Consider the following 70,288-nt stretch of genomic DNA (forward strand, 5'->3'; position numbering starts at 1 on the left):
ATTTCCTGGTACACATCATTCAAGCAAGGTGGAACAATCAATGGGAGATATTATCTGTGCCTCGCCTCTGCAGCCAAAAACGTCTCTTCTGTGAACACAAAGTCATTAGGAGTGTGATGAATGGGGTCTGAAGGCAGGAGCTGAGATAGGGAGGCTGTCTGTGAGCTCTGCCCACTGTGAGGGGTGCCACCTCTCCCAAATCCCAGCATGGAGCTCGCTCGAGGGGCCAGTGGAGGGTAATGAATCTGCACCCCATCAGCTGCCTCAAAGTGATGGAATGCCTTGGCTTTCCAGCAGCTTTTCCTTTGCTTCAGAGAGGGAAGGAATTTCCAGCCACTGAAGCTGAGGGAAATATCCAGACCCCCTCCATCAGCAGGATAAGTGACTCCAGACTTAAAGACAGAAACAATGATCAGAATCAGTCTAGAAGAGCAGGACCACTTGTGGGAGGACACAAAGAGAGGAGAGCTGACCACAGCGACCAAGTGGCAGATGCAGGGCTCTGCCCAAGGTCAGGGCAGGAGCCAGAGGTTTCCCTGTACAGGGAGGTCCATCCTCCACCTGCTGCCCTGGGGCTTGGTGGGACACAGCAAGAGCTGAGCAAGGTCAGGCAGGATTAGGGAAGCAAAAAGCCGTGAAGATTTTAGGAAGATGGTTCAAAGAGTGAGGGAATTAATTCTGGAGGTGCCATGAAAATGATGGCCCATAAAGTTAATGAGATATTGCCAAAGAAAGGGTAAACAATTAGGACTATTAGCTCCAAAGATAAACCAAGACCTATTGCCCTCAGAAACACTGAAACTAATTAAATTGAAAATTACAACATGGGAGTACGAAAACAAAAGCAAATAAATTGAGAGAAAGAATTAACTGGCTTAATATCATGATGATAATATTATTAGCAATAGGAAGTGGGGATTGTATGATTAAAGCTGTTTATTCTCAGGCTCTTTGTCTGGAAGCAGGCAGCCAGGGACACGGGGCAGGCAGGAAGGTCATGATGCTCTGGGGGTGCCTGGGGGTCCTGACCCATCATTCTGGACCCTTGTGGAGGGGATTTGTTCATTGTGGTGCCCTCCTCAGTGCTGTGCCCGTGCTGTCCCTGCTGTGCCAGGCAGGAGGTCAGGCTCATCTGCCCGCAGACCTTCCCATGCCCTGGTAAGGAGAGCCCTCCAGGAGTGTCATTATCACTCCAATTACTGGTTCTGTTTAAAGGGATTAGAGCCAAATTAACTTTGCAGCTTGCCACCCAGAAATAATCCTGTTTTAAGTGGACAGATTCTCTTGTAATGTCCAAGGAGATGATGAATGGGCAGAGTGCTGCTCCAGTGGATTCCCAGCAGCAAAGGGGCTGCCGGCCCTTCCTCGAGGAACACCTCCAGAGTGAACAAAACTCATTTGGCACCTCCAGAGTGAACAAAACTCATTTCCTCGGAGCTGGTGAGGTGGGAGCTGATGCATTGGCCATGGTTACAGCAGCATCCCAGCAGGAGTGACAGGCTGAGGAAGAAAATGCAGGCTGGGAAGAATAGAGGGATGCTTTGGGAAGGATTTTGTGCACCTTGGAGAAAAATGTCTCAGGGGTCTCAGGTTGAGGGAAGAGACGAGGATCTGACTCCATGTTTCAGAAGGCTTGATTGATTATTTTATCATATATATTATATTAAAACTATACTAAAAGAAAAGAAGAAAAAGATTTCATCAGAAGGCTGGCTAAGAATAGAAAAAGAAAGAATGATAAGAAAGGTAATAGCCAAGCTGACTGTGATTGGCTACTAATTAGAAACAACCACATGAGACCAATCACAGATCCACCTGTTGCATTCCACAGCAGCAGATAACCATTGTTTACATTTTGTTCCTGAGGCCTTTCAGCTTCTCAAGAGGAAAAATCCTAAGGAAAAGACTTTTCATAAAAGATGTCTGTGACACTGAGGCACGGAGGTGACAGAGAAGTGATGGCCACTGTGGGGATGGCATTGGGCAGGGATCATCCTGGCATTGTCCGCTGAGGGATGAAGGGAATTAAGTGTGGCTGGGACAGTGATGGCTCCACTGGGCACCACTCAGGCCATGGGCTGGGCTCACAAACAGGCAGTGGGATGGCCTCAAAGCTGGCATGTCACAGCAGCTCTCCAGGGAGTTGTGACATTGGCAGAGCCCAGCATCACCGTGGAGAAGATCTCTGAGGACATGAGGTGTGATAGATGCTGCCCATCAAGCGGCAGCCAGGGCTGAGTCCTGCTTGCCATCCAGTTGTCTGCTTTTAATGGATATAAATGGTTACCTTTAGCACTGAAAAAGCTGAATAGATACAAATATTACTGATAGCATGTGGGTGCACTGGGCCTCATTATCCTTGGGTAATCGAGGTTATGTGCAGCTCTTCTCCTGTATCTGTCACTGTCTCTCTCGGCAATGTGCTGAAGCAGGGAAACCTTGAGGACAAATTGCCCAGGGAGCTGGGGAAGGGCTGGGACCCAGATCCTCACTGGCCTCCCACTGTCATGTCACATAGCAGGCAGCCTCTGCTGGTACACAGCTTCAATTAAACCCCTGCAAGCAGTCACGTATTTGGTGAGTTTTGTTTCTCTTGGTCTTCATGAGTCGCTGGTGAGAAGGCAGAGATGTTATCAGATGGACCCACAGTGATTCCCAAATTTCTGCAGGAAGTATTGTGAACCTCTGTGACAGTGTTCACAGGGGTCTCAGGTTGAGGGAAGAGATGAGGATTTGACTCCATGTTTCAGAAGGCTTGATTTATTATTTTATGGTATATATTACATTAAAACTATACTAAAAGAATAGAAGAGAAGGTTTCATCAGAAGGCTAGCTAAGAATAGAATAGCAAAGAATGATAACAAAGGCTTTGTGTCTCGGACTCTCATCCGAGCCAGCCGACTGTGATTGGCCATTAATTACAAACAACCACATGAGACCAATCACAGATCCACCTGTTGCATTCAACAGTAGCAGATAATCAATGTTTACATTTTGTTCCTGAGTCCTCTCAGCTTCTCAGGAGGAAAAATCCTAAGGAGAGGATTTTCCATAAAAGATGTCTGTGACAAAACCACACTGCGTGCTCAGGGTTGGTGGCACACAGATGAGTTCCTTTTCCTCCCCCAGAACCCATGAGCTGCCCCTTGCTCCATGCAGAGCTACAGCAAGATCCCTTCTGCAAACAAACCCAGCTCTGAGGCTGCCCTTGGCAGGACATTTTGAGGGGTTTCTCAGCCTGGTGAAGCTGGGGAATCCCAGAAGCCACACGCAGCTCTTCCCACTCTTGATGGGAGTTATCTCCCTGCACACGTTGTGTGTTTTACAGCAGAATCTGTAATTCAACATTTGCGAGCGCTGAGCACGGAGCGCTCACGCTGAGAGGTGCCTTCCTGCAGGTAATGCTACTAATGAAGCTGAGGCTGTAAAATATTCCTGGAAAGTGCTTACAAAAGGCTTTCAGATATGTCAAACGATGTTTTTAATGTTATCTCAAATTTGCCTTCTGTTTCTAAGGAATACTCAGACTCTCAGCTCCTCCCTGCTTTTCCCCCTGGTTTGGAGGAGGAGGAGGGAGGTGTGCTGTGTGCATAATCACAGAGCTCCTTACCCAAACTTCTCAGAACATATTCACAGAATCACTGGGTTGGAAGAGACCTTTAAGATCATCGAGTTCAATCCAGCCCAAACCCCTCAACTAAACCCTGGCACCCAGTGCCACATCCAGGCTTTGTTAAACACACCCCGGGATGGTGACTCCACCACCTCTCTGGACAGCCATTCCAGAACTTGGTCACTCTTTCTATAAAAAACTTTTTCTTAATATCCAACCTATATGTCCCTTGGTGGAACTTGAGGCTGTGTCCTCTGATTCTGTCAGTGCTGCCTGGAGAAAGAGCCCAGCCCCAGATGAGCACAGGCACCTTTCAGGAGTTGTAGAGAGTGACAAGGTCACCCCTGAGTCTCCTTTTCTCCAGGCTGAACCCCTCCAGCTCCCTCAGTGGTTCCTCACAGGGTTTGTGTTCCCAGCCCCTCATCAGCCTTGTTGCCCCTTCTGGACATGCTCAAACATCTCAACATCCATCCCAAACTGAGGGGCCAGAACTGGACATACTGAGCTGCATCTTGGCACTGAAACACTTAAACGGCCTCGTAAAGCTCTGACTCTGTTTACTTTTTGATTATAAGGGAGGAAAAAAGCCAAGTGTCAAATACTTCTCCTCCCATTGGCCCCTTGGCTAAGGAGAGGAGCAGCCCACACAGGCCACACCATGTCCCCACCCAGCTGTGCCACCCCTGGCAGGACCCAGCAATGCTGTGTGTGTGCCCAGACCCATCACTGACTCTTCTCATCACTCCCATTCTGTTGCAATGATCACCAAAACCGGCTTCTCACAAAAAAGCAATGCCATTGCGGAGCTGATCCAAGCCCATCTCCTTGACTCCCTTTCTACCATAGGCAGGAAACACATTAATATGATGAAAATGACCTCAAATTGCTATTGCAGGTTTATTTAATCTGGCCGGGCTCCTCTCAGTGCTCAGCCACCATCAGCAAAGACAAATTGCCTGTCTGATGTTTAAAGGTTTTGGGATGTAGGACAGCATTGATTTTGTGCATCTGAAAAGGTGACGCTCCCTGGGCTTGCAGGGAGCGAGGGTTTGGTGACAGACATCTGCTGCTGCTGATCCTCCCACTGATCCTGGGTGTGTCACTGCCACACAGGGCCAGTGGGCACTGTGGAAAACTCAGGGGACAGAGTGGGAGGAGGAGGTGAAGTGATGGGGAGGAAGAAGAGCATCACGCCCTGGGCTCTCTGCTGTTGCCCACCTCGCTGCCTGCTGCCACATTTCTCTTCACAGAGAAAAGCAAGGCACAGTTCTTCCCAAGAATATTTCTGAGATTCACATTCTCTGGACCTCAGAGAAAGGAAAAACAATTCTTATCATTTGCTGTGCCTGTGTTGTGCCAAAGTAGAATGCAATATGGAAATTGTTTACCCACAGTGATGGTGTTTTGTTTCCTTGGCCTATCAAGGCCAAGTGTGTGTGTGTGTTGGGACTGTGGGCTGACAATCACAAGATTCTGTGCAGTTGAGTGTTTGGCAGATTCAGTTTAGATGTAATATAATATAATGTAATATAATGGAATATAATATAGAATATAATATAGAATAATAAAATAATTAATTACCCTTCTGATAAGATGGAATCAGATGCATCATTCTCTCCCCTCCTTAGGGGCAAAAATACCATTGATAGCTGCCCACCCAGATAGCTCTGCCAGGGGATGGCTGGCACCCAGTGTGGCACTGCAGGGCCTCTCTGTGCCTGCTGCTCCTCCAGGCAGCCAAAAAGTCACCAGTGACTCCTCCAGGATGCACAGAGCAGATGGAGCACTTTGCCTCTCACTGGGAAGCGTTATTGCCGGTCCTTGGCTCCCAGGGATAAGCATTCCCAGCTCCAGGCAGTCTCTGAGCCTGGCATTCCTGTTCCAGGCAGTCACTGAGCCTGGCATTCCCAGCTCCAGGCAGTCTCTGAGCCTGGCATTCCTGTTCCAGGCAATCATTGAGCCTGGAGGGCACCAGGTCCCTCTGGGCTGGCACCTCCTGCTCTCCACTCCTGACCTGGACCTTGCCCGGTGGGAAAGTGTCCATCACTTCCAGGGAGTCACTGGCACCACCAACCTCCAGGAGAGCCAGAATTGCCCTCCATGCCTGCCTGTCCCCTCTGAGAGCCCCCAAGCAGGGCCTGAGCACCCCAGCTGCCCCTCTGCAATCACATGCCTGTAAACCAGGGCAGTTCCACACCTGATATAGCCTAGATGCAAAATAAAACTGATTCCTTGCTCCTGCTTCCTCCCACAAATTCCTAGGAACAGCCCTCCAAGGGGAAGCTCCAAAGAAAGGAGCGATTAATTCTCGGTGGCACATTTAAACACCGTTTTTATTACAATTCAGCCTTTCACGCTCTTTGCCCTTTTCCGATTCATTCTTGCTCTTTTGAGGTGGAACAGAGGCTGATGTTTTGCAGCTCCTGTTTTCAAGGGGAGTTTTATTTAACTCCTGGTTTGCTGTTGTGGCTGTGCCAGGGATGGGAGCCTTTCCCAAGAGGATGCAGCTGGGGAGATGTGGGTGCATGATGTGGGTGCAATGGGATTCAATGGGGCACAATGGGGTGCAAAGGTGCTCAGTGGGGTGCAGTGGGGCACAGCCAAGCCTCCAGTCCCCTGATTCCACCCCACAGTGCTCCATGCCGTGGTGTTTTACAACACACAGCAACAAAAAGCCTGAAATGTACTGGAAATAATTCTACTATCGAATGCATTCAGCTCTGTTTGTTTGCTTTTAAATTAACATCGGGGATGAAATGATTCACTGAACTACAAAGAGATCCCTCGACTTGACAAGGATCGCAGGCAGGATTCCTTGCACTTTCAGTTATCACAGGAAAAAACATTTCAACATCTTGTCTGCTCGGTGCAAGAAAAATAGTTCTGTGCTCTGTGCATGGGAAACAAGGAGCTTATCAAAACAATCTCCAGCATCAGAGGGACGAGATGGCAGAGCCTCCAGTGAGGCACCTTTTCTCTCACTGTGGAGCCTCTGCAAGGAAGGACAGGGCTCTGAGCAGCTCAGGGCCACTTTCATGGACTGCTGGTGACAAAGGGATGGATCCCAGAGGAGCCAGAGCAGGAGGAGCAGCCACTCTAAAAGGATGCTGAAGCTTGGCCCCGAAGAAAAGGGAAAAGGGGAATGATTCTCAGTGATTTTCCCACAGAGGGAAGGAGTAAAGTGTCCCAGAGATACAGGGAGAGGACAAGCAGCAAGCTCTGTGCACCCATCACCCCAGATCCTTTGGAGGTCACTCATCCCTCTACACTGTGCCCATCCTCTCAGCCAGAGCAAAACTGGGTGGATTCCATGATCCTAAAAGGTTTTTCCAACTTAAATGTTTCTCTGGATCTAAGAAAATCTTCTCCCTGCTCCCTGTGTGGATGAGGATCCTGTCTGCAACCACAGCAGGGCATTCCAGGCTCCTCCAGGAGCCACTTGAGGTTGAGATTAGGAGCCATGGCAGAGCAAGCACGGATGGATAAGCCAGACTAGTCAAAGAGCACTTAAGCTTGGAGTCATAATTAGACAGGTCTAACAGGGACAGGGGGACAGCAGCGACGACCTTGAAGGTATCAGGGAAGAGCACTGACAACAAGGAGGGAAAAGAGCTGCTTTTCCTGTTCTGAAAAGTGATTCAAACAACTTGAACAAGTTCATTGCCAAGGAGTTTTGGAGGATGTGCTGACAAATGCCAACAGTGGGCTGGCAGCAAGGCCAGGCTCTGCTGCACTCACCCCCAGCACTCACCCCGCTCCTCAGGCTGCTCCTGCCACCAGCCAGGGACGGACCCTCGCATCCCAAACAGCTCCTGAGAATCCCCATCAGCCTGCCAAGGAGCAGGAGCATCTAACAGCTCCCTTTGCTCCTTTGTTTGTGCAGCAAACATTTCTGGGTGGTTTAGGGTTGGGAAAGATGTGTAGCTCCAGGAAGGGACTGGGAAGGTTCTGCTTCTGGGAAAAGTAGATGGAAAGATGGATGTCAAGGAAATGCTGCGGGAAAGCATCATGTAAAAAGCCATAAATTTCCAAATCATTTTAATGAGCAAATTCCTTTAATTTTGATGCCATGAGGCCAAACATAAAACAAAGAAGCCTAAGGAATTAAACGTTTCTCTCCTTGGGTTGCCCTTTATGAAGGAAATTTCACTGTCCAGGTCTCCAGTTGTGCAAGGACTTCCAAAAGTTCCCTGCTTTGCCAAGGCCTTTTTCCTACAACACCAACACTTCTGTGGGTGGGCTTTGGGGGAAAGCCAGAGTTTGGACATATGCTGAGGTATGTGGAAGTGGAAACTTAAGTTGCGTTTTATTTCTTTTTTTTAAAAGGGATTTTTTATTTCTTTTAAAGCTGGTTTACTAATTTCAGTTTGAAAGCTTCCGACTTTTCCAGAGCCAACAAGGTCATTCACCTGACAATCAAACTCCCTGGTTCCATCAAGGCCCTTCCACCCAGCTAATGAAAACAAATGCTGCTGGCACAAGGGCCATCCTTCTTTCTGTCCTCTGGGGCCCTGAGAACGGGCTGGCCTGAGGCTTCTCTTTATGGATGTTGTGTTAACAAATGAGCCCAGTGATATTCTGGCTGCTCCCAGGTCCATCCAATTCCCAAACCATCACGGAGCTTCTCCTGCTCCTGGGTCACTAATGCTGACAAGTGTCTGGTCCTGGCACACCAAATTCCTGTTCCTCTAAGGAGGCGCAGGGGCAGAAGAGGGGCTCAGAAGCCAATTAATGGTGGCTAATTGCCTCTTGCCTCCTTGCCCCTCAGAAAGAGCGAGCTGACACTGCCTGGTGGTGGCTGAGCTGCTGGAGGAGGTGGCTTAATCCCCTTTTATGAAGTTTGAGATCCCAGCTTTGTTGTAAACCCAGTGCTTCAGGTGGTGAAACGCCTTTTAAAAGCAGCATTGTCCTGGGTTGACTATATGATGCTTTTATCCCAAAGTGTCTCGTTCTGTTTATGCTGAATAGTGGGTGTTGCACCTTAAGACGTGTTCCAGAGAGTGCAGGGGCGAGAGAAGAAGCGTGCAGCTTGTTTTCAGACACTGCACTCGCTCCTCCACATTCCTGCTGCTGGACTGTGCTGTCTGCGGATGGACAGACAGCGGGACAGAGCTCTTTTTTGCTTTTAATTAGTTTAGATACCTGAGGCAAAGAAGTTCCCTGGACTGTGGATTTTTCCCTTTTCTTTGGTCTTGTTCAAACCTGCCGGTGATCACCCAGGGGGAGCACCGGCAGCTGCACCTGAGGCCCACTAGGCCAGGCCTGGGCCGCGACATTTCCAGCACTGAGGGACTGATCAGAGACTGAGTGAGCTGAGCTGCAACCCAGGGAGGGACTTTCTCAGTTTGTCATCTCTTTTGGAGCAGCAAGGGGTTTTATTGTTTAATATTGTTTAGGTTTCATTGTTTAATAAACAGGTTTTTTCCACTTTTCTCCAAGGAGGTAGTTTCTCCCAGACCGACTGCGGGAAGGGCCAATTGAATCTGCTTTCCTACCAGAGCCTCTTTGGGATTCTCTCCCAAATTTGCTCTCAACCAGGACAAGCATTAAACCTCCCCAGACAGGTCCTGACCAGGGGAAATGCCCAGAGAAACCAGGCAGCAGTGTTAGCATTCAGAAACACATAATCATGAGAATGATTATATGCAGGTGCTTTTATTGAAGAGCTCTGGGTGTCAGGGGTACAAACCCAAATCTGACTCCGACATGGGCTCGGGATGAACATGTTTTTATATTCTATCGTTAAATAACTTTCATGTTAATTATTAAGCTTATATTGTTCTATTGTATACATAGATTTCAGCCAAGCATGGGCTCTTTGTGGCCCCCCTCAAATTTCTAACATAGTTTCTCATGATTCTTCTTATGATTATACAATAATCATATTTAATTACTAAACAATCATCACATCTAACAATTATATCGTTCATCATCCTGCTTACGCGGGTGCAATTTCACATGATCTGGCAAAACACAAAGCCTGACATTTTCAGAGTCTATCTTTTAACATTTTTCCAGGGCCCCACTATCAGCAGGACAGCACAGGATGTTTGTGCCACAAGCCAGCCCTGAGGGAAGGCAAACATGACCTAATGGGGTTGGTTTGCAGCAGGACCTTGGCTGCAGCAGCTTCTATTTCCAGCTGCATCAAGCATCCCTCACTTCTAAGGGCCTCCAGCCTGTAGGATGTGGTTTTTTTTCCCCCTCAGTATTCAAGTGCTGGCACAGACTCTGGCTGCTGGCCCTGCGGGTACCGGGGGATGAATGAGGGCAGTTGGAACACAAGGGAAATAACAGCTTACTTTTATTGGGAGATAAAGAAATGGAGACAAGGCGGGAGTGGAGAAAGGCTTAAATAAAACTGTGCAGCTCAGGGCTGGAGGCTGTGGGAAGCAGCAGGAGAGAGAGGCAGGAGATGCCGTGGGCATCTCCAGGCTGGTGAGCAGATCCTGCCTGTCTGTCTGTCTGTCTGTCTGTCTGCAGCCTCAGCACCTCACAGCCTCTGGCACTGACTGCAGGAGCAAGTGGGCATCCCTTTGGAGGCAAACACAGGGAACCTGAGACCCCTGTTCTCCCCACTGCTTCCCTCTCCTCATTGCTGCTCAGCTGGAAAAAAGCTGCAGCTGTGGCACAAAAAAAAAAATAAAGCCCAAAACAAAAAAATTAAAATAAAATAAAATAAAATAAAATAATAAAATAAAATAAAATAAAATAAAATAAAATAAAATAAAATAAAATAAAATAAAATAAAATAATAAAATAAAATAAAATAAAATAAAATAAAATAAAATAAAATAAAATAAAATAAAATAAAATAAAATAAAATAAAATAAAATAAAATGCGTTAAGTGCTTTGTTTGTGGAATAGCCCTAATATTTAGGCTTTTCTCCCAGATTCATTTCTGGGAGTGTTTCCTTCCTCCCTGCATTGAAACCAGCAGCAGGACCTGGGTGCATGAGGGGCAGGAGGATGTGCAGAGCTTTCCCTGGCTGTCCTGGGGACAGCAAGCCAGGCTCCCCAGAGCTGTCACCTCTCCATCCACCCTGCCCTGTGTCTGTAGGGGCAAAGGAGCTGGGAGGGATGGTCAGGATGCTCTGGAACACCTGGTTCAATAATGTTTTACACCTCCCTCTCTGGGGAGACTGAGGAGAAGCCGTGTCCTTCAGCCAGAGGACAGTGCCATGCCAAGGGACATCCCACACTGTGAGAGCCAGGCAGGGCCACCCTCACTATGCTGGGAGCTGCAGCACCAGGGTTTTACCCTTGAGCTCTTGTTTTGCTGCTGTTCTCTGGAGCAAGACACCTTCTCTTCCCACAAACAAAGCCATAAATCCTGGAGCAAGCAGGCTTCACAGGGAGAAAAAGTGAAGCTGGGATGACAGCGCCAGGGAGTTGTGTGAGGAAGTAAATTACTTGAAATATTGCTGAAAACTTCCATGCCGTAAATATAGTTCTGATCCCAGCTAATCAATCATCACAATTATTCTATAAATAAGGGAAAGGTTGGCTCTGTGGTATGGGACTTTTTTTCCACAGGCCTCTGGTGCAAATTTGTTAGCATCTTAAAATAAACTATTTGCTCCAGGTAGTTTGTTTGTTCTCTCCAGGCTGCATCATCCTCTCATTCATTTTTCATCACCTTTGGATTGGTCAATGGGAATCTTTTAGTGCTCTTTTTTCCCTGCCTGGCTCTCACAAAGGGATTTAAAAACCAGCCAGACAAAACACGTCCAGGTAGGTCTCAGCCTAGAGTTCTCCCCCTCCAGCTCCTCCCAGTGCTCATGCTTAGGAAGCCTCTGTTTAATGTCTTTTCCACAGGGCTATAAACTCACAACAGGCCATTTTTTCCCCTTTTATAGATCAGCATTACTAATTTATTGGCAGTTTACTATTTGGAAATGTTCTCGTATAAATTAATGGGAAGGTGATATTACACCTGAGTCCCTGGGGGAGGAGGAAGCCAAACAAACACACGGTCCCGGTGCTCAGGGAATGGCAGCATGTTAAATCACCCCTTTGCTCTGCAGAACCTGCTGTTCCAAGGGCAGAGCTTGGACTCTGGCTGTCCCAGAGCCCATCCTGAGGAGCCAGACCCATTCCAGGGCGCACATGTTGGCATTCTGTGCTTTCTACATAATCTGCTTCTCCCCGGCTCCCAGCACCACCTGATCTTCTTTTCTTCTTTCTCCACAGTGCTTTCCAGGTGTGCAGGCACTGCCAGCCTCTTCACCAGGGATTTAATTACACGCCAGGGGAAGAAGCGCCAGCTCAGCCAGCTCCAGCCACTGCTGTGAAACAGCAGCATCCAGTGCAATTGTGTCAGTGAAAATGGGATAAAAGCAGCCAAAACCAGACAAATTGGGATGGGGAGTCACAGTATGTGGGAGGGGGAGGAGGAAGGGTTTTTATTAAAGGCTGATCCTCCATTTCATGCGCTTCAGGAGTAAAAATTGAACTTTTCTGCCCCAATAATACACCTCCTGCTTGATAGGGGTTTTCCCAGTCCCAGGTGCATCCCACTGCAAGCTTGGAGCTGGGGAAGAGCTGAATTCTCTGTCTCTGGGGTGTCCCACACAGAGGGCAGGACGCAAAGCCACTCAGCTGGAGGGAAACACTGTGTTCATTGACACGCTCCTTTTATTTTATCAAACCATTGCTATTTATGAGGGAAGCTTATTGAGTTAAATCACTCCTACTGCAGTAATATAAAAACACTGGGGCTCGGGAATGCTGACAGGCAGGAGAGCCAGGCTCACTTTTCTTGCTGAGCAGACGAGGAACAGGAATGATTATTTTGTATCGCTTTACAAAAGAGACCTTCTTGTAATATACCTGCTGTGCATTGATAAATAGCACCAGCAGATAATAAGGGCCTTGGGCAAGGAGCAAGGAAGAAAAAAGGCTTTCCAGCATGTGAACACAAATGCTTTAAATGTGAACTAAATTGGCCTGATCATTCCTCAGATTTGCAGAATTAAACCGTGCCCAATTGTCAACATCAGTGAGATTGATGAGACAAATACAGCCAAAGCAAAGGGAATCTGTAACAGCCCTGCCAGAGAGCCACACACTGCTCATGAAACCCAGTGCTATCATTTCATCCCCCTCCCAGCAATGGGGAGCTGGGAAAGTTCATCAAACAGGGATGCAGGAGGTGGAGATAAGCCAAGCTTAGTGTCAGACCTCTGCTCTTACAAAAACCTCTTTGCATTTTGCCTGTGAGCACTGTGCACCCCATCGAGGTGAAACCCCAAAATTCAGCGCAGATAAAGGTCCTAGGAAGCAGAATAGGTTTCTTTATTTCACCCTCTGCAGCACACCAGGATGGGATTAGCTTTCCTTCCCCTTCCCTCTCCTTCACAGGGCAAGGAGACCTTTGCTTCAGCTCCACTTCTCTGGTTGTTAATGTCTCCCAGCTGACAGCCACCGTGAAGGAGAGAAACCTCGCTCCAGCCTGCAGCAGCTCAGTGCAAAACCTGGGGAAACCATGGCAATGCTGAGGCCAGGGTCACCCTTCTAATGCTGCCAAGGATTTCTCAGCAGAGCTCACAAAGGCAGGTACCTCTCCTGCTGGTGAAAGCACCATTCCCAGGCTCCTGCAAGTGCTGTTTCTAAGGCTTCTGCTTTTGACCCCAGCCATGCTCCAGGTTTCTCCATCCCCTGTCTCATCCTCCTGGGCTCTCCAGGCTCTGCTTGGCCCCCTTGGGCTCTCAGATCCCTGCCTGACAACCCTGGCTCTGCAGCCCACGTGCCAGAGATGAATCCAGCACTGCCAGTGCCTCCATCAAACCAAAAGGCACCTGAGGACAGCACTCAGGGTGGGCAGCTGGATTCCTGCTGCCTGTGCTGAAGGTGATTAAGATGCTCACTCATCTGTCCTCAGGGTCCTGCTTTGCAGCCTGGCCAGGGAAGCCAGTGAGTGACAGATGATTGATTTGAGCTCATTCCTATCAACCCTCACTCCTATCACCTACGCTGGAAGAGTGGCAGAGCCGGAGCAGTTTCATCAACACAGTCCTGGACCTGTGTTCAAGATTCTTGTACCTGGAGATATCTCACATAAGGAGCATGTCCTGGACCTCTGTTCAGGACTCTTGTACCTGGAGATATCTCACAGGAGGAGTGTGTCCTGGACCTGTGTTCAGGCTGGAGATCTCTCACATGATGAGCATGTCCTGGACCTGTGTTCAGGATTCTTGTCCCTGGAGATACCTCACATGAGGAGCATGTCCCCATCCCACCCCACACACAGGCACGCTGAGCATCGTGGCATCCCACACTACCCTCAGCTCATAAATTTCTTAAGCCAGGGCTGGAAATAAGAGGTGTAGGAGAACCTCAGGACTGCTCCTGAATACCAAGAAGAAGAGGCAGCAATGAGCTCCCTGCTCTGCTCCAAGGACAAAGTATTCCCCAGCTCCATCCCCATCCAGTGTCCCGTGAGTGGCTCCTAAGGGACCTGCAGGCACTTTAGGGTGACAACCAGAATCTGAGCAAGCTGTGGGGCTGTCAGGGATGGGGATTTTGGGGTTTGGCTTGCTCTGGGGCTGGAGAGAGCTATGGAGGGAGCAGGCATGTTCCCTGCCTTCATTAAAATCCGAGGCTTTAGCGCAGCTCTGCTGCCGGGCTGCTAAGTCAGGGCTTCATGCTTTCTAATTTTTTCTTTTGTCTTGCATACACACACGAGACAGATTTTGCTCTCACAAGGGATATTTATAGGACATATGTTGTAGCTTGAAGAAGCTGATTAGCAATGTTTAGCTTGAAAAACGGAAGAAACTGCATGAGAGCAGCCTGGCCAGACAAATACTACAGAAGATGTGAGCTTTGGGGAGCAGCTCTGTGAGAGACTGACATTTGCAAGGTTATGGACTCAAAGAACCATTTCCAAAGCATCAGGTGCCAGGTTTGCAGCCCAAATGGAAGAAGGGAAGGTTTTGTGGGTGTGGTATCTAAACTTCTGATTTTTGACATTTTTGGGGTCCTCCGTTGTGGGGAGGAGAGATGAATTTGACTCCATGTTCTTAGAAGGTTAATTTATATTATATTATATTATATTACATTACATTATATTATATTACATTATATTATACTACATTATAATATATCATATTTCCTTTCCATTGCAACAAAATTGTTTTAAAATAAACTTCTCATATATATATATATGTGTGTGTGTGTGTGTGTGTGTGTGTGTGTGTGTGTGTGTGTGTATATATACACACACACATAAAAAACACTGGTCATTTAATGTCATTTCACTCTGATTTGTCCCAAGGGGTCTATTAACAAGAACCTCAGCTCATTTTCAGCTCCCTCCCTCCCTCACTTGGCCCCAGGGGTGTCTGAGACCACTGGTGCTCCTGGAGCTGAGGTTGTGAGGTGGGCTCTGCCTCCCCTCCTTGGGGAAGGACTCTGGGACAGAGCACACCTCCCTGGAAAAGTGAGCTGGCTGACCCCCCCAAGCAGGCAGACCCCACAGCTGGGAGGCTCTGGGGGTTTCAATGACTCCTCTGGGCTTGCACAATGGACCCACAAAATCCCATCCGGCTTTTCCCCATCTCTGCCCTCCCCTTGTGCTCTCCTGCCTCGTTATTCTCTTTCTGTGGGTCCAGCCTGCCAGGTTGGAGCTGTGCCTTGCCAGACAATGTGGTTGAGACCATTAGAGGAGTTTGGGGCTGTGGAGGATGCTTTCTGAAGGGAATGCAAGTCTCAAGAGAGCTGCTCAGTGTACACAGTCCCCGGGGTGCTTTCCAGAATCCTATTCCCTGTCAGCACTGGTCTGAAGAACGAAAGGACGGCACTACAAGGAGGCAGAAATTGCATTATGCTCCTCTGTGCTTCACAAGCTCCAAGTAACACTTCTGCTTCTCCCGTATGAAAAGGAAAATGGGTAATGACAACCTACTTCTACTGAAGAGACAATTTTCACTCCTCCTTGGCAAGTGTAGCTGGGACAGTGCCTTTCTCTCCACTCAGAGGCAAATTAACAGATTTTGCCTCAGAACACGGTGGATGAAGTGCAGCTGGCAGCGTTTCCCTGCTGTGGTTCACAGCACTCTTGGGGTGCCCACACCTGGCCCAGCTCACAGTGGGTGAACACACGGGGGCTGTAATGGATAATCTGGGAAGTGCAGACCCCATTGAAGGGGAAAACCCCTCTTTTCTCCCCAAACACAGCCTCTGTGCACCACAGCCCAGCAGCCAGCCCCAGCCAGCGCCTGCAGCTTTGCACCAGTATCAGGAACTTTTACTCTCCCGGCACGATGACTCTGAGAAGAACAAGTTAGACAAATGAATTCGCTAATGACTTCCTTCCCTCCTCCTTCAACGGGGGGATAATTCACGGTTCCTGCTCCCGCAGCGGGGCTGCTCCATCGCCTGCCCGCGGCAGGCTGAGGAGATGAGTGAGACAAAGGGGGCCGAGATTGCCGGGTGGCACCGCCCGCCTTTTCAAACACCACAAAAACACAAAAACGCTGCGCTGGCTGCTCTGGGGAGGCACGGAAGGAGTGCTGCACGTGTGGCTGGGCCGGTGACAGGCAGGGCTCTCCAGAGAGCAGCAAGGATGCACACACACTCTGCCCAGGCATCTCCTTCCCTGTCAGGTTTCTGCTCCAGGCATCCCAAACCAGCCCTGAACCCAAATAATTGCCTGCATGGAAAAGCTTTGCCTGCACAGCTGCTTTTGGTACTGTCGAAAACCTCAGCTGTCCTTTGATCTCTTGTTTCTGGAAGCTTCTGGCTGGTGGTGATGCAATGGGGAATGGAGGCCAGAAGCTTGAAAAGAGGTTCAGGGCCAGAGGAAGGCTGATGATGAGGGTATGGGGCCTTTCCATGCTTGAAGTCACTTGCCTCACCAAGATGTACAGATTATAACAGATATTTATAGCAAAAAATTCAGCCCTATTTTTATAGCAAAAATTCAGCCCTATTTTTAATAGCAAAAAAAATCAGCCCTATTTTTTATAGCAAAAAAACCCAACCCTGGCACTGCCAGGCCCCAGATCCCTAGCATGGTCCTCCCTGCAATCGTCCCTTAGCTCCACACACTTGGCACAAATGGAGAAATAATATTTTTTTAAGTGAGGCTGAGTTAAGAGGATTTGTTTGAGATACAAGATAGCTCCCATTAACGTTTGCTTGTTTGGGTTTATTTAAGCCTTAATTGAGTGTCTTTTACTTAACTGCGTTCCAGTATCTCTCTCAGCCTCTTAAGAAACAATCACATGCTCTTCCCTTCTTCTCTCTCAAGATCTTTCATGTTAGTGAGCTGGGTTTAATGGCTGATAAAGTCCATGGGCTTGCAATAAAGCTGAGCTTTCTTTCAAGTCCCTGCACACGCAGCACCAGGAAGGTGTGCCCAGGTCAGCCCTGGGTTTTGTTACCTCTCTGTGGCAAAGCTGCCTTAATCAGCAGCTGTGAGCATTGTGACCATGGGATTTTTGGTCATGAACACCCTGGGGCTCGAGGCTCCTTCCCTCCCAGAGGCAGATTTGACAGAGCCACAGCCAGTTTGTAACTGGTCTGGCTCCAGGAGGTGAGGAGTGGACAGTGGCACCGCTGAGGGTGGAATTGATGGATGGCTGTGAGGGAACTAAGCCCCAACTACTCTGATAGACAAGGATTGTGTTTAATAAAAACCAAACACAGCCTGGCCATTATTTAGGCACTTTTGTTGGTTCTGTCTGGGTTGGGATGGGAGATGTTTGTTCCCCAGGCAGCTGCCACCTCCCAGCATTAGCTGGTCCACAGTTCAGCCCCTGGCATTTCATCCTTCCCACATGAGGCTCCTTCTGACCAAGAGGAAGGAACGTGGGGGTTTGGATGCTGAACTACAGCAGCTGGAGCCGATCCAGTGGGAGCACACGTGAGCAGCACGGGCTGGCAAGGTGTCCAAGGGACAGTGCTGACCTTCCGTCCAGCTGCCCTGCTCACAGGAAGATTTTCTCTCTGAGGAATAAGTTTCTCTGGAGGCAAAAAAGAAACCCAGTGAGTCAGAAAGGCAGCAGAGACTCATCTTTACACAAGCCTTGCTTTCTGCTGTGGCTATTCAGAGCAGAGCTGTGGTCTCTGGTGTGCCCCTTCCCTGCAGGTGGTTTGTCCCTGTGAAGGGACACCCCAGCTCTGTGCATCACCGTTCTGCTCCTCTTTCATATCCAGGAGCAGCTTTGAAGAATCTATCCCCAAATGCATACCAAAACTTATTTTATTGCAGCAGCTGAACGGAAAAGCAGCTCAGCTTTTGAAAGACACACTTTTCTTACAGTACAGCAGGAATAATGTCGCTCCTTACTGGCAGCACCCCCGGAAAGAGAGAAAAAACGCATCAGGCTCTGATGAAACACCTCCCAAAATAACCAGCGCCTCTCCCCGCACGCTCCCCTTTGTGCTCGGCTGTCTTTGGGCGAGCACGGAGCACGAAAGGCACTTCCAGCCGAAAGGAATTCGGTGGTGCGGGGGCCCGAGGCGGCGGCGGCGGATCCGCGCTCCCGCTGGCCCGGCATTGTACCTGCGGGCCAGCTGTGCAGCTCGGGATGGAAACTCTCCCAGGGCTGGCTCGGGAGCGGGATGCCCGCTCCGGGAGCAGGATGCCCGCTCTGCCGGCTGGTGGAGCCCGCTGCAGAAACAGCCGGGCCCGCTCCACCGGCCAGCGGGCCGGGGCTCCCGAACTGCGGGGGACTCCTCGCCCTGCCCGCAAAGCACGGACCGAACCCGCACTCCCCTGCTGCCCGCGGGGCCGGGACGGGCTGTACGGGACACCAAGGCTCCGCGCGGCCACACCGCGCTCCCGGGGCGCGCAGCCGCCGGGCCAGTGCCCACATGGGCTGGGCCAGCGCCCACCGGCGGAGCGGGGGCTCCGCGCTCCGGGGCCGCCGGCGAGCGGCTGCTCGCGGGGTCCGGGGAAAGGAGCTCTCCAGCGGGGAAGCGGCTGCCGGAGCGTCCCGGGGAGGGACGGGCCGATCCCCGGCGGGGTCCCGGCACTGCCCGGCCATCCCCAACGGAGCCGGAGTCGCAAGCGGGTGTGAGCGCGGGTGCCGAGCCGGGTCCACCCCCGCTCGGCCGCGGCGCGGAGGGGCCGCGCTCCGCCCCCGCCTCCGCCCCGCGCAACTTCCCCGCGCCGCGGCCCCCCGCCCCCGCCCCGCGGGTGCGCGCAGAGACGCGCGCGCGCCCAGCCCCGCCGCGCCGAGCCGAGCCGAGCCGAGCCCCGGTGAACCGCACCGCGCCGAGCCGAGCGGAGCCGCACCGAGCCGCGCATGGGGCGCGCAGCCTCCGCGGCCGCGCAGCTGCCCCGCCGGCGCTGAGGAGCCGGAGCACCGGAGCACCGGAGCACAGACACCCCGTCCTCGCCGCCGCCGCTGAGCGCCGCCGGGCATGCCCGCCCCGCCGGCCGCCGCCTGCCCCGCCGCTGAGCGCCGCCGCGGGCGCGGGGCGGCGCGCCCGGATGGAGCGCTGAGGCGCTGAGCCCCGCCGGGCCGGGCCGGGCCGAGACGTGACGATGTGGATGCGACGGCTCCCGGGAAGCAGGTAGGAACGGGGAGAGATGGCCCCGCCGTGCAGCGCTTAGGGCATCCCGGCGCCGGGCGCGCTCGGGGAGCGGCGGAGTTAAACCGTGAACTTGGAGAGGGCTGGGGAGCGGAGCGTGGTGCGGGATAGATGGAGAGCGGTGCGTGGAGCGGAGCGGGGAGCGCACGGTGCAGCCCGGGGAGGCGGCCGGTCCGCGCTCCGCGCCGTGCCGGGCTCCCCCCACCCGGTTCCCCCGCCCCGCTCGCCCGCCCTGCCCAGGAGATGGAGCCGCGGTCAGCGTCCCCTCGCCGGCTGCTCGCTCCCCTCTGGCCGCCCCGGCGGGGGCTGCTCCGGGGAAGGGGCTGGGGGGGCGTCCGGGGTGCGGGCAGATGGATGGATAGACGGATGGATGGATGGATGGATGAAGGGATGGACGGATAGATGGATGGATGTGTTTGGGAGATTAATCGAGAATTGCCAAGCAGAGGAGACGGAGGCAAAGTGTTACGTAACACATTTTCATTACCGCTGCGAAGTCATCTGAGCCGAAATCTTGTTATTTCCATGGTGCTGTGGCTGGAAAGCCCTGGCCCCGGCCCCTGCCTGTGTGCGGCCCCGGAGCCCCAGCAGTACCTGGGTTTTGGTGCTTTGAGCCCATCTCAGTGGCATCGAGTGCAAGGAGCAGCGGGTTAAGCAAGTGAGACCCTAAGGGAAAGTGAAATCCACGATCTGTTTTGTTCTCCCCAACTCGATTTTTTATTTGAAAAGCCCTGGGTCTGGGCGGTTGTGTCGGGCAGGGGTCAAACCCCAAACATCCCTCCAGTGAGCGGGACGGTGGCTCCGGCACATCACCTGCTGCTGGGGACAGGGGTCCCAAGGCGAGCAGTCCCGAGCGGCCACCCCACTCCCGCAGCTCGCAGCGGGCCCTGTGGCTGCTCCCGGGGGAGCAGGGCTGCGTGGGCAGCGGAGCTGCGGGGTGAGCGGATGGTGGGTGCAGCACCATCAGCCCGCGCCGCCCCCCGCGCCCCTGCGCTCCGGCAGAGCGCGGCTGCAGCCCGGGGGCACGGAGGGAGGCAGGCAGGGCCCCCCGAACGCACCATGGACAGCGAGTGGTGATGCCAGAAGCCCTTTGTCCGCCAGCGTGGGAATCGCTGCTGGAGGCTTTGTCCCTCTGTCCGGGCTGTGCATGGAGTCCTGGAGGGTGAAACCTGAACTGAGGTTTTGTCTGTGCTGAGCAGCTGGGGGAGGCCCTTGGCCTCTCTCTCTCACACTCCCGTGCCGCGCCGCATATTCCGGAGGCACGTGGCGAGCTGGCTGCCAATGCCCCCCTCCTCTGTCCCGTGCCTCTGGCTGGTGCCCCCCGACATCCCGGGCACACGAGCACCTTCACGCTGCCGCTGGGGATGTCCGTCTGTCGGTCCGTCAGCCCAGGATGCGCTGCTGCGTGCGGGAAGGACAGAGTCTGTGGTGATGTAGTGACCTTAGGAATTCCTCCCGGCGAGAGCACCCGAGGGTTTTCTCAGGGTGCCACGCGTTTGGATTTATTTCGTGTCAGGTGAAAGCCCAGTGGAGCTGGAGGGCCGCTTCCCGAGGCTGGCGCGGCAGAAAGCTGTAATCCTGGGAACAGAGGACGCCCTCTGCTTTGTTATTTTTGAGGAGAGTTTAGCAATGGAAACAGGAGCCCTCTGCTCGCTTCCCTCCTCGATTCATTCGCCTTGCGAATTTCTGTGCAGTGCATCCTGGATCCCCAGCACCAGGCTGTCCTTTCTGCCACCTCATCAGCTTCCAGTCCCTCCGTGTTTTATTTTTAATAAGAGATAACTTTACTGCTAACCTTGCCTGCTGCTCTCCCTTCTCTCTTACTTTAATTGCTTCTGGCTTTATTTCTGACATTTCCCATGTCATTTCTCCTCATTTTCTCCAAGACTACTAGAAAAATAGCTTCGGGAGGAGCAGCGGAGCTTTGCAGCGCCCGTTTCACCCCGCGCAGCCTGTGCCTGGAGCGGCTGCCTGCGGCGGGGAGATGGTACCGTGCTGCTCCTTTCAAGTCGGATCCCTCTCGCCCGGGGCGGTGGCAGTGCCTGACCTAGCGGTGAGCTGCCGGGGAGGGGAGGGCAGGACCCGTGTGCAATTGCATTCTCAGAATTATTCGGTGAAGGGGAGCTGCCTCTCCCCGATTTGGAGCGGGGCACAGCGAGCAGCGCTGCCCTGAAAGCCCCTGCGAGGTCCCAGCGATGCTCCAGCCCCGCTCTGCTCTTGGCAGGTGTGGGTGTTGCGGGGCAAAATCTGTTCTTTTTGGGAGGTGGCAGTGGCTCTATCACTTCCCTGAGTGTGCACAGACATACGTGTGTGTGCACACGCCTGCGTCAGTGCCTGCGCCCGCCTGCGAGGGCACGGCAGCTCTCTGCAGCGTGCCAGGCTTCCAGAGCTGCCGAGGACTTCCCCTCCATAGCTATGAATATAATGTTTTAAACAATATGCCACGGTTTTTACAGCGTTGAGCTCTGGAGTGATTTGCAGTAGGAGTAAAAACCACCGTTCGCAATTTCTCGGCGATTGTATAAAGCAACTCATTAAAAGCATACATCCCTGCACGTTGGCTCCGTGGAAACTTTATGGGCCTTGTAGTTACTGCCAAAGCAAACATTTTCCATGAATTTCACTCATCGGGTTCACACTGTCAAATGTAGATTCAGCCGCTCGTCAAAGATGCAAGCCTTGCAGTCTGGGAAGTAATGAGAGCAGTAAGCAGTGGGAGTTAATGGCCTCCACTGAGGAGTCCTTACTCATCCTGCATCCACACAGGGGCTGAGCTTGCTGCTCCCGGGTGGATTGATTGCCACAGAAATTCATCTGGTGTCACTGGCTATGATACTTAACAGGCACAATAATGCTTGAATAAACTGCACTTTTATGCAGCGGTTTGTACCTCCGTGCTGGCAGCAATTTCCCAGATGAGGCGAGGGGAGCGGCACTTCCCAGGGTGTGAATAATTGTTCTAATAACAGCAGAGCCTTGTCGTGGTGGTGTCTCCAGTTGGGGTGGCAGGTGGGAGTTGTCGTGGTGCTGCTGGGGTGTTTGGGGCTTGGTGTCCTGTGTGGCAGCTGCTGTGCCAGCCTTGGGCAGGCAGGACAGGGACAGGCAAGCTGCTGGCCCAGCTGCTCCCGCGGCCGGAGCACCACGGCTTGGCTCTGCTGTGCATCGTGGTCATCTGCTGGAAAGAAGGGGTTGATAATGCCCCTTCAGAGCCCAGACTGAAACAGGGAAGGGCAGCCAGGCAGAGGATAGATCTCCAACTGTGTTTCCACCTTCCCTCACCCAGTTTGATCCTCAGGCTGTCCCAGCGTGCCGTATTTACCTCGGTGTCTGTAGGTATGGATGGATGCAGCCTCCAAGGGCAGCTCCATAGGGTGTGAATAAGCAAAAGGACTTCCAGCAGGCCTGAGGTTTATTATGAAAATGTATGCATGCCTAAGCTTTTAAATATAGCTAATGGGAGAAGGACTGGGAGGAAAGATTACCAAGATTACTGGAAGCTCAGTGTGCTGAGCAGGAGCTGCTCTGCTCTGGGTTGTGGTGCCTGTTGTTCTCCTGGAGGGCTGGTGGTAACCAAGTGGGCAACAGCAGTTCAAGCCCAAGAGAGTTTGGGTTTGATAGCAACACTCCTCCAGCAGGATAATTCCTGGAGGCCGAGTGTGTTGGGTGGGATCAGTGGATGGTGTGACATTGTTGGTGCTTTCACCCCCTCCTTTAAAAAAAAGAGGTTTTACTTCTGTTCTTCCTTCCATCTTTCCTCCCTCCCATCTTCCTTCACTCCCACATTGGGTGGTGCTGCTGGGAGAGGGCTCCTCTGCCAGCATCCCAGCAGTCACTGTGGGTTATGTGGGGCTGTTCCCAAACCTGCAGCTTGGCCCTTCTTTGTCTTGGCTCACTGTTTTCATCAGAGTGATTTTTTTCACTAAAACAAAGCATTAAACTCTGGACCTGAAGTGACTCCTTAAAAATGGAATTTGAGTAGATATGAATATTTCCTGTGGCTCTTCTTTACTGGGACTTGCACCTACAGACTTTGATAGCTTATATAATTTCCTGTGATGGAGATGTACTTCATCTAATTTCACTTGGAAATGCATTGATTAAATCAGAACTGCTGAGAGATTTAAACTGAGTCTCAGTGGCCTGAACTTAACCGTGGGAGGTTTACCTGCCTTCATCCTTCAACATTAATTTGGTTTTATGAGGATTCCTTGTGAAATGAGCTTTTGTCTGCTGCTGAATCTCTTCTGCTTTCTGGGTTTATCAGTTACTTTCTCCGGCCTCAGCAGCTCTGCAAGGCGAAGCTGCACTAAAGCCTCCGTTCAGTGCAGCACTGAGCTCCTTCACTGGGGACACAGCGGGGACTGATGAATATTTTGGCTCCATCACCCTCCAATGCTCCCAAAACTGCCCAAGCTGGAGGTAGAGCGCCCACACTGCCTGTGGTGTGGTGGCAGGGCTGGGTGCTGTGCTCACAATGGGGCCAGGGATGCTGGGTGTGATGCTGTAGGAGCAGGGTGGGGACCTGCCCCAGGTGCAGCTGTGTGGGAGTGTGCCCCCATCAGTGCTGAGAGATTTGGCATTTATGGTCCCAAGCAACACCCAGAAAAGGAGGAACAACCCAGCTTGGTTGGAGGTGGATGAGCAGCTCCATGGAGATGAGCAGGGGTGGGGTCAGCAGGCGCTGGGTGCCTGGGGCAGGGGGCCAAACACCCACTGGGACTCGCCTGAGGACTTTATGGAAATAAATAAATCCAGTCATTCACAAAGTGCTCATTTCCAACTCCGATCTGCAAAATGTCTCCTTGTGACTTGGAAATGATGTGTAGGCAGGAGATACACTTTGACATGCGATGATTTTTGTTGAAGTTTGCTCTGAAGGTCTTTCTCAGCAGCTCCGCTTTCCTGGCAGTGCTGGAGCATCCCAGGGGCACTGTGTCCCCGCTGCCAGTGGCTGCTGTTTTCCCATGAGCCAGAGCCATTGGGAGCAGAAGCTGTTCCCTGGCAGAGCATCTCTGTGGGTATGGAAAGGACTGTTCAGCTCCTGCTGCAGGAGCTGGCAGGGAGGAGAAGCAGTGCCTTGGCTGCGGCGCTGCTCCGGACCCTGGTGAAGCATCCATGGGATGAGGCTTAGCTGTGGCGAGGCAGGAGCAGTGAAGCTTTGCTGGCCTGGCTGTGATGCCAGCACTTCCAACTCCACTGACTTCCAAATAAAGGCTGAGCAAAAGCTGCTTCAAAAACATCACGTAGCCTGGGAGCAGCGAGGCGCTTCGTCCAAGAGGCAAGTCTGGATGACTGAGGTGGAAAACACTGGAGCTCACCAGAGGGCACGTGCTGTAGCACAGGAGAAGCATGGAGATGGGGACGTGCTGGCACAGGGGTGACCGTGTGCCTCAGGACAACGGCAGCACAGCACACACCACGTGTGGGACCGTGCTGTGCCACACAGGAGAGCAGATTTGTGACTTTCAGCTACAACTTAGTGAGAATTGATGGCTCCTGTCCATGAGGGTTTTGGCTGTGCTTCTTCTGCAGCATCCTGGGATGGTCAGGAGAAACTCCTGAGGCTGCTGAGGAGGAAATGTGGCCAGCTGAGGAGCTGTGTAGAGCTGCTGTGCTCAGCATGGGAAGGTTGGGGACTCGCTGCTCAGCAGCAGCGTTGGAGGCGCCGGTGAGAGCAAACGCCGCTAATTGATGTTGCCGCTTGAATGCACGCCATTCAGGTTGAAGATGTGACAAGGTCGGGGCCAGCCCAGGTTGTGCCCCCTGGGAATTGCCTGCCTAGCAAGCACAAGCACACGTGGCTCCCTCAGGGACGCGTTCTGTAATTGCCTGAGTCCCGTGCGTGACCCCAGCCCCGCTCCCGGCGCCTGCCATAGCATCTCTGCTCCCTTTGCAGGACTCGCGTAATGAAGCAGCAGTTAATTGACATGGACGAGGACATCCACTTAAGGACCCACCGGAACGTGGGTGATGAATGCCAGGAGATGAAGCCACACACCCCGCCGGGAGCGTGGTTGGCTCTGCCTCTTCCTGGCCAGAGCCAAAGCTTGGCTGAGTCCGCAGCGGCGGGGCGTTTATGTAGGGAAAGTGTGACCGCTCCGGATGCTGGCAAGTGTTATTTTAGAAAGAACTCCCAAAATGAATCAACCTTTTTTTCCTACAAGTATCTGTCATTCATGGGTTTTCTTTTGAGAAGTTTTTCATGGAAAGGATAAGGATGAGTTATTCATCTTCTTGTTTCTTGTCTTTGTAAGAGGCTCTACCTTAGCATCATCTGACGTGACACGTTCAGGATTTACTCTGGGCTCCTGTCAAAGTGACATATTCTCTGGCAAAATCAATTTTGCTAATTTTGATGGATGAGGATGGAAGTAAAGCTGCTGGCACAGGTGCCTTTGAAGGAAGCTGAGATACTGAGGAATACAGGAGGTCATCCCCTGCTGCCAGCCCATTGGAGATAATGCTGCAAAAGTTTAATCTCTCTCGCAAAGGGGATTATTGGGTTTTTTTAATGAGATGCAGAGCACAGTGATCACTGACACACTGGCAGTTGGGCTTCAAGGGGCTGTGCCCCCAATGGCAGAGTGTTCTTGAGGTGCTGGAGGTAAATCCTCATCGTCACTTTGATCCATCAGGATTTTCCATGGCTGCAGTGGGAGAGCCTGTGAGCTGCCTGGTTGCTGTATTGCACAGTGAGATGGCCATGGCAGAGAGAATGGCTCTTCTCCATGGAAAAGAAATTGCTTGGTGCTAAAAGGGATTTAGAACTTTCTGTGACAGGATCAAGAGTCTTTGCCCCGGAGTTCATTCCCGCTGCCTTTGCTTTCTATTTTAGCTTGGCTTTTTCATCATCTTTTTGGGCTGTTCTTTCTCCATGCTGCGTGTCACGCTGACCCTTCTCTGGCAGCAGGATGTCCCTGTGGTGGGGCTGGGCAGAGCCAGTGCTGTCTCAGGAGCCAGGGGGGCTGGGGGCTCCCCAGGACCACCAGCCAGAGCCTCAGCTGGGCAATGCAGTGTCCTGCACTGAGCTCCCAGCTCCTGGGCTTTGGCTTTCTCCAGGCTTCCCTACTGACGTTTCACACCTTCAAAGAGAGCTCTGCTGCTCCATTTTTTCCTATTGTATTTCTTGCTCCATAAAAGCCATCTGTTCCTCTTTCTGCTTTCAGAGTCTTCATTCCTCTCATCTTCTCCATCTCTGTTAGAGTTTATGGAGCTTTTGAAATTATTGACGTGTTCCCTGTGTTCATTTCTGAGGATGGCTGCTGAGGTTTCTGGGCAGGCTGTGCATCTCTAGGCTGCCGGGACTTCCCAGGAGAAAGACAGGTTTGGATCTCAGTCACTGCAGGGCAAATTGAGAGCAGCTCCATTCAGAGACCGTGGTGCTGGAATAAGGATCTGAGTTAGATGGACATCCCTATGTGGACATCCAGCCTCTGCCATGGGGAAGGGTTGGCTGGGCCCTGTGCTGGCCATCCAGATGCTTCCAGTGGGTCAGCACTTGTCTTTGCTCCTGGGAAAGCAGAGCACTTTGTGAGGTCATCATTAAAAATCCCATGATGAGGTCTTTTCTCCCTGGATGTGTTCCATGGTTGGAGGCATTTCCCATTGATACGGATACCACAGCAGGCTCTGATGCGCAGCTCCCGCGAAGGCACATTGTGTCACAAAGACACCACAGACCTCTTTTAATTGTTTTGCTTTAAAGCTTGTTAAGCTGCTACTTTAGATGTATTGAGCCAACTTATTTTTTTTTTTAGATCAAAGCGTTTCCTGCTTTCATTGTAATGACATGCTTGAGCACATTCATTTAGAAAATACGATCAGCGCTGGGTTATTTATCTGGAAAGCGCTGGGGTTGAAGGGCAGCATAAGCCATAGATTTGTGCCATGGTTTTCCTCACTGTAGGTCCTTCAGAGCTATGGGCTGGGTTGACTCAGTTGCTATCTCTTGGAATCACTTTGTGGATGTGTATTCAGAGGAACAAAACCCCTTATAAGGCTGCAGCTCCAGTCTGGGATCTGGCAGCACTATTGCCATCTCAGTGGGAAGATCTTTGCTTCTGCCTTGCCATGCCAGGCCATCCCATTCCATCCTGTCCCATCCAACAGCACTGAGTATTTCATCCTGCTTGGGACACACCAATGAAGACCTTTTATCCAAGGGGGATGCCTGATCATCCTGCAGTTGATTGTACAGGAGGCAGATGTGTGGCAATGGAAGAAAATTCATGAGCAAAGCAGAGAAAGCAGAATTTTTTTGGATGGTGGCTGTGGGGAAGTGCAGTGTCCTGCCTGTGCCTGTGTCCACAGCAGGGAGCCCCTCAGCTCAGCTGCTGGCCTTATTTATTGTGGGCAGCATTAACTAACACCAGGGATGATCTCTAAGCTCTGGTTTTAACGTGCTCCAGCGTATGTTGCAGTCCTGTTCCCTCAGCAGACTGATTTTGGTACATGGGGGAGTGTTTTCCACTGCTGTCATGGGGATGGGAGAAGGCAGCACCCTCTCGAGTGCCAGGTCACCAACAGCATGTAAAGTCTAGGCAGAGATTCTGTGATGTGCATGAGGAGCTGGAACACACGAGGAGGCTTAGGTGGAAGCTGAAATGAGGGGGAAAGCCGTGATTTGCTTAGGTTTATGGACTGTTTTTAATATCAGCAAGAGCAGAGCTTGAGACCGCAGCTCTTCAACAAGATTTTGGTGGATCTGGAAATCTGAAACTTCCCAGCAAGTTGTGTCTGAGCTGGAGCTCTTGCTGCTGCCTGGTCCCCAGCGCTGCTGTGGAACTCGAGGGGGGGACGAGTGGGGTAAGTTGGCGACAGGTGCCGGTTTGGGCTGGAAAGCCAGTGCTCACAAACCCCCTTTATCCCGGAGGGACAAAAGGCGAGTGTTATCGCTGCTGGGTTGATGAAACACCCCACTGTCCAGCCCTGCCACGCTAAATGCACGCAGTGTTTGCTGCCTGGGGCGGCGGTGGGGGGAGCGACGGCCGTGCTGAGGGGGATGCTCCAGCAGTGCCATCACTGTGTGTGCTGGGGGGATGCTGTGGTGGTGCTCACACTGTGTGTGCTGGGAGGGATGCCCCAGCAGTGCCATCACTGTGTGTGCTGAGGGGGATGCTGTGGTGGTGCTCACACTGTGTGTGCTGGGAGGGATGCCCCAGCAGTGCCATCACTGTGTGTGCTGAGGGGGATGCTGTGGTGGTACTCACACTATGTGTGCTGGGAGGGATGCTGTGGTGGTACTCACACTGTGTGTGCTCAGGGGGATGCCCCAGCAGTGCCATCACTGTGTGTGCTGGGAGGGATGCTGTGGTGGTACTCACACTGTGTGTGCTGAGGAGGATGCTCCAGTGGTACCCATGTTTGCTGGGAGGGATGCTCCAGTGGTACCCTCCCATGTTTGCTGGGAGGGATGTTCTGATGGTACTCATGTTGTGTCTGCTGAGGGGGATGCTCCAGTGGTACCCACACTGTGTGTGCTCTGGTAGGGAGGGGTGCTCTGGTAGTATCTGGGCTGTGCCCACTGCGGGCGATGCTCTGGTGGTACCCAAGCTGTGCCCACTGTGGGGGATGCTCTGGTGGTACCCAGGCTGTGCCCATGAGGGGGATGCTCTGGTGGTACCCAGGCTGTGCCTACTGTGGGGGATGCTCTGGTGGTACCCAAGCTGTGCCCACTGTGGGGGATGCTCTGGTGGTACCCAGGCTGTGCCCATGAGGGGGATGCTCTGGTGGTACCCAGGCTGTGCCTACTGTGGGGGATGCTCTGGTGGTACCCAGGCTGTGCCCATGAGGGGGATGCTCTGGTGGTACCCAGGCTGTGCCTACTGTGGGGGATGCTCTGGTGGTACCCAAGCTGTGCCCACTGTGGGGGATGCTCTGGTGGTACCCAGGCTGTGCCCATGAGGGGGATGCTCTGGTGGTACCCAGGCTGTGCCTACTGTGGGGGATGCTCTGGTGGTACCCAAGCTGTGCCCACTGTGGGGGATGCTCTGGTGGTACCCAGGCTGTGCCCATGAGGGGGATGCTCTGGTGGTACCCAGGCTGTGCCTACTGTGGGGGATGCTCTGGTGGTACCCAGGCTGTGCCCATGAGGGGGATGCTCTGGTGGTACCCAGGCTGTGCCTACTGTGGGGGATGCTCTGGTGGTACCCAAGCTGTGCCCACTGTGGGGGATGCTCTGGTGGTACCCAGGCTTTGCTGCTGAGGGAAGATTTTCCAGTGGTACTTGCCCCATGCCCACTGGGAGGGATGCTCCAGGAGCACCCACACTCTGCCTTGCCAGGAGGGATGCTCCAGTAGTACCCTGGGATTCAGGGCCTGAGCTTGCCACTGTGTTAACCCCCTTGGGAAGCACTTGAGACAGTTCATCCCCTGGCTTGGCTGGGACCTGTCTTGCCACACTGACAGATGAACCTGCAGCATTCTGAGTCTTCCCAGGGGAGCCAGACTAAGCTCAGAGCTGCAGCTGCCAGAGCGGTGGCAGGTAAATTACCAAGCACTGGTCTTGCACGGGAAATTTTGAGGCATGTTTTTGTCTGAAGATGCAAGCAAACTTCTGGGCTTCCCACCCTGGCACTTTCAAATCCTGTCTGAAATAATCCTTGAAGACCAGAGAAAACTCTCTCAAGCAGATATCCTGCCCTCTCTAGAGCAAGCTAATCCGGGCTGACCATAATGGACAGTGTTGGCCAGCTCACTGTGTTAGCTCTCACACTCATCCTCAGGCTGGCTGGAGGCACTGGACATTTTGTCCTGTCAGTGTCTTTTAAAATATTTGAAAGTGGGAACTGAACTTGAAACTCGGGGTTAAAGGCTGGCTCAACTTTGGCATCAACTGGGCACAGCTCTTGCCTTCGCAGCGATGCCACGTGGGCTTGCTCTCTGCCCGCTCCTTTTTGCTCTTCCCCACCTTGCTCTGCCGCATCCTGCGGGTGTGGGATGCACCAGAGGGGCCCTGCACTGGTGGGCACCAGCAGCAGGGTGCTGCAAGGCTTTGCCCTTCCCCTGCCTGTGGCAAAGGACGGGCCTGGAGGCGAGAGCAGCCGGGGCCGGCCCTGCAGAGCCAGCACTGAGCGCTGCCGGTGCTGGCAGGGGCTGCACCTCTCGCATCAGCACATTGGCTGATGGTACCGCTGGGTATTAATTATGCCTTCCGCACTCGCGGCTATTCAAATGGTAAAATTGTTTATTTGCAGCTGGGTGAGCTCAAGGCAGAGGCAGAAGAGCGAGTGGCTCCCCCCCGGCACGGCCGCCCTGCTGCCCCCCTCTCATGACTCCCAGGGTTGGATCCAGCTGCCTCCACCTTGGTATTTCCATCCTTGGGGGGCATCCGTGGCTTCCCAGCCCCACCCAACCTCTCCCTGCCCCATTTTCCCAGGGAAGTGGGTGTTTGCTGTCTGCCTGGCCAACAGGCAGCAGCGTGGCGGGGAGGATTCAACCTATTTCACCCTCTGCTGATTTCCCTCCGTGATAAACCCCATCCCCTCCGCTGCGGGAAGCGGCGTCGGTTTAATTACTTGTGGGGAGAAGGGGGCAGCGGAGGAACTTAGGACTTGTTTTAAATATCACTTTTATTAGTAGGTAATCCTGAAGCTCAGGACTGTAATATAGATAGGTAGTGATGTGGCACATTTAATTTACTTAGGTGCTACTGTGTGTCAGCCTTTGTGCCTTAAGTCCCAGTCCTGGCTTTAAAGAGCTTTGCAGCCATATTTTCACAAATTTATAATTATCTGTGAAGAGATTGGGGCTACAGATGGCAGAGTGTGTTGTATGTTCCCAGTTCCCATTGGGTCTGGGATCAGAAAAGCTCATCCTGTAGCAGAACATGGCTCAGGAGAGAGGTCTCCATGGTGCTGCTGATGCTTGGGGTGTGGGGTGGGACATGGTGGATGCCATGTGGGAGTGGTCCACAAGGTCACCTGCTGATCCTGTATTGGAATTAAATACTGGAATATTTTAATTAAATAAGTATTGGAATTAAATTAAAGACAAATGATACCTGGATGGCCCAATGTCCCCCAGGGCTGAGAGGCATCTTTTGAACTTCGCCAATCACACAACGCCCTTTCTGGAATGCCAAGATTGACAGACAGCACTTAGCAGGGGGCAAGGAAGGGGAAGGGAGAGGTTATTGGCACACCTGGGGAAGGAACTGGGATACTGAGACAGGCTATTACACCGCACCACAACAACAATCCTGTGCCATAACTTGCCACATGCCTTTGGGCACTCATCCATGGGATGGTGCATCTCCCCTCCTGCCAGCCCTGCGGAGAGTCCCGGCCCAGCCCAGAGTGCAGAATGGCAATGCTCCATTGCCATGGTGATGGTTGGTAGTGTGACAACAAAGGACAGTCTCTGCACTGCAGGGATCATCACACAGGACAGCGGGATGGAGAGGAGAGCTGCTGCAGCAGTGGCTGCAGTCCCCACCTCGGCGAGGACACACAGTCGCGGGCCAAGTATCTGCCACTGAAGTTTTCCCCCCTTCCTCCTGCTCCAGTGTGAAAGTCACCCACTGGGATGCAGCGGCCTGGTTCTATTCCGTGTGGAGCCACTGAGTTCCTGCATGTAGTCTCATAACCTGCCCTGCTCCCAGTGCCTTTGTAGGACACGCAGCCGCGCTGCCAAGGATGCTTTTCCTAGAGTGTGGTGCCTGCTTTCCTGCTTTGTCTTGCCTGGGTCAAGGAAACATCACCCCAGCTCTCTGACCACAGCTCCTGCTCCAGGCATTCACAGGAATATTTCTGTCCCTGCCTCGCTTGGTGTTTGGAGATATGAAATGCTCAGAGTTCGTAAATCACCCCAACAAGGACATAACCTTGATTCCCTGTGCAATACCGATAGATTACCTAACAGGAGGCATGAAATGGAAGAATGGCTCCATTTGTATAATTCTGCATTAAAAATCAGCCTATTCTACAGTTAATGCTCCTGTGAAGTGTCTCCACAGGCACGGGAGAAAGGGGCTGATGCTGGAGAGCAAAAAAGGACCTTATGAAAGGGACTGCACTCAAGTGAGCCTTTGAGGCTTTGGGGAAGTGGGTTAGTGCTGACGGGTGGCGTTTTGATGTTTGTCAGAGCCGTGATCCCAGCTAATTTTCAGACGCATTACCAGAGCCGGGGGGTTCTGGGAGCACGGCGGGTGCACTGCATTAATCCATGTCCTGTCTGCAGTATCAGGGCTGCCTGAGATGCTGCCACCCCTGAGGGTTCCCAAGCTTGGGGCAGGGGTTGTTCTGTCCCATTCCATGCTGGATGCTGCGCCATTCCCTCCCTGCATATGGAGGTTGGTACCAAGTGCACGGTAATGCCAAGTTCCACAGCAGCCTCTTCCCCACTGCTGAGGACCATGGTGAGCTCAGATCCTCCAGCACCTTTGAAATTATTCTCTTTCACATCAAGTGCCAACTGTCCTCCTCTTCAAAGCACACAGCTGCACCTGGAAAGATTCAGGAAGGGGTTTCACACAGGGGAGGGCTCTGAAAGGTGCGTTGGGTGGGGAGGCTGTGGTGGCTCCAGTGCAACATTCAGTTCCATCACCTTTGGAACTGGAATGGGCTTGGATTGTCTCAGGAAATAGTCCTGGAGTGCCTGATCTACGTCATTAACCCAGCAGTTTCCTTGAAATCTGCTCTATTGCTTGTTGCAGGTAAATATTTGTAGGAGTTTCATTTCCTGTGTGTGAGTGTGGCCACCTCACCATCCATGGAGCCAGGGAAGTGGATTTGTGACAAGGCCTTGGATGAGGAGATCAAGGACAGGATTTCATTTTCTCAAATATATCCACTCCACGTTCCTTTATCTAACCCAGTTTCAGAGTTTTATTGAGTTTTTCCTGGAGTTCGAGCAGTATTTTGGGACAACATTCCCATTCACCTCCAAGATGGGAAAAGAAGGAATGTGAAAATTGCCCACGCTCCTCAAATTTCTTTGCAAAATGGGTTGTGTGTGCTTGTAGGGGGGTGAGGAAAGCCCTGATTCCTGAGTGAGGAGTGTAACCACAGCCCTGCTCCATACATCCCTCGGCTCTACATGTACCTCCAGCCAGGGCTGGCTCCGTGCCCCCAAACCAAGGCGGATGGATGCTGTGTGTGGGTCTGGATGATGTGTTCCCTTCCCTATGCCACAGCCCCTCTCTGAGTGCACTTAGGGAGCTCTCCCATGCACTGGGAGCAGCTCAGGGTCCTCTGCTGTCCCTGAGGAGCAGCTGGTGCCGTTGGAGAGGTGTTTGAGCTGTTTGATGTCTCGGCAGAGCAGGAACGCCCTCCCGGCCTCCGAGCAGCGGTGACTTTGTGCGGGCGCTCCCGAGAGGCGAGCGATGCTCTCCTCCTGCCTGTTCTGCCGGCAGGGACTCCCGGGGCGCTGTGCCGGGCCGGGCCGTGCTGTGCCAGCCGCAGCGGGGCTCTCCTGGGACAGCCCAGGTTTTTCTGGGGCAAGGACAAGGTGGTGGCAGGAGGTGCGGGCGGGATGTGTCCTCGCTCCGATATGCGCGCTCCTCGCGGTGTGTTATCCTCGCTCCGTGGGTGTCCTTCGGGACGTGTCGCTCTCTCTGCCGGCCCTGGCAGGGTGCTGGCGTGGGGAGGGGGCGCGGGAGGCAGGGGAGGGCAGGGTGGTCCCGTCTCTGGCCGCGCCACGCTGCCGCATCCATCCCCGCTGCCGCCGCCGCGCCGGGCACATCACGCTGCGTTGCCAGGACAACGGCAACTCCTACACGCTGCTATTTATTCTGAAGGACACTTGCTCTTATCTGTTGTTGCAAAGCCCTCAGAAGATCGCATGCCACGCAAAATTCCTCCGAGGTAACCGGACTGGCTGCTGCTGTCGCTGAAGCCATCTCCTGGGGACGTGCCAGCTGGTGTGGTGGCAAGGAGGACACTCCAGGGGTGACGGCCCCTTGCTTGATGGGATGTTGGTGGGAGGGTGACCCAAGCTGTCCTTGGGACAGAGTGGGATCTGCCCCATCTGGGTGTCCCTTCCTGTGTCCATCCCCATGCCAGAGCCTGTGACCTGGGCAGCAGTGAGGGACGCCGGTGTCCTGGGTGTCACCAGCACTGCCTGGCCATGCTGGGACACAAATTTCCAGCATGGCCCAGGGCAAGGCAAGGGTTGGGTGTTGCCTCTGCCCACACATCCTCCTGATGCTGCTGTGAATGATGCAGCTGTGTCAGGCAGGTTCTGCAGAAGCAAGCCCCTGCAAGTTCACTCTGCCTGAAATGTCACAAGGAGACAGGAGGAGATGGAAATATCTGTTTTTCCTGTGTGCTGCCAATCCCAAGCAGCAAGGACTGGCATTTTGTCTTTCAGAAGTTTCCAGGCAATGGCTGGGATACAGTGAGCGCCAAGTTTGGGCTGGGCACATCTTCCCTGGCTCTGTTCAGCAGCTGTTCATAAAAGTTCTGAGTGTGAGCAGCACAGAGAGCTGGGAAGAGGATGAGATCTGGGGGTGGGCACAGATGGTGTGAGAGGTGGCACCTGGGGCGAGTGCCATGTCAGGAGGTGCCCAGCACCTTTCCTTCCTTGCAAGGAGACATTTCAGGTGATGCAGGGGAGCTGGGCAGAGGCTGAAATCAAGCCTGAGGTGCTACAGGAGTGCTCCTGAGCATTGCAAAGGTGAGTCTGTGCTGGATGATCCTGCTGGAGCATGAGCTTGTGGCTCCTCACCAGTGGAAGCACTGCCTGCAGCACGTGGGGGACACTCTTCGTGCTGCCACCACTCTGTCGTCCTCTAAAAAAACCCACCACCACCACCACGGTTTGGGTGGTTTGTGGTTTTTTTGAAGCTTTGAAATCCTTCCTCCCCCAGCCTGAACTATTTTGGTTCCTGTTGTCTGTTTCTGGCTCTTCCCTTTCTCCTTCTGCGCTCTTTCCTTGCGTTGCCTTCTCCCTCCCCAAAATAAATGTTGTTACGCTTTGAAAAAATACCCAATTAGGAAAAAAGCAGAGATCCTCTGAGCAGAAAAAGCCTGTGCCTGGGAGTATCCAGGTCAGCTCCTTTAGCTTCGCTTGCTCACGCACAGAGGGAGTGTACAAATGCTTCTGTCAACCAGATGCACATTCTGTCGTGCTCCCAAGGACTGTGCGGGCGCTGCTGCAGAGGATTAGCCCGTTTAGCCATGTAAAGCTCTCATTAACTCCTGCTGAGTTCAACAAAAGTCTTTCTCCTGTAAAAGCGAAGTAAAATGGAGTAAAGATTTTTGGGTTTTGGCCTGGCGATTTTTTTTTCCTTTCCAGGGGGGTAGGATGGGGAGAAGGCAACAGAAATTTGCCTAGGAGAGTTTTTCTTGCTGATTTATGTGGGGGAGCATCACTGAGGAGACATGAGGGGAGCAGAGCCTCAGTGTGCTGTCACTAGGGAAGGGAGAAGGCTGTGACATGACGTGATGTGATGGTGACATGAAAGCAAAATTCCAACTGCTCAAGCTGCCAGCAGCTCAGGGGTGTTCCAGCTGCTCTGTGGCAGAAAGGGCAGCAGAAAGGGCTGCTCCTCCTGCAGGGTCACGTTCAGCCTAGGTGCTCCATGCTGTGGGAGGGGATGTGCCGTGGGAGGATGTTCCTGCTGCAGCGTGGGTGACTGCCATAGTGGGAGGTGGGCCACACGTGCATACACCAGAGCCCACGGACTCGTCTGCTCCAGCCCTTTGAGGGATTCATCATGCTGCCTGTGGGACTGGGAAGCAAAGGATGGGTTCTCTGGTACCCCTGCATCTCAGTGTCCCTGGAGTGAAAGCTTGTGCTGCTGGAGCTGTCCTGGCCCGTCTGCTTTGGATAATTCACCCAACAGGACTGAGTTTGGGCAAAGCAGGCACTGGCCGCTCCTCTAGAGTGTTTCCTGGTAAAATCCATCCTCAGGTCATTCCCATCATCCCCAGACCAACTGAAAAGTCACAGTTGTGAGTGGGGATCCTCAGCCTGCCATGTTGGTGGTGGTAGTTTTCAGGGGGATGGGGTGCTGCATGCCTATGATGCCGTTTTGGGGACCTCTGGCTGGAGAACCAGGGAGGACAACGACACCCGTGTGTCTGGGGGATGTTTTGGGTGGCTGGGCTCAGAGATCTAGGGTGATACTGAAAGGGACAACGGGGTTACCCCACTGCCCTTCTAACACAATCCCTATCTATCCACAGGTCAGCTTGCCCGCTCGGAAGCCATGCTTGGATTCTAATAGCCATGTTCCACCTAGCCATGGACCTTGCCAGCTGCCAGCCCGCAGCAGCCGCCGGCCCCGGCGCGAAGCTCTCGGCGCGGCCGGCGCTCCGGCACAGACTGTCCCGCGGCTCGCTCTGGGGCACGGCGGGCACGGAGGAGCTGCACCGCCCCGGCCCCGCCTGGACCTGCGGCCCCGCTCCCCCCGTGCCGAGACCCCGCTCCCGCCGGCCGCCCCCCGCCGCCGCCGCGCCCGCCGCCCGCCCCGTGCGCCGCCCGCGCTCCCGGAGGGGCCGGCGGCATCTCCGCGGCCGCGGCTTCGCCCCGCGGGACGGGAGACCCACGGCGCTGCCCGAGGTCATCGTGTGGGGCCCCACGGGCGAGGAGGACTCCCTGGAGAGCAGCACGCTGCCCAGCGCCTTCGCCACCACCACCACCGCCGCCGCCGCCGCCGCCGCCGCTGCCACCACCTCCGCCAGCACTGCCGCCGCCGCTGTCACCTCCGTCACGGCCGCCACGCCGCCCCGGGTGCCCCCCAGCACCGCGGCTCCAGTGCCCGGCGGGGACGGGTCCCGCAGCGGCCCCGGGCGCAGCAGCACCGCCGAGCCGGCCGCAGGGCACAGCAGCGGGGGGAAGGATGCTCGCCCGCCGCGTGGGCTGGGAGACAGCACAGGTAGGGGGACAGCGAGGTGTTGGGGACATCAGTCGGGTTCACAAGTGTCCCCGTGGCAGCGCTGCCCGGGACAGGAGTTAGTGTGACATTAAACAGGCGCTCGGCGCTGATTATCGCTTTTATCCGAGGCGTTTTCCAGCCGCTCGCTGTGTTTTCCCATTACAGTCTCCATCCACAGCCCATCTCCCCGTAATCGCGCTGAGCATCACGCTCGGCACAGCAATGCCTTCCCCCGGCGCCGGCTGCTGCGTGGACATGGATGGGAAAGCTGCTTCCCATTTATTGCAAATTATATTTGTTATTGCTGATATTAAACCGTGGGATACCGGTGGATAGTTTACAGAGTTTACTCACTGTGCATCGACTGCTTTGAGCCCACTGCGATTTTCTAGTCGAAATGAAAAGGAATTTTACGGCCTAATCTTAATCCCAATTAATTTATCCAGCCTGCCCCGCTTGGCAAAAAGAGACGATGCAACCAGGATGTTGTTCCTGACTTAAAGGGGTTATTTATAGCCGAAAAATAACTCCCAGCCTACACACCTTTTACAAAACGCTGAAATGGGCTGGGTAGATCAGCGAGGGAGTATTGATAAGGGCTGAGGGTTTTGCTGCTCTCTGCATGATGAGAGCATCAGCCTGGTCTCCCCCTGCTGGGGTCAATGCCTCTGGCCTCAGTGGCATCATCCAGTCCAGGAGGGTGGGGTCCAGTGGACTTGTTGCCATCAGCCAGCTGCAGGAGCCCCTCTGCCTGCACCAGCTGTGGGAGGATGGCTCCTGGCATGTGCTGGGGCTCTGGGACTTGCTGGAGTGGGCTGCCTTGTTTAGGCGAAGCTGAGCTGGCAGTGATGCCACCCACCTGCCTGTGCCACCACTGCTGTCCTGCAGAACAAAGGGAGCTGCAGCCCCAGCAGCTCCCAGGGGGCCAGCTGCTTTAATCTGCAGGCTTTAGCTCTCATTAGGGGCTTTCTCCATGATCTGAGTTTTTGCTAATTAACTTCTCTTCAAGCAGTGAATGTGATAAACTTCTTCCCGGGTCTAAAGGCCCTGTTTGATCCCAGCTCATCCACCCTCACTTGAAAAGCTCCTGAGGTCCAGATCCGCTTTTCCTTCCAGTGCTGGGGCTGAGCACCCAGGAGAGCTCTCAGTATGCTCCCAGTGGGAGCTCCATGCCCCTGCTACGCCTCAGGACAGCGTTTTGGGAGCGAGCAGCCGGCTCTGTCTCAAAGCAGAGTCCGTGCCAGTTTTGCTGGTGCGGCGCCTATGCGAAGCCGTGCAGCTTCCCAGCCCTGCTCCGCTCTGTTATATAAGCTGTAGCGGCTGGAAGTGTTTGTTCTCTGCTGGGAAAAACATATGGCTACAAATGAGGATGAGGTAACTCGCCTGTTCGGTTTATGTGCCTCAGCGAGCATTGCCAGTCCCTGCCCGGTGCGGCGCCTTGACGGGAGCCCGCGGTGGGTGCGGTGCTGCCCTCGCTGCCTGTGGTCCCTCAGCTGTCCCCAGCACATGGGGAGGGGGGTCAGGGTGGAACCACCTGTGTGTGGCACCCACAGGAGCTGGCAGAGTTGTCCCAAGGCTCCTGGAGCCACGCAGATCCCCCCACATTTAATTCCATCAGAGCAAGTGGCTGCTGTCGTGCTGCTGCCCCCATATCCCTCCTGTTCTGCATCCTGGTATCCCTCTGTGCTTTTCCTCTGGGTCCCTGGTGGCTGTGCAGGACCATGGGGTCCTTGGGGTGCACACAAGGTGGTAAAAAAGACCCGCTTCACTTCAGCAGAGGCAGCGGTGCTCGCTGAGATGAGCAATGGGAGCAGCTCTGCTCTGTCAGATCATCCTCTCGCCCCCCTTCCTCCTCACTGAGGAGCGAGAGAAAAAAGCCAGAAACAATGCCTCCGTGAGTCGCTGACAGCAAAAACAAGCTTAAAAAAATTCCCCTGGAATAGGAATCACTCATCTCACAGGCAGGAGAGGCAGCAGAGGAGTGATGGCAGGTAATGCTTGGGATGAGAGCAGAGGCAGGTGCATGTGCTGGCCCTGTGGGTGCTGCTGTGGGGGTTCAGGTGACCTGTGGCTCAGGTGCTCCTGTCCCTGTGCCACCCCTGCCATGCAGCACAGCACTGCTGGCATCAGCTGGGCGTGCAGGATGTTCACCCAGGCGTAGTTTATGCTTGTGCTTTTCAAAAATGTGCTTCCTTCTTCAGGGCTGTCACAATCGTTTTACTCTGGAACAGGCAAAGAGGGGAATAATTAAAATTCCAGCATGCTGCAAGTGGGAAGGGCTGTGAGGAGCGTTCACCGGGCACTCTCCACGTGGGCTGGGCTCCTCCAGGAAGGCAGAGCATCCCCAGGTCCTGCAGCCTCAGCCAAAGCAAGGAAGAGTGGAATGAATCAGAGCTGTCAGCACGAGGCAGGAATTGCATTCGCTGGTTTGTCTGAGCCTCCTTTCAGGAGCTTTAGGATAAAGCCATCTTTAATTAAACCTTTAAGTGCTTTATAAGGCAGAAAACTCCATGTGCTGTCTGCTGCTCTTAGTGGTGTTTGATGACCGGTCACAGCGCGTTTGGCACCGCAGTCTGTGAGCTTGTGGCAGAGCTGGTGCTCAGGGACACCCCTTCACCAGGGCTGGGGTTCTCCTGGGGGAATGTGGGGGCCATGGGGTGTTGGCAGCTGGATCTGAGCTGGTGGTGGCCCCAGGCCACCCCTCCCCATGTCCAGCCAGCTGTGTGTCAGGAATAAATAATAACAGAGGCATTGCTTCCCTCTGGTGATGACCCTGCCTCCAGAAAGAGGGTGCAGTAGGGGGTTGCTGGAGGCGAGGAGATAGTAGATGCAAAAAGCTTCAAAGGAATTAATTAAAGATAAAATGTGTTTAAAAGAGAAAACACTGGGCAGCGAGGATGGAGCTGCCTCTTTGATCCGCCGTGCCGAGGCGTGGGGTGGTGCCGCAGCTCGGGGACGGAGAGGAGGTGAAGGAGCTGGATGGTGTCTCCTGGGCTGGCAACCATGATTACCCATCCTGGGAGCTGCCCAAAGGATCCCTTGTAGGGCCATGCATAGCTGCAGCTTTCCTGAAGGGTGGAGGATGATGATGGAAGCCAGAAAGGAGCGTGGCCATCAGCTGAGCTCTCCCTACAAGGGAGTGGGGACACTCCCGGGGATGCGCGGATTGCGAACGTGCCTGTGCACATCCTCCCACGTGCCTCTCACTGAGCCAGAAACTCCCCTCTGCTGCTCTCCAGGTATTTATTGCTCGGTGATATTTGCTGTAACACCTGAGAAGATAAGTCCCAGTGTCTTTAGCATAAACCTCCAGGATTTTCCTTCTTGGCAAAAACATTTTGCAGCAGCAGCAGCAGCGGCAGCGGGAAGATATTTTCTTTCTTTCATCAGTCCAGCTCAAAATACCAGGAAGTTGCCAGGAGCCGTGGTGGGTTTTTTGCTGAAAAGCTGCATTTTCACCTCAGGATGTCTAACACTCCCTGGGCTGGGTTTCAGAGAGATCACTGATTTACCAGGTGAAAAACCAAAGCAGCTTTGCTGACCTCAGCTTTGCCAGCAAGGTGTTGGGAAGAGCAGAGCCAATTGTGGCATGGTGGATTGGGCAGCAGAGGAACTGGCTGTGTTCTGTGACAAGGCTTTTCAAGAAGATTTCTGCTGTGTCTCCACCCCTGTATCAGACCCTTGTGGCTTTTGTAAATTATTTTCCTTACAAGCTATTAACCAGCAGTAGGTTCACGTTACAGCCAAATCTGGCTGATCCCCCCTGGGAAAGGCCGGCGGTGGCAGCAGGGAGGCCACACCACGCTCCTGATTGAATTGTTCTGTCCGCAAGCAGCTTTATCAGGGCATGAGGTTTTTGGGGCTCAGATGTGATTTCTGATGGCTGGGGAAGCTGTAAAGCCTCTTGAGTCCAGCAGCTTTGCCCCAGCTTCTCCACAATGCTCAGGAGGAGGCATTGGCATCCTGGTGCTCAGGGCATGTGAGAACAGAGGAAGGGGACTCATGCCAGGGCTGAGGATGGGATGCTGAGGAGAGGGAGATCCACACAGCACAAGTGTGGGAAGAGACTGGGGGTAGCAATATCTGGCCTGTAAGAGTAATGCCAGTTTTCTCCCTTTCAAATGAAATAGAGCTGTTTTCTCCTTTTTCTAATTTTATGCAGCTTCAAGGCCTTGACGAGGGTCTTCAAAGAGTTGCAGCTCATAGCTGTTTTTATTGGGAAAATGAAAAATACAGGCTCCCTAACCAGAGCTGTTGAAATAAAGGCCTTGGGGGATAGAGGTTCTCTTTGTTTTTAATTAAGAGCTTATATCTCCTGTTCGCTGCCATGGCGTGCTCCTGCAGTAGCAAGACATTAGTCTCGAATGGATTTTTCTCATGGAATTAATTCCATTGATGCAGAGCTGTCCAGGAGCCGTTTCAAAAGGTGGCCAAAAAGGCCAAACCTCAGCACTTTCATCTCAGCAGCAAATATATGGTCTTTAAAATAACAGATAAAAAAAAAAAAAAAAAAAGGAAGCAAGCCCTGGCATTGGCTTGCTCTGAGAAGATTGGGGTTTTGCCCAGGATGTGGGGAATATGGAGCTGGGTTGTGCTGCCTTGCTGGGGATTCTGTGGCCCCTCTCCCCCCCACCTTGGGGATTTAGAGGCCCTAGTGAGAGCGGACGGCACGAGAGTGGAAAAACCCAGAGATATTTCAGCATTTCTGAGGGTTCAGAGAGCGCCTTTGAAGAGCTTTCCCTCCTGGCAGGCGGCGTGCGGAATTCTGCTGCACTAGCAGAAGCGCAGAGAGGCTTGGACACACTTTCGGCTCCATTAAATACTTCTCCTGTAATTACCCTCCAGTTAAATGGTCACTGCGTCAAATTGCCTGGTAAAAGCCTTGGCAGGGGGAGCCCTTGCCGGGCTGAGGCGTTTGCAGGTGAGAGGGGCCGGGGCTGGGTGTCCCTCCCCGCTGCAGCTCCCTGTTTCCACGGTTAATAACGTGTAATTACATGGCCACGGGGCTCCGTGACCCGCTGGGATCGGAGCTTTTGCCAAGGAGATGAGCAAACAAAGCCCAGGCGCTGTAATCCCTGCTCCCGGGGTCTCTCTCTGGGGGCACAGGCTCTCATGGGGAGTTTCCTGCACTGGAGGAAGAGGATTTTGCCCCATGAGCTATTGATTTTATCTTCCAAGTCCCGTTCCTCCATCCCGTTGGGCTTAATCTAAAACACTGCTTTGCCCTTGGCAGCATCTCTGTCCACCTCACTTCACCCACCAGGGTGCTTTATGTCCCTTACAGGACATTTCCCTCTCAGAGGATGCCCCACACATTAACCCCACCTCTGACAGACTGGATATTTGCTTGATCTTGCTCCGTTTGGCCCTACATGCTTTGAGGGCCTAATAGAAAATATTTGATATATTCATAAATTGATATATTAGTAAATTAAGAATAAAGACCTGGTAGTGTTTATTGCAGCAGGCATTGCTATAGGGCTTCCCGGGGAACCACCTGTTGGGTGCCTTCCCTCTGCCCATCACCAGCCTTGAGACAAAGGTCTCCTGTCCCCTTCAAACCCCCCTGGCTTCTGCAGAATTTATACATGATGTAAAGGAACTTTGCTGTGCCGGTACATATGGCATCTTATGTGTATGATGGAGTCTAAAATTATCCAGCCTTTCTTAAAATCCATGTGTCCTGCTCCAAGGAGCTGCCATCCTTCCCAGTGCTCAGCCACCTGCAATCTGTTCTGCCTGTGCCTTTCCCATTACGTAAATGCAAGGATTAATTGCATCGTTAGGTTCTCCCGTGGCCCTGCCACCGCTGCCTCAGCTCCCAGCACTGCAGCAGGTCTCGTCCCCGACTCCGCTTCTGTTTTCAAAGGAATCGGGCACTGGGCTGGTTTGATTTTATTTTTAGAGCCTTTCCTTTTATCTTTCCCAGCAGCGTCCCACTGGGAGCTGCTCCAAGGCTGCCGTGCAGGATGCGGCCGGGCTGGCTGCTGCCAGGGTGGGTGTCACTCCCGACTTGCCACGAGCTGCCACCGCCCTCCTCGGGCCCGTGGGGACATGCTCCCATCGCCATCACCCTCTGGGAACTCAGAAGTCCTTCTCTGGGCCTCACCTTCAGCAGGTGGGGTGCCACTGGGAGGTGGGGAGCCTCCCAGTGTGGTATTTTCCCTGTGAGGTGAAACCTAGAGGTGGAGCAGCTGAGGATTGAGCTGGAATTGGCTGCTGCCCACCCTGCCAGCGCAGGGGCCACGAGTGAGTCCTTCCCCAGGAGCAGAGGCTGCCCCAGTGCTGCCCCTGGCTCCCCCTGCCACCCCCTGCTCCAGCTGAGCCATGGCCCTGGCACTGACTCCGTCCTTGCCACAGACACATACAGATATATATATAAAACTGCTTATTTTCCTGTCATTCTAGGACTTATTTATTTATTAAAACTACCATCCATCAGGAGCTGCAACATCTGTTTGTGAAAAATAGCACATCCTTGGGCTGCAGCCAGGAAAAATCATTTCATTACGAAATTGCAACTGTAAGGCAGCACAAAATCACAAACATAGTGTACAGCGAGCCGCTTTTGTTTCCAAACTGCTCATTAGGAATGATCCACGAGCCAAAATGATACCCCGTGGAAGGTGAAGAGGGGGAAATGAGCCCACCCGACCTGCGAGGCGAGCAGCCGCCAGCGCTGTAATTATTCTCCCTGGTGAATCCCGCACCCGGTGCAGGGCTGTGCTCGTCTCCCTTTCCGTCCCAGAGGGGAGACGTCTTCACTTCTCTTCCGTTCTTCGTGCCTAATTCGGGCTGACAAGGAACATACTTGAGAGGATAGGAAATGAGGAGCCTGGCTTACAGATTTGTTTTGTGTAAGGCAGGAGAGAGGATTGCGGCGCTGCTGCCGGGGGCTGTGTGTGGCCTCGTGCTGGGAGGGGGTGGTGGGGGGCTGTGTGGGGATGGGGGGGCTCTGCCAGGGTCCCCTCAGTTCCCATCCCCACTGTCTCTTTTATTCTGTCTGCAGGTCTGGCTGTTCATCAGATAATCACTATTACCGTGTCCCTCATCATGGTCATAGCTGCGCTGATAACAACTCTTGTCTTAAAAAATTGGTAAGGTCCCTCCTGCTCTGCTTGGCTTGGGGGAGTGGTGTGGGATGGGGACAGGGTGGGGATGGAGGTGCCCATCCCGCTGCAGGTGCTAAAGCCTGTGGCACCTGCTGGGATTGCAGGAGAAAATGGGGGGTTTACAGCAAAACCTCCAAAGGAGGCCGGTGCATCGGGGTTCAGCTGTCCCCCTGCAGCTTCCCCACCTCACACCACCTGGCCAGTGGCTTTGGGGACCAGCATTTGCCCAGGCTGGGTGGACAAGTCTCATGGGACACGTGCCTCAGCACAGTGCCACCTGGAGAAGTCAGAGCCGTGTGTTGGGCCACAGCAGGTGTTCCCAGGACCTGTCCAGTGCCATCAGCTCCTCCACTGCCTTCCCTAAGGAGCTTTTATGCTGCTCCTAAAATCCCCAGCCTGGCTTGGCAAGAAGCAGCTGCACCTCCTGCCCTTCCCTGTGACCCCAGGGACAGAAGGGCACCGTCGAAGCCCCTCAGGTGCCACGGTTTGAAGCATGCCCCAAGCCCCGGGGCGCTGCTGTGCTCCTCCAGCTTCATGTGCTCCGGTTTGTTCTCTCAGTGTGGCTTGGGCGTATGGCAAAATAGGTTAGCTTTCGCTCCAGGCACTCCTCACTTTACCTATTTTCCCAGGGAATCTGGCCTACTTTGAGGTCAGCGTTGCTGGCATAGCGACACGGCTGCAGCACGGGGCTGGGGGAGCCTGGCTGGTGGCTCTCCCCTCCGGCCTGGCCGAGCTCTGCGTGGGTGCTGCAGCAAATCAATTTCTGCAGCCAGGAGGCAATTACAGCACCGGGTTGATGAGGAGCCTGCTGGCTAGCTGGGATGAGAGGAGAAGCCCTTTGCAGGGCTATGGAGGCATCTTCATCTTGGTATAGCTGTAATGCTGAGCAGCAGCCAACTGAAAGCACACAGGTTCTGTCCCCACAGCTGAACTTGTGGGGAACAGCCAGTGAGGCTCCCTGCTTTATCTCGAGTGGTATTTAATTCACTGAACTCCCCTGGTTGCTGCAGTGTTTCAGTGAAGGAGCAGGGAGAATAGTTTATGAAACACTTGTGGGATTTGTCTCCAGTCGCAGCAGTGAGCGGTACGAGTCATTGATCCGGCTGACCACAGCTTGGCAGAACAGCTCAGTAACTGCTGCTGGAGCCAAAAGGGGCGAAAAAATAAATCCAGTGATCAGTGTGGAATAGAAATGCTTTACAGTAAGTGAAATTGAGAAATCACCGGAGAAAATCCTCAGCAGGAGAGTGTGGGCAGCACCCAGGTGTGTCCAAGGTGAAGAAGAAACAGTACCTGGGAGTTTGCTCAACTCTACCCAAACTGCCTCGGTTCATTGCCTGATTTCAGGCTGCGTTCAGTGACCCACACCACATGCTCTGGCCCTGTCCCCAGCAGGGACACAGTCACTGTCCCCATCCTTTGGCTGGCATTTGTCCCCTTCAAGCAGGATGGGTGAGTGATGGCTGCGTGCCAAGCCAGCGTCCTTCTTGTCACTGCTCCTCCTGCACACGTGCCGTGGGGAGACAGCAGTTGGTTTAGGGCTGTCTCTTTCACTTGCATCAAGCAGAGCGGAGCCAGCAGTCAGATGCTGTCACCCTGGCCAGCACTGCTCCCAGCAGAGCCCCACATTCCTGTCCCCAGGAGTGCCCCTCCACAGATCGCCAGCTCTCACCACCCTCGGAGCTGCCACCTCCCAAAACTCCAGCGTTCTGCAAGGCGCTGTCAATCCCATCTGGAAAAAGTGGCATCTTAATTAAATCAGTGTCTAGACCCTGAAATAGGACCAGGCTGATTGAGGGCGGCTCCTGCGAGCTGGGGTTCTCCTCGTCTCTGACGTACTGAGGCAGAAGTGTTGTGCAGCCACGAGATCCTTATGAAGCCTCCAGAGCTGGAGGAGCCCCCGGAGAGCAGGGCTGCCCTGCCAGCCATCCCTCTGCTGTGTCATTCCAGGTCCTGAGCTCGTTTATCCTGAGAAGTTCCAACCTGTTGGTGTCTCCCAAATGGAAAGGGTTTCACTTCATTGTTCTCACCTACATATTTTCACTTAAGAAAAGGCTTTTGCTTCCTGCAGGTACAAAAGTGTGACTCATTAAGTCATTCCTCTGATGGGAAAGAGCTTGTGTCTAAAATGTAAATTTGGTTCTTATAAAAAAGCACCGAGCCAAATGACTGCTTGTGGCTGATCTTTCCAATTCTGAATTGGAATTGGAATTTCTGAATTCTAATATAATATGGAACAATCTGGTCAATCAGGTGAGTTCCCTTGCCAAGTTTCAGGGATACGCTGTGCCTCCCATCCCTTCTGCTTTGGCCTTTCAGGCCGTAACAGACTTATAATGGAGGGAAAGTTTTCACACAGACAGACAGTGGGATGGGACAGGGGGAATGGTTTTCAACTAAAGGGAAGATTTAGATTAAATCTTAAGGGAAACTTCTTCCTTATGAGGGTGGTAAGGACCTAGCACAGGCTGCCCAGAGAAGCTGTGGCCCTGGAAGAATCCAAAGCCAGGTTGGACAGGGTTGAACAACCCAATCTAGTGGAAGGCATCTCTGCCCATGGCAGGGGGATGGAACTGGAGGGTTTTTAAGATCCCTCCCACCCCAGACCATGCCATGACTGTCCGATTCTCTCTCCCCCCGCCCAGCTGTGCGCAGAGCGGGCGCCCCCGGCGCAACAGCCACCAACGCAAGCTGGACCAGCAGGAGGAGAGCTGCCAGAACCTGACGGACTTCGCCCCCGCCCGCGTGCCCAGCGCCCTCGACATCTTCACCGCCTACAACGAGACGCTGCAGTGCTCCCACGAGTGCGTGCGGACCCCCGTGCCCGTCTACGCCGAGGACACCTTGCACTCGCCCGGGGATTATAAAACCACCTTCAATGGAAACAGGTGAGCTGGGCGCCGTGGTTTGGGTGTGGGGGCAGCGCCATACCACTGGGGTGATGGGGCTCGTCACTGAAATATTTTCTGAAAAATCCCTTTGGCAAGATTTTTTTCTCCTGAGAAGTTAGGAGGCCTCAGAAACAAAATGTAAACAATAATTATCTGATTGCTCAGAATGTGGTTTGGAGGTTGTTTACCAACAGGTGTGTGATGGCGTTCACAGGGGTCTTAGGATGAGGGAAGAGACGAGGATCTGACTCCACGTTTCAGAAGGCTTGATTTATTATTTTATGATGTATATTATATTAAAACTATACTAAAAGAATAGAAGAAAAGGTTTCATCAGAAGGCTAGCTAAGAATAGAATAGGAAAGAATGATAACAAAGGTTTGTGGCTGGGCTCTCTCTCCAACTGTGATTGGCCATTAATTACAAACATCCAACACGGACCAATCACAGATGCACCTGTTGCATTCCACAGCAGCAGATAACCATTGTTTACATTTTGTTCCTGAGGCCTTTCAGCTTCTCAGGAGGAAAAGTCCTAAGGAAAGGATTTTTCATAAAAGATGTCTGCGACACAGGTGCATCTTTGATTGGTCTCGTGTAGATTGTTTTTACTTAATGACCAATCACAGGTCCAGCTGTATTGATATTATGGTCAGTCGCAAGATTGTATTATCATTCTTGCCTAGCCTTCTATCTGTATCCTTTATTTCTTTTAGTATAGCATTTTTAATATAATATATATCATAAAATAATGAATCAGCCTTCTGAAACATGTAGTCAAGATTCTCATCTCTTCCCTTGTCGAGGCTGCCTGCAAATTCCACAAGGGGTGCCGTTCCAGGAGCATTTGGCAGAGCCTCCTACCTCTTGGGTGCTCACCCACTCATAGTTCAGTGTGGAACTGGCCCCCTGACCCCAGCTCTGGTGGTGAGGCTGGATGGGTGCCTCAACGGGCTGGGAGAGCTCAGCACCACACACGGTGTTCATTTCCCAGCTGCTGCTGCTCCTGCCAGCACATAAAATGCCACTGGATCCATTTTTCCAGCGCCCGTGCTGTCTCCTCAGTGGCATCGGCTGCAAACAAGCAGGTGATTAATGGAGGAGCAGGCAGCGAGAGCCAAATGAGCCGTTTGGCTGCTGCAAAACAACGGCACGGCGCTAACAAGGAGCGTCGTTTGCAGCCAAGGGATGTGGCCCTGCTCTGCCAGCCCCTTGCCTGCCCAGGGAGGGGGGATCAGGAGCAGTGGGGTTGGGAGCGATGTTTACCACACCACAGGCTGTCTCCAGAGTGCTTTCACTGGGTGCTGGTGTGGTTTCACCATATGGTAAATGTGTGTCCCCCATCAAAGGTGGAGGGGAAGCCAGGCAGAGAGTTTTGAGGGAGAAAATGAGCAGCTGATGCTCCAGACAGCCTTGAGGAACCACGGCATGTGTGGCAGCCGCAGCCCAGATCTGCCTGCCCCAAGGACAGGCCTGGAGCCAACAATTGAATGCCTTTCAGCCAGCACTGATGCCTTTGCAATCAGCATTTCTTACATGTGTGCAGAGTTCTGCTCGTCTGCATTTTCCAGGGTTTCTTCACATCTCAGGAGGTGGAGAACTGGCAGGGATTGTCACACCATTTTGTTGGGTGTCCACAAGCCTTGGTTTGATATGAACTCCAGCCAGGTGACAGAGAGTGCCTGTGTTATGACTAGCAGAGATCATGGCTTTATCACCATCCAGGGATGCTTTTCTGGGACCCTCTATCCCAGAGCACTTCCAGGCAGCCTGGTGCACCCAAGCCCACTCAAAGCATCACTCCAGAGAGATGTAGAACAGCTGACTGTGCAGCAGGCCAGCCCGGCTTGCGCCGTGTGTGTTACGTACCAGCGTGTACAAGCCCCTCTTTCTGCTCACTGCAGACCCTCTTCTTCTGACCGGCATCTTATTCCCGTGGCCTTTGTGTCTGAGAAATGGTTTGAAATCTCCTGCTGACTGGCCGAAGCCTGTTTGACTTCTGGGCGCAGGGCAGACGCCAGCGGGCTGTTTCCTGGTACGTACCGCGCTCCCCGCATCCATCCCGCACCCATCCTGTGCCCCTGCTGTGCCCATCACACCCTGCCCGGTGCCATCCTTCCCCCTGCACTTCCTTCAGTGCGACTGGAACTCATTCCATGCCTGGATGGGGCATTGGGAGCCAAACAAGGCTCACTTTTCCAGGGAGGTTAATTGCAGACAGGCCAACACTAACAGGGCAGGAGTGGGATGGACAAAGACTCAAAAGCAAAGAGTGCCTGGGGCAGCCTTGAAGTTCAGCCTGATCCCATGGTTCCAGCCCACCTCTGAAACCTCAGCAAGCCACAGTAATTTCCGTGCTGGGAAATGGCCTGATCTGTAATTAACCTCTGGTGGCATGATGGACAGCCCGCCTCGTCGGAGCGTGCACGCTCCACCAGTATCTGAAAGCTCATTTGGTGATGTTGGCTGTCATGAACACTTCCATGCTCACTGCAAGGGTGCTGGGGTCCTCCTCCTCCTTCTCCTCCTCCTCCTCCTCCTCCTGCTGCTCTGCAAGGCCAACCCTTCAAGCACAGTCCCCATCAGCCGGTCACACCTGGGGTGTTGCTGTGACTGAAGGAGTGCAGCGATGTTAAGGTTGCAACAGTACAATCTTTGGGGATTTCCTTCTCTTTTGTTGAGTTGCCCTGAGCCGTTTTCACCTCCTTGTGTCACTTTTGAAGGTGGCACAGCTGATGGCAGTGGCAGGAAAAGTCTGTGTGTGCCAGCTCGCCCTGGGCAGCAGTGCCCGCTTGAGCCACGTGCTCAGGTGAATTAATTGCTCTGTCCCAAGTCCCTGCTGTAATGAATCATATATTCAGTGTAAATGAAATTTCCAGCCTTCCCTGGCTGCAGCTCACTTGGAATAGCCTGTTTAACATTATGCACAGCTATTGAACACAGAAATATAATTAGATTAGAATGGAAGGGAATAAAAAGTTAATGATCTTGGCCGTGCTGGGGCTGTGGTGTCTAGACAGGGCAGGTGAGGTGTGTGCCAGCACAGTGGGGCACAGAGAGCAGGAATTCACCTGGCATGGCCCCACTGCCCCCCCAGAGCCTCTTCTGGCTGCAGCAGCTTCACTGGTGAAGGTGAGAGGCTCTCACTCCCCATCCACTGATATGCTCATGTTTTTTCTCTGATTCTGTTGTTGTGGCCATTGTCTCAGGGAACAGAGGGCAAAGGAACCCAGGCAGGAGCTGGTGCCAGGAGTGAGGGCAGCAGGAGAATGAGCATGGAGGATCTGCAGGGAACACCAGCCTCAGCAATAACCCACTGGGCCTTTTCCATCCTCAGTTTTGTAGTTTTGGAAGTCTTTCCATTGGCTTAAAGTGAATTGAAAAGAAATAAGACAGCTACACTCAATGCCATCTACAGCTCTCCATGCCTCGGGTAGAGGGGAAGGAAGGAGCAGCTTGAAGCACTGTAGGAATCCTGTGTGGATCCCACTGCTCCTGCCCCAGGTGCTGTGAAACCCCAGGCCAAAACTATGCCCTGGTCACCTGCGTAGATTTCTTTAAATAGCCTGAAGCCATTCCATTACGCCTTATTAAATCCTTGAAATTCTCATTGATCCGTTTTCATGGAATCCATGAAACGCACATTGACATGCTCTGGAAAAATCTATCGGGCTCGTACCTGGAGCATTAGCTCTGTAATGGCACTTCAATTACAGACTCAATTCTGGAAGCTGCTGTTTGGTTTCATTAAGGATAACAAAATGAGATTGATCCCCAAACCTGTTCTACCTGTTCCCTGCGTGTTTACTCTGCACAGGTGTGTTTGCACCAGCGTGTTTCTGGGACACACTTGCATAAGTGGTGTGTCCCAGCTGAAACCAGGTGCTGTTGGGAAATCCCTCAGGTGAAATGAGCATTCCAAGTTTTCATGTGTCACTGTGTGAGGTGCAGATGGCACGGAGACGAGCTCCCTGCTAGGCTGTCCCTGCCAGGCTGTCCCTGCCACCGCGGTTGCCTTGTGCTCTCACCAGCTGCCAAGTGCCAGAGGAGCAGTGGGATGGAGGGAAGCAGAGGAGTGCGGGCATGGAGGATGCCTCTCCAGCTCTTGTTTCTAGGGGAGAGGCTGGTGGAGAAGGAGATGCAGCTGCTTGGGCTGCACCGTTTCCGGGGGAATGAGTATTTCCTGGCTGGCATCCACAGCTGCAGCAAGGTCACCTGAAGGGGACAGTTGCTGTTGACCCACTGCACCACAGCAGAGGAGGAGGATGATCTGGAGCACGTGCAGCTTTCTGGCTGGAGGGGCCACATGCAGCTTTCTCCTCACACCCCCTTTCTCCTGGTGTTTTACACATTTTAATTGACAGCATTTCACAGCTCTGAGCTGTCTTGTGTGCACATTGGTGTTTCTGATGGTGTGGGGCCAGAGCTGGAGGCACAAGGCAGGTGGCATGTCCCAGGACAGGGGTGGCAGGACAGAGGTACTACAGTTGTTGAAATGACCACCAAGTTGGAATTTAATGTCGACTTCACATCTGACAGTCTGTGAGCCTGGTGTGAGGACTGACCACAGCACTGCCCAGCTGTCACCCTGGCCTTGGGTGATGCCGACAACATCATCAGGCTGGGCTGAGCAGTTGAGGCAGCAGATATAAGGGACAGCACTGCAGAGCATCTCCAGCCCAGAGAGCTGCAGGCAGCGCCACGTTTGTGTCAGGAAACCTGGTAAAACTCATCCAGGTACACAGGGAGCAGATGTTGAAGCTGTTTGCTGTGGTCAGATTCCTCCTGTGCCAGCAGGAGCCACGGGGAGGGCTCCTGTGCTGCAGGCATGGTCCCTGTCAGGGCACCATCCCTGCCCACAGCAGGCAATGCTGCCCCTGGCAAGCAGCTGGTGGAGCTTTCCAGCAGATTGCCTGTGCTGGTTTCAGGGCCCCGCTGGAGCACCAGCTCCTTGGTAGATGTCACAGCTCAGCAGCAGCTGCTCCTGCAGGCAGAGAAGTCAGTCTGTCTGCAGCAGTGCAGCCTCAGTGCAGCCCTGGGCTGGCTAGGTAAGGAAGCTCTCAGGAGTTACCTGAAGGGAGGGATGAAAAGGAAAACTTCTCTTGCCTGGTGCCAGTGGTGCTGGAGGAGCACCCAGACAGAAGCAGGAGCAGCACCGCTCTGCAGACCAGCACAGGACATGTGCCAAAGACTTGAGTGGCTTTGTCCAGGCACCACAGCATGGGATGGCTGGTTTGGCTTGATTTCATCCTGGCTTTGGGGCTTTCTGAAATGAAGTTTGAGATTCCGCATTATTCTTGTCCTTAATCCCGCTCTCTTTGACTGAAAAACCCCATGGAATGAGATTATACAAAAATCTGTAAGGTTGATCAAGCGCTGACCTACTTTGCACAAAGAGGCTATTTGGGATACAATACCAATTGTACACCCTGCTGTTGTGCATTAACCAGTGACCACCAGGAGCCACGGGACGCTGGGCACCTCTGGCAGGCAGGGGACACTTTGGGGCAGCAGCTGTGCTGGTTTGGTGACACCAGCCTGACCCTGCCCTGTCACAGAGCTGACAGCAATGTGTGGGAAAGCCACGCTGGAACACGGCCGCAGCTGCTGCTGGCCCCGTTCTGCCTAACAACAGCAAATGGTTTGTGTTAACATTAACAGATAATGAGTCATCATAAAAGATCCCAGCTTGTCTTTGGAGGAGTAGCAGCAGTCCCAGCACAGCCCCAGCACAGGAGATTAAGGACTCTGGAAAATCTGTCTCGCTAATTAAGACTTCGGGGTTGTTCTTGGAGATGGTGAATTGGGCATCTTGCTTAAAAATAGCGGTTTTTTAGAGAAAGAATCCTGGAACAAAAAAGACAGCACATTGTGGATGCTGATCCCAGCCAGGCAGAAGGCACAGGTTAGGGATGTGTGGGTCAGGAATGTGTATCCTGAGCATGGCTGTACAGGGTGTAGGTACCTGCTGGCAGCTGTCTTTGGCACGCCCATCTGTGCTACAGCTCATTAAATGTCCCAGACATGTAGAGCAAGTGGCCACACGCCAGTGATGGGGAGTGATTGTCTTCACATTGAGGGTCCAAAATTGCATAGGAAGGCATCTTCCAGTAGAAGGTAAATAAATAGCTTAAGGACTTTGATAGGATCTCTGGTTTGGTGCTTAACCAATTCCCTATTGATTCTTTAGATTTAACTTTAGAAAATCTTGTTAATGCTTGTCATCATCTGCTCGTCTGCCAGAGCACTCACTGCTCAAGGCCCGAGTGTGAGAAGCTGCAGAATGCAGGGATGATCTGGAGTAAATCCTACTCTGGTAAAGGCCCTGAGGAGAGAGAAGTAGTGGTCCCAATCCCCAGAACAGACCAGAAGCTGCAGAGAAGGAGGAGGAGGAGGTCACTGATACCCCCAGGAATCCCACAGCTCCACAGCCAAGGGGGAAGGAGGAGGAAACCTCTAGGCTGTGAGAGATCATCCAAGCAGTGATGCAAGACTTGGTGCAAATCCCCTGTCGTGACTTAATCTTTCTTTTTCTTCTCGTCCTCAACAGGATTCCATTGGTGAACCTGTAAAAAATATAAAAAAAATAATGGGTTACCTGTACCTACCATTTCTGTTTACCAGTAGGAGACTCAAAGAGCAGCGTTCTATGGGCCAAATATATTTTTATAAAAATGAACACGCCTATAGGTAACTGCGTTGTCAAGGAGCACGTTTTTGGGAGGAGAGAAACGAAAGTGTGTGAGTAAAGAATCCTGTGGAGGAGGAGGAGGAGGAAGAGGAGGAGGAACCAGCAAAGGGATGGAAAGGGAAGGAATGAGCGCCTGGAGCCCGGCCATGGATGGTGACTCTGAACCTGTGCCAATAATTACCATTATGTGCCATGAACTGATGCAAAGACTTTGCAAAGAGCTGAGACAATAACGCCTGGAAATGTTGTGGAGGACAAGTGGGGCATCTCTTCTGGTGGGGTCATCCATTCCAGTCCATACATATGGTATATGTAGAGAGAAAAAAAAAAAATATATATACACACACAAACACTTTTTGTACTGTAGCAATTTTTGAAGATCTTAAATACTCATTTTTAAAGAAGATGTCATGGGCTAAAAGTCTCATTTCTTTAACACGCATCATGCAAACTGGGTGATCTGATGTTTTCTACTTTGGCAGCTTGCCTGTCAACCTATATGTGTATATATAGGTAGACATATATACATATATATACGTGTGTGTGTGTATGTATAGACATATATATGTACGTATACATATATATATATAATTTTGGTTCTTTTTTGGAAATGCTTTTTCAGCGACGCGACCGTGGTGGGAGACAGCTGGGGCTGTGCTGCCGGCGGGAAGCAGAGGAAAAGCTTCCCAAAACCATCCAGAGCACAGCTCAAGGCAGTGCTGAAGGTATTTCCAGGCTTCTGTGTCCCAAGACATCATCAAGGTCGATGGGAAGAAGCTGGAAATCCTGAGCCTGCCCCGTTTCCACAGTGCTGTGATTTCTGCCATGCTAGGCATGACACCTCGGGGCCAGACGGGGCAGATTTTAGGGTGGACTTCCAAGAGATGGGCCTCTCATGGCACAGAAGAAAGAAATTCAGGAATGGGGTGTGGGAAGGTTTTTGGAAAATGGCTTCTGAATTGGCCACAGCACCAAAGTTTACTCAGCCCTGTGTGAGAAACCAGAGGAAGGAGCTCGTGTCCTCCTCCCCCAGCCTGGGGCTGTGGGATTGAGAGAGCCTCTTCCTTTGTTCTCCCAGTCTTGGCTGGCTCTGCTGCAGCAGGAGAAGACACAGCCGGCTGTCCACAATCCTGGAGATCTCTTAATAGTGTTCAAAGGGAATTTTTGCCAGGGAAGCACGATTCTGCAGGCTCCAGTTTGGCGTGTTGCTCTAGAAACACGTCCACGCCCGTCCAGCTCCTGCTGGGGTGGGTGGCGTTCGTGGGTGCTGACCCTAAACCCTCTGTCCAAGTCTTTCCATGGAGTCAGGTGCTGCCATGCCGTGCTGCACATCAGACACTGGGATGGGTCTCACTTGGGTCCCTTCAATGCTAAAAGGGTGGAAACGACAGCAGAGATCAGACCAAAGTCCTCCAGTTCTTTTTTGTAAACTGCCCTTGGTAAATACTAGTGGTTTTTTAGAATTGTCCAGATCCACGTTTCTACTCCCCCACTGATTACTCAGCTCCTTTTCTTTATGATAATGAACGTGCAGTTTAAAAACAAACAAAAAAAAAACAAAAAAAAAACAAAGCAGAACCCTGTGGTGTTGCGCACAGCCACGCGTGCGGTCTCTTGTCCCCGTGTCCTTTTCTGTCCTTTTCCCATGGAATTGCACAGTCTGGATTATTTGTCCTGAATTTTTTGGACGCTGCCTCAGACAGAAGTCTTCCTTGCCAGCCCTGACAATTACCTGCGGACTTGAGCCAAGCATCCCCTGGGCAGAGCTGTGTCTCCTGGGTGGCTCGTGTCCTGCTCTCCAGAGCGTTGGATGCCTCCAGGGAGAAGAGGAGACAGTGTCTTGCTAGAGCAGTGGCCCCCAAAGCTTTAGGTGTCCCTGGGGAACGTGGGGAGTGTCTGTCCTTGGGAACTGTGGAGTCTGAGCAACTGCTCCAGGGTCATCTCAGTGTCTTGGGGCTTTCCTGTGATGCTGATCAGTGGTGCAGCCCTTGTCCACAGGTTCTCCTCCCTTTGTGACTTCTTGGGAATCCATCCACGCCAGCTTTGAGCCATGTTCCTTGTGCTTCTCCCCTTAATCTTCCTATTTATTTCATTCCCACAGGTATTCCGGTGTAATCGCGGTAGCAGTGTGACAAGAAATATATCTCAGCTCCTGCATTGCAGGGCACCTGAAGCAGCGTTCTGTGTTTCTGCATGGATGGAACCTGCTGCCCGCAGGGAAGTTGTCAGGCAGAGCTGGGAGATGCCAGGGCAGCACTGGTGCAAGCAGTGATGGTGATGATGGCAGTGGTGATGGAGAGGCACCTGGCTCACAGGGAATTCCCTGTGGAGCTGGGGAAGAGGAAGGGAAAACGTGTGTGTGTGTGTGTGTTTGTGTTTGTGTGAGAGAGAGAGAGAAGGAAGGTGAATCACTGCAACCCTGAGGACGGGCACAGGTTTCAGAGGGCAGGACTTGCACGAGCTTCCCTCCCCGCAGTCTGCAGCAGGACATGTCCTGGTCTCCCCAGAGCTGAGCAGTGAACCAGGGAACAAAAGTAGATGCACAATCTTCCCTTATTTATAAGGACCAACAGCACTTGCACTTTATCAGAGGAAGCCTCCCCCCATCCATGCTGGGCCACTGCGGTGGAGGGAGAGGAGGAGGAGGAAGGGTTGGCATGGAGCTGCTGATGCAGTGATGGACAAGGCAGGATCCGGGCGTCCCAAGGTCTTGCACAGTGAAGAGAAATGAACTGTGTTGATCTCATTCCCTCCTATTGATGAAAGCCAAAAAACAGGAAAGAAATGAGAATAGAAAGTCGCATTTCCATGGCTTAGTCTATTGAGGAGATCTTCCCACCGTGGAAAGGCAGGGAAGCATGGTGTTCTCAGACACGCTCCTGTGGGAGCTTTGTCATGTTTTGGGCACATCGTCTCACCCCAAGGTCCTGGAAGCTTGAAAAAAGAAAAGTTTTGCTCCTTGCTTTGCTGTAAGCCCTCAGCCCACTGCTGCTTGTTTGTTTTCAGTTCATTTTCCAGATTCCTTAGCCCCTTGAACAGACCCTGAGAAACACACCATGGCAGCCAAGAGGCTGCCACATTCCCCAGACACGTCATGGGGTGTCTGTGTGTCACTTGTGGCTCTGTCTTAGAGAAAGTGGTGTGGCACATACCACCCATGGCAAGGAGAGGTTGGCTCTCCTTGGGCTCTGCAGCAAGCCCAGGCTTCCCAGGGCTGTCTGTGACTCTCCTCCCTCCACATCCCTTGCAAACCCTGAGCAGGAGCCACAGGATGTGCCGCTCCCACCGGGCCAGGGGTGGTCCCACTGCTGCCACCGGCACCGGTGGGCTTTATCCTGCACCAAACTGAGCAGATTTGGGGCTCCAGGTCCGAGCTCCCACGTCATGGCACCAACAGGTAGGACAGGCAGGGTTTGCTCCTCAACCCCCTGACCTTTGGAAGCCCCGAGGGCGGCTTCACCCCGCAGCACCCCGGGCAGAGCCGGCCCTGGGCTCTCAGCCGCCTGTCTCTCCAGATCCGATCGTTTACCTTCACTCTGTCTTCCCAGCTGGAGAAAGGGCGGCCGGTGGTGGTGGCAGGAGCCGTGCTCCAGAGAACACCAGTGCTCCATGGGACACCACGGACACCGAGCCTGCCAGGAGGTCACCGTAGCGATGGCAGAGCTGGTGCGGGGACGGATTTCAGGTTACCTCTTCTCCACTGGCAGCTTGTTTGCGAAGGAAGGTAGTTCGGCTGAAACGGTAGTTAAAAATAGTAGATATTCTACACATAATATATATTTTGTAAAAAAAAAATTAAAAAAAAAAATAAAATAGAACAAAAAATATATCTATCCTATCTCAGCCCACCCATTTCAGGATGAATGTGGTTGGAATTTTCGTTCAACCAGATGTTAAATCTGTACGCGATTTTTTCAAAACCAGCAAGAAATCCCTTGCCATTTCCAAGTCTGTGGGTTTGGTCTCCCGAGCTCATCTAACGCTTCTCACACATTTTTAAGAATTACTCTCAGCATTTGTAGGTACATTTTTAATAGTGTCACGAGTGAAGATAATATTTACTTTGAAAAAAGTATATGTTGCACAAAAATGTACACTAAGGGCACAGATTTCTGACCCAGATTCTTCTATTTTAGGTTCCGAGGGGTTTATTTTTTTGTTTGATAGGACATGTACAGTGAAGTTTACACTTTATTTTTATTTTGCCAAAACCCGTTTTCTAACATGAGACAGTTTTACTTTGTAACCGGTTTTACATCACTGAGTACTTCTTTCTTTTCCTGGGGAAAATCCTGCACCAGGAGGCACCCGGTGGAAGCGCCGTCGCCTTTTGGCACTGTGGCTGCCCAACCCGCGCACGGCACGAGCTGGGGCAGTGCCAAAAGGATCTTTTTCTCTTCCTGAGCGGTTTTTAATTTGTCTCTGTCCGTGGAAGCCGTGTATTTGGAAGCACTGTAAATGCCACCCTGTCCCCTTGCCCTCTGTATATTTAGTACTCTGATGTTGCTATTAAAACTGATATGAGAACCGCGCAGCCGCTGGTCACTGGGTTCCTCCGCGCGCGGTCCCTGGGGAGGGGACGGGGTTGGTTTGGTCTCCAGAGGGATCCATGTCTCAGCAAGGATTTCCTGGGGAAATTTCCCTGTTCCCAGCTGTGCACATCTCTGGTGACCAGCAGGGAAATAGCCCTGCCTTGATCCTGAGAAGAGGGTCTTGTGCATCCCCTTGGAATCTCCACCACAGCAGTGCCACCTCCACACCCTGTGGCATAGGCAGGAGCGTGCCAGGTCCCCAAGCTCACCCAGTGTCCCCCCCCAGGGCTTTGAGGGGACCCTGTGTGCCTTGGGACAGCTGCTTGGAAGAGGGAAGACTTTGAACAGGACTGTTGGGGAGTTAATTAAGCGTCACTAAAGATGCCTTAAACAAGCAGCTCTGCTGTGAAATCACTTCATCCAGCTACATCTTTTACCCAAGGAGGAGTCCTGCCCGTGAGCAGGTAAGTGGTGGCTCTGGTTTGCACTTTGGGTGTGGAGCAGGTGATGATGGGTCACGCTCAGGCTGGCCCTGCTGTGCTGCTCAGCAGATAGACAGACAGATGGACAGATGGATGTGGGGACTGGGCAGCACAAGGAGGGCTCTTGCCAAGCAGCAGGGACAGGTCCCATAGCCCCCCTGGCTCCCACAGCATCCCCCTTCCCCAGGGCACTGTGAGACAGCACAGCTGTCATCCTCACAATGCCATCTGACCTGGAAAAAGGGGGAAAAGCTTTCATTGGTGTCCCTGTTGGCTTTGAAGAGGCATGGCCTGGGATGACAGAGACCAGCACAGCCACCTGCCGCTTGCATTCCCAGGCTGTGACAGCAGCCTTCCCGCAGTGCCAGCACCCTCCACAGCTCTCCGTGCCAGACCAGAGAGGATGCCCAGCCCCAGCCCAGCCAATCTCCAAGAGCTCCATTCTGCAGGAAAATATATAGAAAAATTGGGAGGGACAAAGTGAGCTGCTCTTCATTTTAGGGCCAAATTGCCAGCTTAAATCACCGAGACAATGTGTACAAGCGAACAGGATGCGAATGGCCTCAGAGCTGCATATATCAACCGGAGAACTCTGTTCATTTCCAGATGCAAGTGGGATTTCAGGGCATGAAATACAGTGTTAGGTTCTCATTGCTTTCCCTGCTATTTATCACAGCCGGAAACGTTCTCACCAGCCCGAGCTGTTCCAAGCGACGCTGCTGGGAGCGTGGAGGAGAAATATTGTGCTGAGCTGTGGGAGAGGGATTGGGGTGGGACGAGGCAAGCAGCCAAAGGGAAGAACCAGCATCCTTACTCCCTCCAGCACCCATTGCCCTAGCATGGAGCCAGGAGCATCCCCTCCTGCTGCTCGTCCCACCATGCAGCGAGGGCACGGCCACCACACACCATGCCCTGGTTTAAACGGTGCCACGAGTGGTGCCCAGGGCTGGAGGGGTTGTGACAGGGCCACTGTCCCCTTGTCAGCACTGGAGACTGCCAGCTCATGTCCCTTCCAGCGCTGCTCGGCGGGGCGAGGCTGGAAAATGAGGCTGGGAAACAAAACACCACACACTGGTGCCGCAGCGCACAGTTCTGATAGAAAGTAGGACTAAGCATTATCCAAGTTTAATTATTATAATTATACCGGGGCGAAGTAATTGCTGGGGATATTTTAAGCTTCAATCAACACGCTATTTTGAAAACCGAAGCCTTGATTTACCCAGGGCGAGGTGGTAACCATCAACAGGCACCCGTGCTGCTGGCAGCCAGAGGAGCCCACCGGGAGGGTTTGTGAGCTGCTTGGAGCTTCTTGTCTTAAAACAGGGATTTGGGAGGGTGGAGGGGAGTGAGACAAGCAGTGGGAAGGTGGAAAGGGGTCCCCCATATCCCACAAAGCATTGACTAGAAGCCTGGATGCAGCAACAGGATGGGCTGCAGGAGCAGCATCAGCTTCAGGAAGGGGAGCCATGCAGGATAGGCAACCCCAGCTCTGAGGCAGATTGGCTGGGGCTGGATGATGTAGTGATGCTGAAATCATTTAAGCTTGTTATGGTGGCTTCTATGGCTCTCTGGCTGGATGTAACAAATTGTCTGCATCATTTTCCAGATGGATCATTCTTAAATCATCCAGGACAGGCTTCAGGGCTCTGCGCTGAAGCAGCGGAAGGCACTTTGGTTCAATAAATGCTGGAACCGTTCTGTATCAAGTGCTATTTCTTATTAAAAGTGTAAGTACATCATCCCAAGCTGATGGGTCTCACAGCCAAGATCTCCATGCTCTGCACCCCTCTGAGTGCCCTTAGGTCCCCGAGGGGATGGGGGACAGGAATGGGGGGCCACATGTGGGTGCCTGTGGTGGCAGGCAGAGTGTCTCAGTGGCACAGCAGAGGGAACACTGATGGATAAGGTTGCCCAGCAGCTCATCCCTACTCCCTGCTTCCCCCTCCCTATGCAGGTGCCAACCCCCAGCACATGCCCAGCTCCTGACAGATGACGCAGCCCAAGCAAGCCTGAACAAAACCTCTTATTAAAATTGGAATTAGCTGACCCCTTATTATTATTAGCTGACCCTTCTGTGTGAGGAGAGCTGCAGCCACAATCCCTCAGTCAGCTCTGCTGCAGAACAGAGGGTTTATCACTGCTGCCCCATGGCACAGCGAGATGCCGACGTGCCCGGCTCTGTCACCGCTCTTGGCCGTGCCCGGTGCTCCTGGTGAATGATGAGGGCTGAGAGAGCAGTTTGTTACTGCCAGGCAATTTGGGCTAATAAGCAGTTCAAGGCAGCGACGCCTCTCAGCAGAGATGAGTTATGGCAGGAGGGCTTGGAGAGGAAGAGCCCTGAGGGTGCTGCAGTGGAGGAGCCTGCATGGCACATGTGGACACAGCCCATGGTGGGGCTTGTCAGTCCAGAGTGGGCCCAAAATCTCCTCCAGCCCACCATGGAATGGACACTGCAGCTGCTCATGACTTGTGCTGTGGACTGGCTTTCCCCTGGGACTTCTCCTAAGGACTCAGGATGCAGTCCCCAGGTTTCAAATGCCAGGCTTGTATTGGATCTAATCTTGGGTATTCCTGACTGAGCCCCAGGGCTGTGGGACCTGCTTGGCTCTGCCAGCAGTGACATGTCTCTCTGTGTTTAATAAACATAGCAGAATGAAATCCCCGTTGTTCCTGCTCATCTTCCGAGCATGATTTTAACTGAATTCTGACATTTATCTTAGCTCCTTGTCAGGCCAAAACAGGGACAGACTTTCTTGGGGGGGTTATTATCTTTCCCTTGCAAATTTTCAAGCGTGAATAATGCTATGTCTGGCACAGAGGACGGAGGCAGGAGCTGGTGGTGGATGTGCTGGGAGCCTCTGCCACAGCAGGATGAGAGCAGGAGGAGCAAAAGCCCTGGTGGCACTTGTGGGGGCAAGGTGACATCGCAGTGTGAAGCCCGTGTGACTGCCAGGTCACAGAGCACAGCAGGGCATCGCTCAAGCAGCAATGCCAGGGGAAACACATCCACCCCTGCAGGCAGCGTGTCCTCCCAGGTGTGATTATTGACCTGCCTGAGGGCGCTGAGGTGGCTGACCGCGCTTTCCCCCTGCAGCAATTGATTCCAGTCAGCTTAGATCAGGGAACACTTGATTTCTCTGCCTGATATTCACTCTGGCCTTCAATAACACCGTGTTTAGGAATAGATCCCAGGATTCACTGGCAGGAAAACATTGCCTGATGTGTCCGATGGACAGCACTGACAGGTTTGGCCACGTGTGGCCTTGAGGGTTTAGTTTCCCATGTCGCAGACATCTTTTATGGAAAATCCTTTCCTTAGGATTTTTCCTCCTGAGAAGCTGAGAGGCCTCAGGAACAAAATGTAAACAATGGTTATCTGCTGCTGTGGAATGCAACAGGTGCATCTGTGATTGGCCCATGTTGCTGTTTCTAATTAATGGCCAATCACAGCCCAACTGGCTCGGACAGACAGCCCAAGCCACAAACCTTTGTTATCATTCCTTGCTATTCTATTCTTAGCCAGCCTTCTGATGAAATCCTGTCTTCTATTCTTTTAGTATAGTTTTAATGTAATAAATATCATAAAATAATAAATCTAGCCTTCTGAAACATGGAGTCAGATCCTCATCTCTTCCCTCATCCAAGAACCCCTGTGAACACTGTCACAGCATCCCAGCCCAGGGCTGGCTGGCCAGGGGTCCTGAGTGCTTGCAGGTACCCCTGCCACCCTCCCTCCAACACTTTTCCAATTACCAGCCCATCTTTCCCTTCTTAAAAGCCCAGCCAGTGCTCTGCCCTTGCACTATAAAAAGCACAGCTTGACATTTGTTTTTCCCTGTCTATTTCTCATCCCTGTTTTCCTCCTCGTCGCTTCAGCCTCCACGACCATGTCCCAACCAGCGGCTTGGCACAGAGCAGTGGATTGCAGCCAGCACCATTTGTGAAATGGGTCTGTGAAGCCATGGGAAGAGCCATATCCATGTAACAGTCCATAAAGCTGTCCATTGGAGCAGTTAGCCATGCTCAGCCCCTGGGAGAGAAACAGCCCCACAATCACCAATTTGCTTTCAATCAGCCCTAAGAGTCTCTTGGCCAAAGCCATTCAGCATCCATGGATGCTGTTAATGCTTGGGCTGCTGCTTTTGCCCTGGCATTCTCCCAGGGGTTACGGAGATAGGAACCCTTAAAACCTCTCCCTTCTGGGCAGACACTGGCACGCTGCAGCTTTGCTGTGGCTGCATGTCCCAAAATATCTGGGCAGAACCTGGCTCAGTGTCCCTTGTCCCAGAATCTGGCTCAGTGTCCATTATCCCAGAAGGTGGCTCCGTGTCCCTTATCCCAGAATCTGTCTCAGTGTCCAGCATTTTTCCAAGTCCAGCAGAGAGCGTGGCTGAAAACCAGGTGCCAGGACTGATAGTTTAAATGCCAATAAACCCCTTTCCCTGAGTGTTGGCAGGTTTTAGAATTGTCTGGCTTTGAGTAATTGGCTCCCAAAAGCACTGAGGTCACCTCCCGTTGAGCAGAGGGGAGGGCACAGCAGTGCTCACATCCCAGAGGAACAGCTCTGAGGCTGGATGGGGAAAAGAAGCAATGAAGAAAACTCCCTTCAGAGCCCACAGCACTGCTTGGGAGACTGGGAGTGGGTGAGAAACCCCTTTCCCAGCAGGGACACAGCCTGCTGGCAGGGACAAAGGCAGTGACAGCTGACTGGCACCGAGCAGCAGCTGCCAAAGCTGAGCATCCCATCCCCAGGGGGCTGGGAAGGGACTGGACAGTGCAGCCTCGCTGGTGGCAGCCAGCCAAAAGCCCTGGGCACATGGACAGAGCAGACAAAGCAGGGGAATGAGAGCCCCCCAAGCCACTGGAGACCACTGAGGGTTGCTGGGCCCCACTGAATGGATTTGGAGCTGTTTGGTGGCCAAGAACTGCCCTCAGTCCTGCCAGAGAGGCATGAAGTGTCAGCTCAGGGAGTGCCAGCCTGGCTTGCAAAGAGAGGGAAGAAAAGGGGAAGTGAAGGTTCCCAAGCTCCATGAAATTCCTTCCCAGGGTCCAGCTGCAGCCCCAAGTGAGGGGGAATGAGTGCAGCATCCCCCACAGGGGCAGGGCCAGTGCTGCAGTTCCCAGGGAAGTGAGGGCATTGAGGTTGTGCTTTCAAGGTGACAAGGATGAGAAAAGGGAAAGGGGTGTGAGAAAGAAAGAAAGAAAGAAGAGGCAGTGGTAGGATGCAGCAGGAATGGTACCAAATGGGCACTTCTCAACTTGAGGAAAGCTTGGGAGAGCCATTAAAGCCAGAGATCAGTGAAGGGGGAAATTGAAATGTTAGGGGCTGGAACGGAAAATTAGGCTCAGATAATGGCCCTGGGGTTTAAAGCACCCTCCAATAATCTGCGGTGAGATTAACACTCCCTTTCTTTTTACCTTGGAGGTTCCAGCATGTGTGCAATTTTATCCTGTGTCCTATAGTGACACACATGGACTGTGTGTGGGAAGCTGAGGGAATCTTGAACATGGCACACATGGATGTGCCAGAGGCTGCAGCTGGAGGCAGCTGAGCCAAAGCAGAGCTCTGAAAGCCAGCTCCTCCTGTGGGACAGGAGCCTTCCAGGCTTGATTAGGCCAGGGCAGAGGTTATTTAAGAGCCAGGCAAAGAACCAGGGGCTCATCCCTGCTTGTCCTTTCTAAATGCCCAGTGGCAGCTCACCCCTAGCAGGGATGTGGCAGTCGGGAGGAATTGCTCCTGTTTCCCAACACATTCCCTCCCAGCCCTTCCCCTCGTGGTGCTCAGCCTGGCTTAGGGAGAAGTGCTAATCTGGCAGTTGCTATGAGACCCACTTGATGCCTTTGATGCAGTGTGGAGGCAGGTGAATCATTAGGAGGAAAATCAGGTTTTCTGGCACAGCTTGGGGAGACGCAGAAGTTTCCTGTGAGATGCTCAGTGAGATGCAAACACTGAGGTCCCAGCAGCTGGGACAGGCATAGCCTGGAGAAGCTGGGAGCATCAATCTCTCCTCTTTGTGGCTTTCCCTGCCACAATCTCTCCTCTTTGTGGCTTTCCAGTCTCCAGCTGCTGCTGGGTCCTTACAGAACAACATTTCCCAGAGTGTATTCTGAGCTGAGGATGAGCTTTGCTCCGATCCTGGCATCCTCTGCCAGCTGAGCCTGCTCCTGGGGCTCCCAGTGCTTGTGGCTCTCCAAAGTGCAGACAGAGAGAGCAGGGAATGACATCTGGGAGAGCTGAGAATGCAGAGCCAGTGCTACAGCAGTGGGGGCAAAGGAAAGGTGCAGCTCATCCCTCCTGGTGCTGGCATTTACCACAATCAGAACCACCAAACTGGGGTCCCAGCTGTGGTGCTGCACCCTGCCCAGTAATTTATGTAACTGGGGGGAAGGAACCAGCACAGCAGAAATTTTTAATTATGTATTTGACTGGAATAGTCTCGGTTTGAGTTCATGCAACGGTGGTTAGTTACCTCAGATAATTAGAAATTTTACAGCTGGATAAAAAGTTTATAAAGCACAGAAAAGGGTAGGGCATTTGGGATGGAGATATTAGGTCCCTCTGCTTGTTGTGGAGAAGGGAAGTGGTTTTGGGGCTTTCCATGGAGTCCCAAGTGCTATTGGCCCCTGGAAGTGATTCTGCTGGGAGATTTGGCCCTGCTCCCTCCATGCTCCTTGGCCAGGGACAGAGGGTTCAGCGGGTTCCCTCCAGCTCCTCACAGGTACCAAAACCCCTGCGTGGGAATCAGCTCTCCTCCTTGAGCACACCCACCAGGATCCCTCCCTGGACAAATTCATGTCCATACAATTTAAATTCTTTTTTAAAGGCTGTGTGATGACCATAATAGGAATAGCTCTTCCTATTAAATGGGAAGAGCTGTGAGTGAAGGGTTAAGTGCGTGGTGGCTCAGGCAGATGTGAAGTCTCCTCGCAAGCACGCAGCCTTGCAAATGGAATAAAAGTGTTTTTTAAAGTGTTTGAAATCAGTTTTGTTTATGTAATCTGACAAGTTATTATGCGCAGTCCTTATCTGACTTCATGATTTATGGGAAAGAACCTCAAATCTATATTTAAAATTACTATTAAACACAATTTTTTGCCTCTTCAGCTGAGATAGAAGCACCATTAGCAGTTGTTGCCCTGGAGCTCAAGTACTTCATTAGTTTAGGAAAATTAATTTTTTTCCATTAAATCTTCCTAAGATCCTGATGCTATATTTGCTTGTAAATGTTCAATAATAATAATTATTAAGAAAAATAAGGTTCAGCTAGCTATGATCTCTGGTTTTCTCTTCTCTTTAAGCTCCTGGGAGTACGTGGCTGTGGGTTGAGACCACAGGGGCAGGTGTGTGTGGGCAGACTGAGACCTGGTAATGGAGAAGGAGAAGAAAAGACCCATCTGGTTCAGAGAACCCCATCCTGTTCAGTTTATTGTAATGATCTTTCAGAGCATCACTGGGAAAGCTGGAATTTGTGTGGCTCAGCCCTTGGTTCAGCTCCTGTCCTGGGCACAGCAATGCTGGGTGCTGGGAGATGCTCTGGAGGCTCCTGGTGCTCCTGCTCTCCATCCATCTGCTGCTCCAGCCCTGCAGAGAAGTGGCTTTTCAAGTGCAGATGAATCTGAATTCATTTGGCTTTCTCCTCATGAGCCCAGAGAAATGCCAAAGCCTCTCCTCATGTCTCAGCTACTCCTGGCAGGTTTGAGCCCAGATAGGAGACGAGTTTCTGTTTTCATGCTCCTCCAGCTTCAGAACAAAAGAGCTGATGGCAGTTGTGCATACATACACATGTACTGCTCCCACCTGGAATATTAATTTATACTCAATTCAATCACATTTTGTTACATCTTCCTGGTTTAACTTTTTTCCCTTACTTGAACACTATTCCTACATTTTAAAGTTAAAGGAGTTGGGGTGCAGGTCCCCTCCAGGGGTTTGTGTCTCTCTGAGGATGCTGCAGGCATCATATCCACAATTACTATAAGGATTGTGGAGGTGAGGATCCTGACACTGAGCTGAACAGGGAGGCAGTGACTCTCCAGAGAGCCAACCTGTGCAGTGGGATTTATGCAGAGATTCAATTATGGACAGCACAGTAAATTTCTCTTTAATAGAGCCTTAAATATTCACTGGCAATATTTACATAAGCATTGTAACAGCTGCGAAGGAGTCATTAAGGACTACTCACGGAGATAATCTCGATTTTAAAATTCCTTTAATGTGCATTTTCAGAGAGATTACAGCCACAGCTATCTGGTCAATAAAAAGCCTATCCTCCTCCACAGGGTCTGCAAGCAGACTGGAAGGACAATCACAAATAACCAGGCAAAACTATCTGGATTGAGCTGGGGATTTTTCTGTCTCCTGTTCATTTTTTTGGCAGCCAAATGCCATTTCCAAGGGGATGTCTGTCATGTGTGGCAGTCAGACACCAAAGCTGTGCAATCAACCACACACGATCAAATAACCAACAGCCCCAGTGGAAGGTTTTCTTCCTCCAGCTCAGTCCCTTCAGTTATTCATGTTTCTGAGGAAATGCAGTAGGGATTCCCCTCTTCCCCAACTCCTGCACAAGGATGTTCTGCAGGAGCTGCTGCTGTGGCCAGCTGCAGATCACTGAGCTGTTCCTGGGGCCAGTTTGTTGTTGTAGGTTGGTTTGGTCGGTTGGTTTACATTTTTATAACCATCCTGCTGAAACCCTGCCTGTGGTACCTTTGGCTGCTGCTGCTTCTCTGTATTGTGTACAAATTAAGCTCCTCAGAGCCTTGTCTGAGATCCCTGTGCAAAAGGTTTGCTCTATGGCTTCTCCAAGAAGAGCTAAGTTCCCATCTGAGAGGAGACGGAGACATCCAATTTCCAAAGGCACCCATCGGCAGTGTGTAACAGAAGCTGAACAAACTCTAAAGGCTGGAAGATCCTGACTCCTTCTCCTCCTCCAGCAGCTCAGTTGTGTGAGGAGATGCTAATTTGAGCTGGCAGCAATTCATGTTCACTTTGGAGGACAACAAGGCATCAGAGGATAGGCAGGAGCAGAGCGCGGCTGGAGAGCGGCTGCGAGGCGCGGGCAGCACCGGGGCAGCTGCTCACGGTGGATTCCCAGGGAAAAGGACAGATTAGGCTGCTGGGTTCTACCTATTTATTAAGAAAAATAAGGTTCGGCTATGGTTTTCCCTTCTCTTTAAGCTCCTGGGGGTGTGTGGCTGTGGGTTGTCCACCTGCCTTTCTCCAAGGCTTTGGGAGGTGCTGGTTTGTGTTTTCCTGGAGGGGAAGGAGTGGGAGATAAGGGGTAGGAGGATGATGTTGGCAAGGGCAGTTTCTTCTGCAGACTCTTCCTTGTGCAGATGGGCAAGCAGAGCAGCAGGCATGGTCAGTTGTGGCATTTACATTCTCTGAAAAAATCCTTTTGTGTAGGATTTTTCTCCTGGGAAGCTGAGAAGCATCAGAGAAAAGGAAAACAATTCTTATTTTATTTGCTTTTTATGTGGTTTTTTTCATGTAGAATGTGTTTACCCACAGGTGATTGTTTCATTGCGTTCTGCTGTGAGTTGTTTTAACTCTTTGGCCAGTCAGGGCCAAGTTGTGTTGGGACTCTGGAAAGAGTCACAAGTTTTTATTATTATCTTTTTAGCATTTTGTAAGTATCCTTTCTGTATTCTTTAGTATAGTATTCTTTAATATAATATAGTATTATAAAGTAATAAATTAGCCTTCTGAGAACATGGAGTCAGATTCATTATTCCTGCCTTCATTGGGACACTCCCAGCAAATACAATAGTGAATCTGCACAGACCCATGTGTGACCCTCTGGCAGAGCTGGCACGGCAGCACGAGCATTTTCTGCCTCCCCTTAATCTCACCAAATGGGAAGATTTCAGTCAGAACCATCAAGAGATAATAAATATGGATCGTGTTGTTTTACGAGTTTCCCACACGGAACAGCACTTTAAATTAAGCACTGTAAAGCTCAGCTGAACATGGTGAAAGAACAACCCAGGGTTGAGCTGAATGTACAATTGCCTTTGCCTTTCCTTTCCTTCCTCCCTGGTCCTGGTAAATCCAGCCCACCGGGAACTGCAGCCGGGAGCTGTCCCTGGTCCTGTGCGATGCTCTGGACTCAGTTCTGGCAGAGTTTGGCCCTAGCTGCTCACCTCGAATATTTCCATGGGGTTTTACACAGCAGCTTAGCCCCAAACCTGCCCATTGAGAGCTATTTCAGTCACTCTGCCCTGCCTCAGCATCTGCAAAGTTTATAGAATAAACCTGTTTGGAACTGGGGCTGGTTTGGAATGTCTCTGCAGCAACAGCCCTGAGCCAGGATGTTTGGTTTGAAACCTCTTTAGTCCCATGAACTTTCTCTGACTCCCAGGCTGGGGTCTGGACCTGGCTACTTGCCCTGCACTCAGAGACTTGCTCTGGAACAAGCCCAGATGCAGCAAAAATGTGGTTTTTGGATTTTCTTCTGCTTCACTCTGCCCCAGCAAATTCTGGTTCCAGCAGGGATGCCCCAGAGCCACTGAGCAGCAGCTGCCTGGCCTGTGGAGAGAAGGTTTTGATGGGGAGGCTGCTGGCTTGAGCTGCTCCTGAGGATGGGCATGGACATGGGAATAGTAGCCAGGGGGTTTTTCAGGAAACCCAGGGTTTCTCTGAGCAGTGCTGTGGGAATTCTGTGTCGGAATTCAGGTGCTGTGTCCACCTGCAGGTGGACATTGGAATTCTGGCTCCATTCACCAGCACCAGGAGTGCTTTTTTTGCCACATCCCTGCTCTGATGTTCACTGCAGGCAGTGGGGGCATCTCTTCCCACATCCCACTGCAGAGGCTCTCTCGTTTTTAAGACCCTGCTTTCGTGCGCCTGCTTTACTCCGAGCCAGATTTCCATCCCTGGCTCCATAGAAACCACAGTTTTCCTGGGCTGTCAAATATTGTTTTGCCCGTAATCCCAGAGGAGACAAATGAAAAATTTCAAAGTAAACACTTGCCAGTAGGTGTAGGGGAGAGGAGCCAAGACCCTCCAGATATTTTCCCTCTCTGCCAGGACTGTACATGCTCCTTTTAATTTCCAGAGGTATTTATAGCTCCTTCCTTCCTTTCCAATTATCTCCATGAGAAAATGGTGGAGGGGAAGAGAAAGCAGGAGGGAACTGGCTCTGAAGTGTGTCAATGGGGAATTTCCTCCTTCCTGGTCCACTGTGGTCCCTCCTGCAAACATCTGAGGCTGGAGCATGTGCCAGGGTGAGAGAAGCATCCTGGTGCTCAAGAAAATCCAAAAAGTGCTGCCTTCTCCCCTGCAAGAGAAGGGAGCTGGGGAGGGGGAGCAAAGGGCAGAAAACAAGCTGTGATTGCAACTTGTGATTGTATTTGGTTTGTAACAGCCAAAGCAATAATCGTGTTTGCGGACCCGAAAAGGGAAGGGAGACAAACGGCTTAATTTGGATCAATATTAATTTTATGCAATTTAACTTTTTATTACAGCAAATCGTTCAATTATCGTTCTAGGGATCCATCAAGGAAGAAAAAAGCCCTTTTAGCTCAGAAAATGCCCAGCTGACTGGGGAAGGTGTTTGTGGGCTGAGGGAATTTTTTTATTGCTTCATGTTTGATCGG

General features: G+C 52.4%; 1 protein-coding gene across 1 annotated transcript; it reads left to right on the top strand.

Moving 5' to 3' along the window:
* Positions 1–32,421: 32,421 nt before the first annotated feature.
* On the top strand, positions 32,422–54,244 carry AJAP1 (adherens junctions associated protein 1). The gene is made up of 9 exons (XM_059487719.1): positions 32,422–32,518; positions 33,419–33,622; positions 33,732–33,965; positions 35,184–35,281; positions 36,238–36,982; positions 43,992–44,079; positions 46,740–46,982; positions 48,890–49,020; positions 53,536–54,244. Exons 1-8 carry the CDS (start codon positions 32,422–32,424, stop codon positions 48,960–48,962), a joined length of 1,782 nt encoding a protein of 593 aa, XP_059343702.1. The 3' UTR covers positions 48,963–49,020; positions 53,536–54,244.
* Positions 54,245–70,288: the final 16,044 nt, after the last annotated feature.

The sequence above is a fragment of the Ammospiza nelsoni genome, chromosome 22 (assembly GCF_027579445.1).
Source record: "Ammospiza nelsoni isolate bAmmNel1 chromosome 22, bAmmNel1.pri, whole genome shotgun sequence".
In the NCBI taxonomy this organism is placed as follows: Eukaryota; Metazoa; Chordata; class Aves; order Passeriformes; family Passerellidae; genus Ammospiza; species Ammospiza nelsoni.

Excerpts from the sequence above, each read along its gene's own strand:
- AJAP1 (XM_059487719.1), top strand. The coding sequence starts at position 32,422 with ATGCTGCGCCATTCCCTCCCTGCATATGGAGGTTGGTACCAAGTGCAC. Across the intron at positions 33,623-33,731 it reads GGACAAGGTGGTGGCAGGAG|GGTGCTGGCGTGGGGAGGGG; the intron begins GTGCGGGCGGGA and ends CGGCCCTGGCAG. Across the intron at positions 35,282-36,237 it reads GGATTAGCCCGTTTAGCCAT|GGACAACGGGGTTACCCCAC; the intron begins GTAAAGCTCTCA and ends TGATACTGAAAG.